General features: G+C 35.8%; 2 protein-coding genes and 1 pseudogene across 2 annotated transcripts; 1 reads left to right on the top strand and 2 right to left on the bottom strand.

Moving 5' to 3' along the window:
• Positions 1–11,925: 11,925 nt before the first annotated feature.
• Positions 11,926–14,173, top strand: LOC141696057 (putative acetyltransferase At3g50280; annotated as a pseudogene).
• Positions 14,174–14,618: 445 nt separating this feature from the next.
• On the bottom strand, positions 14,619–15,194 carry LOC141695166 (histone H4). Its single transcript, XM_074499430.1, has one exon. The coding sequence runs from the start codon at positions 15,118–15,120 to the stop codon at positions 14,809–14,811; it is 312 nt and encodes a 103-aa protein (XP_074355531.1). The 5' UTR covers positions 15,121–15,194; the 3' UTR covers positions 14,619–14,808.
• An 8,449-nt stretch (positions 15,195–23,643) lies between these two features.
• On the bottom strand, positions 23,644–24,322 carry LOC141698093 (histone H2B.3-like). The gene has a single exon (XM_074502705.1). It carries the CDS (start codon positions 24,238–24,240, stop codon positions 23,812–23,814), a length of 429 nt encoding a protein of 142 aa, XP_074358806.1. The 5' UTR covers positions 24,241–24,322; the 3' UTR covers positions 23,644–23,811.
• Positions 24,323–72,089: the final 47,767 nt, after the last annotated feature.

Genomic DNA, 72,089 nt, shown 5'->3' on the forward strand with positions numbered 1-72,089 from the left:
CTTCACCATAAGAGCACACAATTTCATCATCTCTTCATCAGCATCCATTTCAGGTAAACTTTCAGTTTCTGAATCATCATCATCAGAATATGATGACTCTGAATCAGACTTTATGATGAGAGCCTTTCCTTTGCCCCTCTTTGAGGCAACAACTTTAGGATATTCCTCCTCAGCTTTAAGAGCAACTGTCCTTGACTTTCTTCCATGCCTCTTGCTCCTTTGATCCATCTCAAGTTCATGAGTCTTGAGCATACCATAAATTTCATCAAGAGTAGTTTCAGTAAGGTCATAGTTGTCTCTTATGGTAGTAGACTTTAAATCCCAACTTTCAGGAAGAGCTAAAAGGAATTTTAGATTTGAATCTTCAAGATCATATTCCTTGTCCATCAGTGACAGATCATTCAAGAGTTTGGCAAACCTGTCATATAAGTCAGTTAATGACTCATCAGCTTTTGAGTCAAAGTGCTCATACTCTTGAGTAACTATAGTCCTTCTATTCTTCTTGAATGCATCAGTTCCCTGGCATCTTGTCTCCAAAGCATCCCATATCTCCTTTGCAGTCTTGCAATTAATTACCCTGTTTGACATGACATTATCAATGGCACTATGCAGCAAATGCCTTACCCTTGCATCCTTGGCAATAGATGAGATGTCTTCAGATGTGTAGTCACATTTCTCCTTTGATATGGACTTTGCTGGTTGATCAGCAACTACAACAGAGAGCTTGGTAGGCTTAAGTGGTCCTTCATTAATTCTGTCAAGGTATTCTGGATTTGTAGCTTTCAGAAACATAGCCATTTTCACTTTCCATTTGGGATACTCAGAAGGTCTCAGTATGGGAACCCTAATAGTCTCATATCGACTGTGGGTTTGGGTGTTTTGAGTTTCTTGAGTTTTGGTGGGCTTAGTTGGGGTTTGTGTTTCTTCAGACATGATTGTTTGGATCTTTATTGTATGTGTGTTAACAGAAAAGCTCTGATACCACTTGTTAGGTCACACAACACTGTAGAAGGGGGTTGAATACAGTGTTTATACAATCAAATCGATTTAACACAAGTATGTAACACAGATCAAGTATATTGAATAAACTCTGTTACAATATGAACTGTTGTTCTCTCTTAGTGATGAACAATATCACTAAGAGCTGCTAGGTTACAATGTATAATCTTCTCGATAATGATAACACATATAGTGTAAACCCTAAGTTGTGTTTATATAGTACACAGTTACAAGATAACTTCTAATTGATATGGAATATAATTTTATCTCCTAAAATATATCAATCAGATATCTTCTACAAGTCTTCTAGTCCTCTAACTCTTTCCATGCATATCTTCTATTGTTTTAGTCTCGATCTTCACCTGTAAATCAGCTTCATTCCTTAACTGAAAGTCTTCCCGCACTTAAGTACTGATATGTATCTTAAGTTCTGATATTAAGCTCTGACTTCAGTAAGTCCTGATTTCAGTAAGTCCCGATTTCAGTAAGTATTGATATGTCCTATTGTTAAGTTCTGAAAACTAAACACGAATCATATTAGACATGACATCTCAAATATATCTAACAGACACAATGCGGCAGGAACAACTGCAGCAATGCTTCAAATCGGCAACCTATTCTGCATCAATGAGTCAATGCGGTGGGTCGGTCAAACCCCTCAACATTTGACCAGCCAATTTTTATTAATATTGGCAAAAAAATTGATATTGATTTAATATTTGCACAAAAAATAAGTTTGAATTCACAAAAAAATATAAAATTAATAATATAAAATTTATTATTAAAATTGATAATATTATTTTTTTAACTAAAATAACTCATATGATAATTTTTAAAAAAATAAAACTCACAAAATTTTGTAATAATAAAAATTCGAAAATACTATTCGAAAAAATAATTAAAAATAACTTTTTCACTCAAAAAATTTAAATTTAATATTTAATTTAAATATTTTAGTTTAAAAAATTAAATCAAAAATAACAAAATATAATTTCAAAAAAAATATTTAAAAATTCATTTTTAACAAATAAAATGAATTAGAAAAAATTAAAGTTATTTTAATCAGAATCCTAAATTAAAATTAAATTTAGGCACAAAAAAAATGTTGCGGAAGCTGAGGGGTAGGACTGTTGACTAATCACCGCAATGACACAATGCGGCAGGAACAACTGCAGCAATGCTTCAAAGCGGCAACCCATTCTGCAGCAATGAGCCAATGCGGTGGGTCGGTCAAACCCCTCAATGTTTGACCAGTCAATTTTTATTAATAGCACAAAAATTGATATTAATTTAATATTTACACAAAAAATAAGTTTAAATTCACAAAAAAGTATAAAATTAATAATATGAATTTTATTATTAAAATTGATAATATTATTTTTTTTTAACTAAAATAACTCATATGATAATTTTTAAAAACATAAAACTCACAAAATTTTGTAATAATAAAAATTCGAAAATACTATTTCGGAAAAATAATTAAAAATAACTTTTTCACTCAAAAAAATTAAATTTAATATTTAATTTAAATATTTTAGTTTAAAAAAATAAATCAAAAATAACAAAATATAATTTCGAAAAAATATTTAAAAATTCATTTTTAATCAGAGTCCTCCTGCATTGACTCAATACTGCAGTGTGAGTCCGCAATGCGTGATTGCGGAAGGAACTCTGCATTTCCTTCCCTTAATGGCTCCAAAAGATGGTTGGTGTTTATATTTAATGGGTCACTCCAACAATATTTCATTGCTGGAGTTGTGTTCACAGTTTGTTTGATACTTACTTTTTTCTTCCTCATTTTACAATTTACAATTTACTTTCAACAATTTCAATTTTTTTGGTTATTGATTCATCAAAGGTGATCTCAAAAGGTTAGTTTTCGATTTTTGATGGTTTCTTTTTTATTTAAAGCTTGTAGTTCTTCTAGTGAAAATGAAAATTACAATTATTATACCCCTGTTAGACGAAATCCCGTAGCTCGTCGTAAGTTATTTGTTGATGAAGATATTGTAAATCTTGATAGTGAAGATAATATGAATAATGTTGGTGGTGATAATATTGGTGTTGATAATGTTAGTGGTCATAATGTTGATAATGTTGGTGCTGATAATGTTGATTTTGATAATGTTGGTGGTGATAATGTTGGCGGTCATAATGTTGATGATAACGTTGGTGGTGATAATTTTGACGGTGAAAATGTTGATGACTTAAAAGATGAGAAAAAGAATCATGGATTTAAGAATAGTAACAATGTTGTGCCTTATGTCGGCAAGATTTTTGATACATTGGATGATACGGAAGCGTTTTATAGGAATTATGGTCGAAAAGAGGGATTCGAGATAATAATTAGGAATACTCATAAGCGAACAAACACAAATGAACCATCATACCGTTTATTTATTTGCCGAAAAGGTGGAAGGGTAGGAGCGATGTCGTTGGATTTTGGTAAAGGAAAACGAGTTAGGGAGGTAATTCCACGAACGAATTATGGTGCTCGAATGTGTGTCATTCACAAAGTGAAGATGGACAAATGGCAAATTAGTTCGGTGGATTTAGAACACAATCATAAATTGGTGTCGCCGGAAAAAGTTCAATTTTTTCAAAGATCACTCAACATAGATCCTATGACGCGATCATTGATTGAGTTGTTTAACAAATCAGGAATTGAGACGAGCAAAGTAATGTAGTTTCTTAGCGAGATAAAGGGGTGTTGAAAATCTTGGTTTTTCTAATCAAGACGTACGTATTGTCATACGTGATATTCGGCACCGAGTGTTTGATTCGGGTAATGCGGAGTGCGGATTACTTTTCCTACGAGAACTACAAGAAAATAGTTTTGGTAATTTCTTTTACCGAGTGGATGTAGATGATGAGAATCGTGTACGGGGTTTGGTGTGGGTTGATCATCGGTCCATGAACGCGTACAAGAATTTTGGTGATGTGGTTACGTTCGATTCAACTTACCGAACCAATAGGTATTGTATGCCTTTCATACCTATTACGGGCGTAAATCACCATTATCAAAATATACTATTTGGATTTGCACTCGTAAGGGATGAGACAGAGGCATCGTATAAGTGGGTTTTGAGGATATGGTTGGAAGCCGTCGACAATAAACCGCCTCGAACAATTATTACTGATCAAGATATTGCATTGGGAAATGCCATTGTCGAGGTCATGCCTATGCCACAAACAAAGCATACATATTATATATATGGCATATAAGTAGTATGTTTCCCGAGAAGTTGTCTTATTTGTACACAAATTATCCGTAGTTCTAGACAGAGTTTAATGCATGTGTGTATAAGTCGTTGACACCTACATAATTTGAAGGTAGATAGGAGCAATTAGTCGAGAAGTACGATCTTGAGGATCATGCTTGGTTAAATGACATGTATGATATTAGAACTCAATGGGTTGGTGCTTACACGAAGCAACATTTTTCCGCCGGCATGACTACAACTTCAAGAAGCGAGTCTACAAATTCTTTTTTTGATGAATATGTGCAATCATCTACCGGTTTGAAGGAATTCATTGAGAACTCCCAAAAGGCTTTGGAGACACAATATCTGAAGGAAGTTAAAGCCGATTATGACACTGAACAATTGGAAAGGAGATTAGTTTTGCACTTGTGTTGGAAATGCATGCATCCGAAATCTACACGAAAGAAATGTTCAAATGTTTTCAAAAGGAGCTTATGAAAAGTACATGTTACATCGTGAACAGTGTCAAAAACAATGGAACTTATATGTCGAAACTGTATTTGGTTGAGAAGGCTACCCTGCCGGAAAATTGCAGAAGAAAATATCGAGTGACGGTTTTCATGTATAAAAAAATTGAATGCTCGTGTAAGAAGTTTGAACATTCCGGGATGATTTGCAAACACATAATCCGTTATCTAGACAAAAAACAAAAAATCAAGATAATGGAAAGTCTCATCATTGGTAGGTGGACAATGAACGGCAACAAAATTGCGGGGCCTCTTCCATATGCTCCTCCCGCTATTGGTAATGATGGTGCGTCACAACCATTAAGGTATGGTGCATTGTGCAAATCTTTTCAAGATTTAGATGCTTCCGGTAGTTGTTCTGTTTCATGGTATAAATACTTAATGGATGTGATTGATAGAGAGAAGAGATACTTGAAAGATGCTTTTGCGGATGAAGAGCGTAGCGAAAGAACCCATCAGGCGAAAACTCAAGAGGACTACCAACATGATCCAATATTCGATCCTCCAACGTCGAAAACTATAGGAAGGAAAAAAACAAAAAAAAAATTAAAGTGGAATTGAGACGGCAACTTCAAATATCAAAATCAAGCCTCGCAAGTGCAATTATTGTGGGGAGATCGGAGGAGAACATGATGCAAGAAATTGTCCCCTAAGGGAGGAGCATGATCGAAGAAATTTTTAGATTTTAACCTAAAAATTGTTGACAAGTAGTAAATTAGTTCTTTTAAGACTTTTCTATTTAAATTACATAATATTAACGTTATTTTTAAATTTACACATAATATTGCATATTAATGTTATTTTTTAACAAAACCAAGTTTAGTAATATTAATATTGTTTAAACATTTTTCAACACCAAAACTCTTAAAATAATTAAAATATGCAGTAGTAATAGGAAAATTTGAAAAAAGTGATTTAATAAATAAAGTTAACTAGACCTTAAAATAGTGAACACGAACGTGGTATTTCCCCTAACTCGGTTTGAAGTTCTTTACTTTAGGGTCGCTCTTTTCATCCAACTCGAAATATCATAAGAGAATAGTGACAGAGCACCCAGCAATGAGACATTGCTAGAGGTCACACTGCAGCAATGACTCATTGTGGGGTACTCTGCTCCACCCAAAACTCACTGCCTCTTTTTGTTAACAAAAGTGAGTTTAGTAATATTAATATTTTTTAAATATTTTTCAACACCAAAACTCTTAAAATAATTAAAATATGCAGTATTAATGTAAAAATTTGAAAAAAGTGATTTAATAAACAAAGTCAACTAGACATTAAAATAGTCAATGTGAACTAGTGACAGAGTACCTAGCAATGAGATATTGCTGGAGGTGGGCACTGCAGCAATGGCTCATTGTTGGGCGCTTTGTTCCACCCAAAACTCACTGCCTCTTTTTGTTAACAAAACTTGGTTTTTAGTAATATTAATATTTTTTAAATATTTTTCAACACCAAAACTCTTAAAATAATTAAAATATGCAGTATTAATGGGAAAATTTGAAAAAATTGATTTAATAAACAAAGTCAACTAGACCTTAAAATAGTCAACATGACCTAGTGACAGAGCCCCTAACAATGCCTCATTGATGGGGTTGGTCACTGCAGCAATGATTCATTGCGGGGTGACTAAACTGTAAAATGTGTAACATATGATGTCTCCCGCAATGACTCAATGTTGAGGTCTGTGACCTAGCAAGCAAACTTGTGCTTGTCAGTTTTCTGCAGAAAACTGGTCACAGACCTTTATACTGCTAATATCAACATTGCGGGTGATTTACATAGTTTAAGAAAAAAACGATATGGTTCCGTTTATTTTTATAACTTACCAACCTGTTTCAACTAAATCTAAATCAACCAACAACCAATCAAAGCAACCACAATCATGATCTAAATTAAACTCAACCAATCAACATCAAATCTAAACACAACATCAATCCAGTAAACACAATCATAATCAATAACAAAGAAAACACCGAAACAAATCCAAAATATAAACTATAGTCCCCTATTCCTCTGTTGGATCCCATAGTCACTTATCTGTCTAGCGAGCCCTTTTGAAAGCTCCCAAGCTATGCGATACCGGAATGTCCAAATACCCTATACAGGCTCCCAAACAGCATCTCTCAACGATATGCCATTAAGTATACCATCCATGTACTTGCACACGTACACGCCATAATCTTGGTATTGGACTGCATCGGTCGTTCTTGTATGAAATGAACCTTCATCTTATATCCATCAAATCTGGAAGGATCCAAGTAATGCAACATAGCTGGCACTATGCACTCCTAGAAAGGTTTGATCTCATATAATTAGTAACCAACAATGACAAGTGTATGTAAATTGACTAGTAAAGTAATTACGAAGAACGTAGAATACCATGGCATATATATATCGAGAGTAAATACTCTTAAGACTATCCCCCCATTCAGCTAGAGGATCAATTCAAAAGAGCTTCTGTTGTTTAATGCCCAGAATGAACAAAAACCAGTGAGCATCATTGCAGCAAGGGTAGAAAGCAAAGTCACAATCCAATAATGGTGGCCCAATGCGCTTGACTGTATATGAATCATATAAACTATGCAGACCGGCCAACTGCACATCTGAGAGTTCAGCTTCGGGATGGGCCTGTAATATTGAAGCAATTATAAAAGATCAAATGAACTATAAAATCAAAGAGTTATCAATTATCATCGATTATCATTTCTTACTTTTTAAAGTTATGAATTATCATTAACTTACTTTATCAATAAAGAGTTAACTTACTTTTTAGTTATCAATTATCATTAACTTACTAACGCATGAACTAAAAAGTACTTTTTGTTTTACCTTCAAGTTCTTGCAATAATCTTTTAACAACAGTTGCACGAAAAAGCTGAAGTTAAAGAAGAACTTCTTAGCCATGGGCTCCAGACCCGAGATGGACTCCCTAACCTTCAACAACTCTATATAGGCATCCAGACATTGTTTTCTACATCACATTCCGGCTTTAAGGTCAGGACAAAATCCCAAGTAAGCTCAGCAGTGCCTCTGTGATCTCTCCAAATAAAATCATTCTTGTTACCCCACCAGTGCTTGTATAGCCAAAAAAACCTTCCTGTTTTTCAATGGCCTCGTCATATCAACACGCCGCCCAGGACCACCCCACCTCAGTTTATCCTTCAACTTGTCTTCATCAGTGTCCATCTGCAAATACATTTCAAAAGCATCAAATCAAACACATATTCATGACAAAAAAAATTAAGCATATAGAAATGCATCAAAATACGTACTGCAAGAATCAAACATAAAAAATGGAATGGTTCAACATACGTACATCAAGAATCATCCTCAAATTATCAGGAATAAAACCACTACGACTACCGAATTTCACCATGCCACCTGCAAGTGGAGTCAACTCAGTAGCAGGAGTAACTGGAGAACTCCTAAAAGTGCGTTCGGTAGTAGGAGTAACAGGGGTAGCGGTAGCAGCAACCTACAAATGCATTGAGTATCAAACATTGTATACATCTCTAAAACTAAAGAGTTAGACTACTCGAATAACATACTCGAATATGTATAAGACACACAATAGTAAAAAAAAAGTAAAGTTCTAAAACTAAAGAGTAGTACCTCAGACTGAACAACATCAGACTGAACAACAGGGGGAGCGGATAGGGGGGTCGACTGCGAAGCAGGGGGAGCAGTAGTAGCAACCTACAAATGCATTGAGTATCAAACATTATATACATCTCTAAAACTAAAGAGTTAGACTACTCGAATAACATACTCGATAAGTATAAGACACCCGATAGTAAAAAAAAGTAAAGTTCTAAAACTAAAGAGTAGTACCTCAGAATGAAAAACATGGGGAGCGGATAGGGGGTCGACTGTGGAGCAGGGGGGCAGTAGCAGCAACCTACAAATATATTGAGTATCAAACATTATATACATCTCTAAAACTAAAGAGTTAGACTACTCGAATATGTATAAGACACACAATAGTAAAAAAAAGTAAAGTTCTAAAACTAAAGAGTAGTACCTCTGACTGAACAACATCAGACTGAACAACATGGGGAGCAAATAGGGGGTCGACTGTGAAGCAGGGGGAGCAGTAGCAGCAACCTACAAATGCATTGAGTATCAAACATTATATACATCTCTAACTAAAGATTTAGACTACGCGAATAATATGCTCGAATATGAATAAGTACCTCAATCTGAACAGGATGAGAGACATGTACAGGGATAGCTGCAGTGTTAGGGACTACAGTCTCATCCTACATTAGATGTCAATAACCCGATCAAACTACATATAATTCGGTGTAGTAGACTACTCGAATAACTTACTCGAGTAAGTACCTGACGAGGACGTTTACTGGCTGCCTGTGTAGGTGAATCATGAGACTCAAAAGCAAACTCCTGCAATAACATGATAAGATAACGATCATACACACATTCACATTCAATATAGTATACTGGATTTTGGAATGACATAAATGAAACGCACCTCATGTGTACGTTTCTCAGGTGAAGGAGGAGCACTTGGATCAATATGCATATCATGTGCACGTGAGGGTCTATCAAAACTGGGTCTACTGAATGCAGGACCCCTCTACTCAGTGTTGACTCGATCATAACGAATCAGAAACTCAGGAATGCACTCATAGAACCAGTCTGGGGGATCATGGCTGTGAATAGCATGCAATGTCATCATCCCACAGTCAAGCAACATAAATCATTAACTATTAATCATCTACCTAAACACCCTATAAAAATGCAATAATGAAATAAATGAATACAGGATTCAAATATTAAACTAAACTCTAAAACATACCGCATCAACCATGTCCTGCTGAGAATACCAGTCACGTGGCACTATCTTGCGTGGATCCCCACCCACAAAACAAGCAATCCTCAGCTTACTGTGGGTCCTATACCAGTAATATACTGGTCAATGCTCACGTACTGCCCCTCTCCAACGGGCTCTATCTGGCCATCAAGATAAGCATACCACTCATCCCGATACTGTCTCATAGTAGTCATATGCTGGTCCCTCTGCCAAAGAGATAACCCGTCCCTCCGTAGAGCAGACATGTCAATAGGATCATCTGGAATATGCTGCAGCATAACAAGACTCTGTCCGGCATGACATACTCGACATTCTCGAAGCAAATAAGTGGAATACGGCCGAGACTCATATACGAAGCATCCATCAGCTCGACATCATACTGCTCCTCAGAATAGTCCACCATATCAAAGAATAACCGATAAGGCTCCCATGTCAGCCAACTCATCTCAAATCGGTCAAAATCCCCCCGGTACTGACCTATAAGCAAAATAATAAGGGAACATATGAAACTGGATAGTTCAAAAGCATGCAAATGTTTGGTCGAAGGAGAGTTCAAATAGTAAATATGTAAAAAAGAACAGTACATGTATGGTGGTGAGGGTTCTCCCTCCGATCAGGGTTCGGCTCATCCCATGCCAAAGCCCTCAGCCAAACAAGCTTCACCCCGGGTGCAATCTTAGGAGCACCAGGTAACAACTTCTCGTGTGTCCACGGCATCAGTAGCATCGTGCATCCATTAAGTGTTGTTGTACTCTTATGAGCAGCCTTGGTCAAACCTCTAAACAAATAGCTCAATACAGCAGCTCCCCATGCATACGATTTAATCTGAAGAGAATCCTGGATGAGCTTTAAGTACCTGCGACAAAGGAAATACAGAGTAAGTAAGAATACAGGGGATGATATGGGCATGATATGCAAAAATAATACGGCATTAATGTCAAATTAGAACTAAGATGCTATAAACTACAATTTAAGAACTAAAATGCATCAATTACAAGAATTATAGTGTCAAATTGGAAATAAATGAGAATACAGGGCTTCATATGCAAAATCAAGAAAAAAGGACAAGTGAAGGACTAAGATGCTATAATCTACAATTTAAAAACTGAAATGCAACAAATACAAGTAAATACCTCGGATGCACGGTATATCAACTCGATGAAGGAAACAATATGCCCCCAATGATGTATAAAAGATAAGCTTGTGTGTAAACCACAAGATCCTGTTCTAGCCCCCCATTTGGTAGCTCCGCATATCGTTCCCTTAATTTGTAAAGCTTGACCCCGTCCCTATACATATCTTTACGCCCCACCTCATCCAATCTTGCATCCTGCCATTCCCTCATCCAATACGCCTTCGGAGCGTCAAGCTCCCTATGAGTAACTCGACGACCCTTAACAGGGAGGCCCATTATTATGTATACATCCTCGATGGTGATGGTCAACTCACCAAATGGAAAGTGAAAGGTGTTAGTCTCTGGCCTCCACCTGCAATTGCATTCATACACAAACATCACAAACATTGCCAATGACGATTCAAATAAATGAGAAAACTGATTACAAATTAGTACATTTCCACTAAGGCTGTTATCAAATGAATATCGTTCTAAGGAACTGAACGATTGTTCGTGAAAGCAGAGAAACCCCATTGCCTCGGCAACTCACGCTGGGGATCAGAAAGTATCCACTGTTGATGATTAGTTGTGTACTGCCGTACATCCAGCTTATCCCGCACACCTCCCGCCCATATGGCAGTACTAATATGATCATCCTGCATCGTCAGGAGTGATCTAACAATAGGCCTGCACTCATTCTCCATAGTAATTGCAAAGTGCACAATAAAAAATACTATATAATCGGGAAGTTACTTATACCCAACTTAAACACGAAACATTTATAGAACCGTTATTTTCTATTTTAAGTCCTACCGAAAATTCGGCATGACTCATTCGTTTATAAGCTAGCCACAACCAATCAATCAATCAACAAGCATTCCATCCACTGTCTAATCACAACATATCTAATATAAACAAGGATAACTAACTAATAGAACATTATAAACCACAAAAAAACATCTAATACAGCACAAATGATCAAAATCAACAAAAGTCAACACTTGCAATCACAAAAACTTATAAACAACAAATCACCATTCTTGATTCTTGAACAAAATAACTGATCCTTAAAATAGATACACAAATCAAGAACACAATCTCTGAAATAGATACACAAAATCTAACACACGCCCAATAATCAGTTGATTATATTATCACTAAATTTGATACCTTTTTCAACTGAAAAATCAAAGCTCGTGGTGTTTGAATCATAAGGGTTTGTGTTGACTGCAGTCTTGATGTAAAAAAATGCAAACTATATCTAGGGCTCATTGCGGAAGCAGCAATGACCCATTGCGGTAGTATGTAACTGTGTATGTGTGTATACGTGTGTGTATATGCGTGTATCATACCTGAGTAGCTGAATCGCCTGAGTAATGGGTTGAAATCCTTTGAAATCGCCTAGAGTGGGAGAATTAGGTTTTTGTTATTGTGAAATTAGGGATTTCAGGAAGAAACGGGTTAAACCCGGGTCTCGTCTGCAGCAATGTGTCATTGCGGGAGTTGCAATGGGTCATTGCGGCAGCGGGGGTTGTTCTGTACTTTCGCGAATTTTAGGTAATAGTTTGTTAAAATAAAGAATTTATTAATAGAAATATATAAATACAAAATAAAAATATAACAACCAAACAATAAATAAATTAGGAATTTAAACATCAATTAAAATTATTTATATATTTATTATCTATTATTTTACAATTATTTAAAAATAAAACTAAATTATTTGCAGCAATGAAACATTGCTTATACCGCATTGAGTCAAAACTGCAGTATTCCCGCAATGTAACATTGCGCTGCCCGCATTGAAACAAAGCTATTATACTCCCGCAATATAACAATGCGGCAGGTGGTTATAAAACCACTTGTGGTGGAAGGACACCCATATATATATTGTCTATAATAAATTTAAAGAATCCGTCTTAGCTCATTTAGAAATGATTTTTTGAGCAAGTGTGGTAACTGTTAAAGTATTTTTTTGTTTGGGAATATTTATTATGTGGAGTATACTAACTGTTGTTTTGAAATATTTGTCAATATTCCACAGAAAAATCACACGAGATTACCTTCTCACTTCTCAGCATAGACAGATGTTATCATGTTTGAAGTAGTCCAGGCAAAATTAGGAAAAAAAACTTTAGTAACTTAATATCATATCCTCATTCCAAGATAAACGGTTCCTATCTCCGACCTGATCACTCTCCTCAAACACGCCCTCTCCAAAACACTTTCTCGTTTCCCCCGCTTGCTGGTCGTCTAACAACTGATCAAAACGGTTACGTTTACATTTCCTGTAACGATGCTGGCGCCAAATTTATCCACGCCAGTGCTCCTCATGTTTCAATCAGGGACATTTTGACTCCGGTCCATGTCCTTGATTTCGTCCAACGCTTATTTACCTTTGACGGCGCTGTTAGCTATGAAGCTCATTGCAAGCCTATTCTAGCTGTCCAAGTCACGGATATAGAGGATGGTATGTTTATCGGTTGTTCTGTTAATCACGCTGTTGTTGATGGGACTTCCTTATGGAACTTCTCTAACACGTTTGCTGAATTTTGTAATAAAGGAGCTAGAAAGATGTCGAAACAGCCTGATTTTACGCGTTAATCTGTCATTGTATCTCCTGAAAATTCCTGATGGTGGACTTAAAGTGACTTTCGACGTTGATGCTCCGTTGAAGGAGAGAATTTTTAGTTTCAGCAGAGAATCCATCCTTAAGCTGAAAGAAAAGGTTAATAACAAAAATTGGAGTTTGTTTAATGACGGAGGAATTGATGGCAAAAGAGAGTAATGATCCTATGAATGAGAAGATAAAATCAGTAATTGAGATTTCATCTTTTGAATCCTTGTGTGCTTTGATGTGGTGAGCTGTAACACGTGCTCGTAAGTTACCCGCAACAAAAACGACAACGTTTAAAATGGCAGTGAATTGCAGGCACAGGCTTGAGCCGAAGCTTCATCCTTACTACTTCGGGAACGCAATACAGAGTGTTCCTACTTATGCGCCTGCTGGAGAGGTGTTGTCACGTGATTTGCGCCGGTGTGCGGAGCAGCTGAACAAGAATTTGAAGGCTCGTGATGATGAAATGGTGAGGACTTTTGTAAAGAATTGGGAAAGTGATCCAAGGTGTTTCCCGCTGGAAAACTTCAATGGGGCAATGATCACAATGGGGAGTTCGCCTCGGTTCCCAATGTACGAGAATGATTTCGGGTGGGGCAAACCAATTGCTATTCGAAGCGGGAAGGCTAATAAATTTGATGGAAAGATTTCAGCATTTCCTGGCAGGAAAGGTAGTGGAAGCGTGGATTTGGAGGTGGTTTTGGCACATGAAACAATGGCTGGATTGGAGTCAGATTCGGAATTTATGCAATTTGTTTCGGGTCATTGGTATTTTGATTTTGTAATGTAAAATGAGCCTGTGAACGAAGTTCATGTTTATAGTTGTTTAACTGGTTAATGCTTTCTCATTTGTAGTTTATTGAATTGATTAGCCTTTAACTTTATATAACACGGAGACTGTTATTGGCCATGCTTATTTTGAAGATTGAAATTTCTTCAAGAATACTTTCAGTTTTAATGTTGAAGTACCAGAGTAACTGCTCTTTAACAAAATTCGGGGTTTTTAGTTGTGCAGATAATTGTTTCAAGTTTTGTACCAAAGAAGGAGATTTGTTGCAATTCCATGTAAGGATTTGTATGTATGATTCATAAATCATATGTATGTAAGGGCAATGCATAAGTGTAGAAAATTGTCACATTTATTGGATGGGGGAGTGATAAAGATGTTAGTATCACAATTACTTGTGCCAAATTTTGGTTAGTGTGTTGATGCTAAAGCAATATCTACAATGAGTAAGGTCACTATTGCAACTATTCCCATAAAATCACAAATAATCTTCCACAAATTAATTATATTTCATCTGATATTGTTGAAACTAAGTAGTGCCATAAATTTAACGTTCCAATAGCTAATTCATTTCACTACTACACCACAAATTACAATGCTAATATAGAACTGAAAAACAGAACAATTGCATAGATAGAGATTTTAATTGACGCCAAAATGAAACCCTAGATGTGCAACAGCAACAACAGCTACATTTCGGTACTAACGAAACACTAATATACTAAATTTAACCCCCGAAACCGTAAAGAGTCCTGCCCTGCCTCTTGAGAGCATAGACAACATCCATAGCAGTGACAGTCTTCCTCCTAGCGTGCTCGGTGTAAGTAACTGCATCACGAATAACATTCTCCAAGAATATCTTAAGCACACCACGAGTCTCTTCGTAAATGAGACCTGAAATCCTCTTAACGCCGCCTCTTCTAGCGAGTCTTCGAATAGCAGGCTTAGTAATGCCCTGGATGTTGTCTCGGAGGACTTTGCGATGCCTCTTGGCTCCGCCTTTGCCCAATCCCTTGCCTCCCTTGCCTCGCCCAGACATTTTTCTACAAGAGTATTTGTATTTGTGTTTGTAAAGCTGATTTGAATTGTTTGTTTTTGTGGCTTTTACGTACTGTGGGGATTGGATTTATATAGATTCAGATTTGGGGGTTTGGAATTTTAAAGATGGCGGGACGTGATTCTAGTCGTTGGATTTGAGGTATATCGTACGGCTGTGTTTTGTGATCCGCGTGAAATATAAAGCTAGGATGTTATTGGCTTAATTAAGTGGGGCGGCGATCCTTCCCATTAATGTTGAGCGTAGGGGGTTCTTTTTAAAAAGGTTTGAAGATGAAAACTGAAATGAGGGCGGTTCATATTGGCGGGGTTTCGAATGTTTTGAGTTTTTAGGACTTGTACCTTGACATTGACATTGGTAGTTCTTACGAACTTTAAAAAAAAAGTTTTATTTACTTAACAAAGAGAAATGTTTCTTTGATTTGTGAAGAATAAATGTTTCTTTCTAAGACAGTATTTATTTGTAATCTACTATTTTTTATGTTATAAAAATCAGCCGATTTTTTTAAAATTATCGATAAATCACTTAAAAATTAGTCACAAATATTTATTTGATTTTTTCAATTCTCGATAAATCGCTAATTCATTTGATAAATCGCTAATCGATATCTCAACCGAATAGTTCCCGTTTTCGATATCCGTAAATATGCTATTATTCATCTCAAAGTATTTGCAAATTATGATACCTTTTGATATTTATAAAGAAATTGTCATACATTTGAATTTGATTGATGTCGAGGGATTATGATTCTACATATTTTATATTTTTACATATTTTATATTTTTTACCTATACTGTGTTTGTAAATTGTAATTTCTTCTTCCCATCAAATTCTTTATACAAGGGAACGGAGCTCGAAACGTATTTTAAGACTCTTATAAAATATAGTTGTCTATATTTTTAAAACAAAAACTTCTTAATAAATATACAATATTCAATTTTTTATAAAAAACTTAAAAATAAATTATGAAACTATATTTTCTAACAGCTTCAAAGTGCGTCTTAAGAATGAGAAAAATCAATAAAATGCATTCCAAGCATGAAAGTAACATTCATTAAAATTGTTATTGTTATGATTAAATAGCTGAAAAAATCGTGCTTCGTGCTGTATTAAAAAATATTTTAATTAATACAAAATTAATAATAATAATTTTGGTGCATAAGGAAAATTTAAATGCATTTCTATTATGAATTAAGAATTTTTAGTTCTATTTTATATGATATTAGTTTATATAGTAAGGATATATCATTGGTGAAAAAGTGCTAAAAAATCTTTTATTTACCGGAAAAGAAAATTAATGATCACGGTGGATAAGGAAAATTTTAATGCATTTCTATTATTTCTATTATGTATTAAGATTTAAGAATCAAGATACTAAATACAAACATTTGTGAGACCTCACAGTCATATTGAGAGTGATTCATTTTTCTAGCACATAAATTTAAGCAATATCTCGTTATTGCAACAGTCATCATGGAAATCCGTGATGATTTTATTTTGATCAACAAATTTAAAGTTTTTAGAAAGGCGTCAAATTAAATACAATAGTTGCGAAGAGCTAGTAAACATTCAGCACTGCAATTACTCGTATCAAAATGATTCGTTCATCCTATTGTCTTGTTACAGTTATTTTGTACAACTTGAAACTTTACATTATGAACAGACTGAATCAAGAAGAATATATACTATAATTTTCAAGGAGCCCAAAATCACAGCATTCGGATAAATAACAAATCAAATGCAAATTTTATAAGAAATCAGAATTACTTAGAAATCATGCATACGAATAACGAGCTCAGTTGAAGCATCAATTGTCCGAGTTGAATCCACAAGAATGGCGAGCTCTAAATCTCTAAAAAAATGTTCTTCTATTATGCAACGATTACATGGAAGATTTTGAAGTAAGTTAATAATTTACATAATTAATAGGACAAAATAAAACCTTTCAATTTTTCATCAGTTATGAACTAAATGACCAAGCTCTTGGACCTAAACCTTTGATTTTCTCTTTAATTTTAAAAGAATATTTCAAGATACCAAAAACTAAAAACACATAAAATTAATGAAAATAGAGAAATTATAAAAGAAGAATAGAAGCGTGTGAAAAATCAAAATACCCATCATTTAGGGGCAAATGTCTAAAATACAGTTTGGCGGGATATCCTATCCAAAATACCTCCTGAGTACCCATATGGAGAATGCGTGTACAATTTTTTAAAATATTAGACATGCGTTGTAACCACCCAAATCCGGGGTCAAGATTTGGTGTCACGAAAACAATCTTTACATAAAATAAAAAAAATATTCAATTAACCCCTTGAATCCGGATCGTTTACATGTTATCGTATGAAATAAGAATATACCTCTTTACAACTCATAATAACTAGAATACAAGTGTAAATATCTTTGAACTAATGCTCGTGTCATATTCTTCTAACTTCTTCCACTTCTCGCAGCGGAGATTTCTCGAACTTCTGCTGTCTATCTAAGTTATTCATTTTTATCCTTATCTGTTTCTGGCAGAAATAAGAATTGACAAAACAAGAGTGAGCCAAAAATGCCCAGCAAGTATATAATTTGAGTTCAAATATTAATACCAAAGGAAAAACTCCCGGACAAAATCTTAAAACAATTTTAAACAATTCTATTTATTTTGAGTGAGTGAGCGAATAAACGTTGGTTGTCACCAGCCTTTAACTAAAATCCAAAAAAAAATGACAAGCGGTTCCCCGATTCATCTCCTGAATCAGGGTTTGGTCCGGTTTTGAAATCATAAAACCATTCGAGAGGGAATGTTGTTAATGGCGATCAACAACAAATTAGACTGAACACTAGTTCGCATCTATATTCTATTGATCAGTCAGAATATAATACAGATATATATCTCATATATAGATCCAGTCGGATCCCCAGGCACTACGGCCCATCTCGAGGCACTAGTCATAATAACCCGGTCCTCAGGATTAAGTAAAACTCAATCCCCAAAATATCACTATCCAGCCCGTCGACTGTTTTGATATCAAATCATTTTGATTCAAAACATCCCAATTCATGGTTCGCAAATTACACGAAAGAATGGGTATTTTTTCAAGAGAGCAATCGAATTACAGGAACAAGAATAAAAGAATCATGCATAATCAGAGTAATTGCAGCGAAATGTAAAACATTTAAGTATTCTGAACTTAGAATAGGATCGAAGAAATAATTGCAGAAAGTCAGGAATACTTGCAGTATTTAAAAGAAAGTTCGGGAATACTTGCAGTATTTAAAAGAAAAATCAGGAATACTTGCAGTATTTAAAAGAAAATCAAGAATACTTGCATCAATAAGCTTTAACCACTATTATCGGTTGACTTTTGGATTTCCTTGAACATGTGGCTTTATCGTCAAACTACTATCCTATTCTGGATACGATCCCAACATTCAGACTCTTCAGTTGGAACTTCATTGATCTCGACGTCTAATCACTAGATCGTTCCTAGTCCGATGTCACGTCTCGGGTCTTTCGTCTAAAACCTACAGGGTTGAAATACCCTAATTCAGATAACCGCTTAAGCTTAACATCAAATCGCTATCCTATTTTACCCATACGATTTCATAACCAAATTCATATTTATATGTATTATCGAAATACACATAGCAATTATGGCTCACATCTTCGAAAATTGGTTCGGTATTTAATTTCGGAAAATACGTATATTTGTCGTTTTGAAAAATAGGGTAATCAATTATTCACAAAATATCTTGTCACGTCACGTAAATAGGTTTCATAAAATTCAATTATATCCTCGTTCGACGTTACCAACAATTACAGGTTACGTTCCCGTATTTTCGAAATTTATTTTCCCGAAAATCGTGCAGCGTTTCCTCTATTTATCGGCCTACCCGTCGAATTATTTCGACGTCAATCACAACAACAATTCAATCACACAACAACAACCAATCACCCACAACTACAATTCATAATTCCCAAACACCAATGTAATCTCAATTATTTATCCTGGTTATTCGCATTTCTATATTTTAATTCGTAATTTTCGTTTCGAAATTAATTTCACGAATTAATTTTATTTCATTTATAAACGTAGGACTCAGATAAAAATCATCATCGCCCACCGTCGGCTAATCGCCGACGGCGGTAAAATTCGTTGGTGCCCGATAAATTCAGGTTTCCATATATAAACACCGATGCCGGTTGGAAGGACTTGAATGAGTTTGGAATTGAATAAAAAATTAAATGCAAAACCAAAGGTGGAAGAGAGAGAGGGAAGAAAAAGGAATGTACAAATTTTCTGGGATGGGTTTTCTGGATAAATGAGCAAGGACAATGGATCATTTGTTCTCAAATAATGAGTTTGAGGTTCAATTGAAAGGAATGGTACTTCCATCGACATAGACATTTCCCAACAGCATGGTACTTCCATTCCATTCAAATTATTTTATCCAACCAAACAGGTGCAAGAATTTACAACAGAAAAACTCATTCTACTATCACCTTTTATAGCTGCTTCAACATTATTGTTGGTTTGACATTATGACACAATTAAATTTGAAAATCATAAAAAAAAAAGTTGTAAAAGTTTCGAGTTTCCGACCCTAGTCACATTTTATATGTTTGTTGTATCGTCCATGTCAGCAACCTGATGACCTTTTATTTTGCTATTTTTTTTTAAAAAAAAAACAAGATCTTCTAGTTCTACATTCTACAACCTCGTCGTAGTCACCACAGCACCCTTCCTCGCAATATTAGCACTCATAATTTTAAAATCCACCATGAAACATCATACCATCCAAACATGGCCGATAACACCATCCACTTCTTTCTAAACCTACCTGTAAAAATGTCTTATATATATATATAACTTTTTCGTTAATATCCATTAGTCTTGTGATTTATCTCGAGTATCGCCTCAATCTCGGTCATTAAAATTTATTGATCAATTGATATCTATCTAGAACAGGTTAACAAACAAGTTGAACTCTGATGCTGACAATCGATGTCAACTACAAAAAAAACATCAGGTTAAAATCATGAACTACCCAAATAAGGGTTGATTTACAGTTTTATTCATGACTTCCATTTACTAAGTTGGCTTGGTTAAAACTTATAAAGCTTTAAGAAATAAGAGTAAGAACAGCTAAGGAATTCACAATCGTTGTCCCACAGTGTAACACATCCAACAAGACACAAGCTTCAGTAACTAATTTATTAGCTTTCTTCTGTTTGCAAATTTGCATTGAAAGTTGTTAAAAGAAAAGTTGTGACAGATGAAGACAATATTTTTTTGATAAGAGATGAGTAGTGTTCCAGTTCATTAGGTGTGAAGGGTTTTACTGTTTTAGTATATCTGGCTAATGTCAGGTGTTCATTTAAATCTGGGCTATTTTTGAGCCAACATTTCATAGGTATTGAAAGTTAATTGTGTTGTACGAAAATTATATTATAATAGCGTTTAAAGAGAGATACTTAGATGGGACTTTCTCTAAAGAACTATAGTCAACAACAACAATGTATACCGGTCTGAGGCTATGTTTGTATTCATTATCTACAATTTGTTCTCACGTTATCATGTACTTGATCCCTCAAAAATATACCATGGGCAAGTTTTGACACATTTTTAGCTAACTCAGGGGGAATTATTCTATTCCACTCTCTCACCTGGTATTATAATCATATACGTGACCATACAAATTAACTGAAAGGTCATGAACTTCATAAGTTAACTCAAGAGTTAGAGAAATAAGCTAAAATTCCTGGAATTAGAATCCCCTGACACAAGCATGGCCTAAGTAACTACATCGTAATGAATTAACAGTTTAACACTCATATTCAAATTAACCGTAAATGAACAACCATGGATCAATAGAACAGCAAAAAACAATTGTTTAGAACAGAAAGTTTGTAACTATTGATAATTCACTTACATTTTAGTGCTGAAAACCTCATATGTCCACTGATTTGCGAAGATAACCAGTGTCGCCAAACTACCTTCCAAAGTGCAAAGAGTTGCTCTTTCCAGGAATGCTCAATCCAGTAAATGATATGTGAAAAAAGTACAAAGAGAGTAAAAAAAAAGAGGCTCCATTAGATTGTAAATTAATGCATCTGTCCCCATTTTTACAGACTTAATCTTCTGTGTTAAGAATATTTTCAAGAATAAAAGTAGATATTAGACCTTATTACCTTGAATTTTTAGCTTTGATAGAGTAATTTCAGCTTGAAGGCACAAAACACTATAGATAGAGATATAATCACCCAAAAACACACAAATACAAGGACTACAGAGTTCTGCAAAAATAAGGCTCGTTTCATTGTTTGTTTAATTCATCCTGTGTTAAATTATGCATACTTCTCTAATTAAAATACACCATAATGAGGAGCACATCCATACCACGACACTAGGGAACAGTTCTTGCAGTTGAATGAGAAACAAATTTTAACAATTTTACGGACATTGCACTCAAATTTATTCAGAAAAACATACCCTATATTAATTACACTATGTACCCGTTTGAGAAATCTTAAAATAAGTAACTTACGACTAAAAATAAATAAGTGACTTATACGTGTTAAGTAGATAAATATCTATAAGTTATATAAGTGTTTGAATAATTTTACTTAAAAGACATAATTTTTTATTTAAATAATTTATAATTAATAATGTTTAAATACAAATTAACTTAGTTTGTGGATTTAAAATTAGAAAAACATTAAAAACATATATTTTAGAATTAAAATTAATAAAAAAGTTAAAAAAACAAAATAAGTTGAGAAAAATTACATCGTTACTAACATTCAACTTTTAAGTTTATAAGTTGTGAATTGAACTTATAGGTTGGGTAGACAAAGACTCGTCGATAATTACTTATGGGCTTATAAGTGAATAAGTTACTTTTTAAGTAACGGCCAAACAGGCCCTATATTAACCAACTATACCCAGCTCAGAGTCTAGGGATAGGCAGATTTACGCCCTACAGAGTCTTCTCGGGCTTTTAAGAACGCTGATAGAATACAACAATCCTATCATATATTAATAACACTGTATCATGTTATTGCTCATTGCCCGCTTTAACATTCCAAATTATAAGGAAGCTTTCATATACTCTTTCTTACCTCGATTCAGAAAGAAATTACAGAGTCAAAGGCTTGTAATAGTCAGCAATGCATACAACCCAAACAAACAGTTAAATATTAAAATAATTTCAAATTAACTCATAAAACATACTCCTGCCTCGTGATTTCATCACTATTTTTAAATAAACTAATTTAAGTTTGCAACAAACGAGTATTTGCTAAACAGTTGCATTATAAATAGAAAAATCCAAGTATAATGGGAGGTTAAAATGGGAGAAATTTTATAGGACTAAAATCTTGCAGCAATATTAATAAGAAAAATCTAATGACGGGAAGATAAATGCCAGCTTGCATGAAAAATGCAAGGTGCAACAATTAATCAAAACACTTTGCCAGTAAATCCTAGCACCGCCAACACAGAAGGATTTGATAGGATGGCCGGTTTTACACTATAATTTAAAAAAAAATAAAGAAAAACATGATAATGTTAAGAGTTGAAAACAAAGAAAAAAGTTAACTAAAACACGCTACAAGAGGTATTGAACCATTGTTAGGAAAAAAACATATGCTTCTACCATTCCTTCTGCAGACACAATGCTCGCAGTTATTTACTTTAGTCATTATACTTTAAAATTGCAATATTTAATTGTTTCCCAGACCTGCAAAAGTAAAGGATAAGCAAGGCACTCCAACAGGCCAACCTTATCAATAGCTACAAGCTCATACTCACCTATCATTCTATAAGCCCACTTTAGCACAAACAAATCAAAATTTACAATATATACTTGTAACCTCTCTATTATAAAATAAACTTCATAAACCCGCTATTATCCACAACATAGACAAAGCACAAAGTCAGAGGAGATGAACTAAAACTTTCACACTGAAAGCACTTCATTTCATTTAAATTTTATATAAGGTAGTAGTATCATGAATGCCCTTCCATTTCAAACATTAGATAGAACAAGTGATTTACACACTGCAGCGACCAATTAGAAATGATATCAATAACACATAACTTGGTTCATAACAAAATCTGCGATATGGTTAGTTCTTCAACCAAACCAGTGGAAACAATAGAAAAGAAAATAGTAATGACTAACATAGTTTCAATTGTCGAAGCATCCATGCAGAACACAAATTAAGGCAAGACATTATGTGATTACGTTAACAATCATTATGTATACAAAAAGTACACCCTCATTGCTCATATGTATGTGTAATGTGTACAGTCATTTTCCTGTGTTATAACTTATAAAGCTAAGTGTTGGTCCAAAATTAGGAGCAGGGGTAAAGTTGATATTAAATTATTAAGCATATAATCATACAAATTAACCTAGCTACATATTATCCAACATAAATCTGAAAATTTAATAAGAATAGCATTTTTGTTAAATTACTCCCCACGTTGTGTAGATTATAACTCATAATAACAGAAACAGAAATTTAAACTTCATTTTATCAATCGACACCACTGGGTAGATACAGGCATACAGCACATAAAAACAAATAGTCAATTCCAAACGGAAACTATAAAAACCAACACAAACCATAAAAATCCCTAACAATTATATCACCTAAACATTTCATCAAACAGTTTAAGAGCTAGTAAATTTGGTAACCGCCTTGGTGCCTTCAGAAACAGCGTGCTTAGCCAATTCACCAGGGAGCACGAGCCTCACAGCAGTCTGAATCTCCCGAGTAGTAATGGTAGGCTTCTTGTTGTACCTAGCAAGCTTTGAAGACTCCTGAGCCAATTTCTCGAAGATATCGTTAATAAAGCTGTTCATGATTCCCATGGCCTTGCTGGAGATACCGATATCAGGATGAACCTGCTTGAGCACCTTGAAGATGTAAATCTTGTATGTCTCCACACTCTTCTTGCTTCTCTTCTTCTTCTTGTCTGCTGCGCCTGCTCCGCCTTCCTTGGGGAGCTTCTTGCCGGCCTTGGGCTTCTTCTCGGCCGGAGCTTTCTCGGCGACTGGCTTCTTCTCGGCCGGCTTCTTCTCTGCTGCTTTGGGAGCCATTGGCTGAGATGAGATCTAGGGTTTGAGAGTTTGTTATGAAAAAAGGTGAATGAAAGGGGGAGTCAAGAGAGATGTGAGGATTTGTGGATGGTTGTTTGGGTATATATAGGGGTTGGAGAATTGATGTGATTGGATGAGAAGAGTGGACGCGGATTCGTGACGTGGGAGGATTTTGGGACGTTGATTGACGAAAGGTTGATTTACGATTGACGGCTTGGATTAAAAGAAAATATCCATCGAAGTTATGCCATTTTGTGGTATATTATCCCCTTATTAATTTTCTCAAAAGGGAAAAGTAATAAAAAATTACTTATTACTTACCGTATTACTTTGTTGTAAATTATGTGTATAATAAATAAAAGTGATTAATAAATTATTCTTATCTTATATATCTTATAACTAACCACTTTCTCCATCCCACTGGATTTTTCACATTGGGGGACGAGGGGATTGTCACGCATTTTAAGCCTCACGTAAATTATGATTACTGTGTTTTCATTCTAAGGTGGGATCGAATATCGAGCATTGAGCAACATAACTGAATTTTCGATTATATTTATATAACGATGATTATTATGGTTATTAAGGGTGATCGAGATGAATCTTAATTATGAATATGATTATTTGTACACTAATTGCAAGATATTTTATCAAAAAAATGAAAAAAATATATTTCGTGTGTGCTGATGAAATTTTACATATTTTAATCATAATATATTTTTAAGTTTAAAAATTAAATTTTATAGTTAAAATTCAGGGGGGAAATATTTGTGAGCAAACTATTTAGGAATTGATATACTCACAAATTTGAGTGTGAGGCCCTGCCGAATACGAGGCAGAGTAGTTTTTATAAACACTTTAAAATTTTAGATCACAAGGTATGGTTATGTACTTATGTTCAAATTTATGTGCAGTTTAAAATAGGATATTGATTAATTAAAATTTTAAAAATTATCATATTACCGAGGAATGTAATTTGAGCACCTGTATGTACCATTTATATGTACCTTGTTACTCAAGGCATATAACTAACTGTAAATCAAATCAATAAATATGTAGTCATGGCCTGGCCAAGGTAATGGGCAAGCCATAGCCTACTTCTATCATTTTTCGTGGGCATATAAGCTGCTCATATGTGGCTAATGTGGGTTTCAAAACTGTATACAACAAGCTTAACTGTAATATTTCTCTGAAAAAACTTAACTATAACATACAATGTACTACGTACCAATGTTTTAAGTTATATCTCCTTATAAAGTTTCAAAACCCAACAAAGTCAGTAATCCTCACTGGTATGTATATCTCTTACTATATATTACTAGCTTATTGCTTAGTATTTATATATTTTTATTTTTAATCATTTATATAATTTTATTAAAATTTTATATAAATAATTAAATACTAAATAATAATTATGTAATTATAATTTCATTATGTATAATCTCAAGTTCAGTTCAAACAATGTAAATAGTATATGACTGATGAGGTCTTATTCATAAATAATAATGTAAATGTTTTTTTTTGCAAGATTCGAACCTCAGCACTTGTATGTATATTTATAAATAACAGGGAAAATAAAAAATTTCGTCACCCAACTTATTGTGTGTTTAGAAACTTACCACTCAACTATAATTTTTTCGTTTTACTCACTAATGTTATGTTCAAATTTTTTTAGTCACTAACGTTAGATTCAGATTTGATTATTAGTATTTTGTCAACTTTTTATAGCATTGTTATAATATAGTGATAACTAGTACAAAAAGTGTCATATGTGTCTCTTAAGAAAACTTGTGTGTGAGTTTGCTAGATGCATATGGATGAGTCGTATAATGTCTTAATTATATACGTATGTTATAAAAAAAACGCATATTGTTTTGAACATCTGGTCAGAACATATGTATATACATTGTAACCAAACGCATAAAATAAGTTCATATACGTCTGTTAATTTTTAGGTGGGGTACTAAGCTCAAAACCAAAATATTAGGAAGATGCATCCCAATCCGTACTAAAAATATTGGGAAATAAAAAAATAAAAAAATCAATACAATCAAATTAGCAAACTGATCATAAAGTACTAAAAACATTAAAAATATTACATATCAATATTTTACCAAACGACGCTTTCAAAAACCCAATGAAATCACTAATCACAACTTCCTTCATGCAACTATTACCGACCTAAAATTAAAACTATAAACTCATCCATTCTAATAGAATCGTGAATGTAACAGGCCGCACTTCCGGACCATTAATTATAAACCAAAACTAAAATAAAATACAATTTACTAATACGAAAATCTATTACAAAGGTCACTATTACAAACGCGCAGCTAAAAGCAGAGTCCAAAAGTCAATCTACTCCAATTCTAAGGTCCTCGAACTCCAATACTAACCAACTCGAGTCTTTTAGACGAAACCTGAAATATTAAAAGAATGAGCGGCGAAGCCCAACAAGCAACTACCGTTTGACGGCTCAAAATAATATTTTAAATCTTTTTCGAAAACAGAATTTAAACATGCTTGACACATAACACAGATCACACAAAATCACATATATATTCGATAACAAGGTGAACAAAGATGCACACGATATAATCAATAATCATAATCAAACATATTTTATAATCCACATAATCAAAATTCTTAATCAATCAATAAATCTTAATAACAAATTCTTATCTTTAGTCCCACAGTCCTAAATCACACATTATGCCACACTTTGCCAGTGACCGACATCTTATACTTTATGCCATACTTTCCAAGTGACCAGGTTCTAATTCTTATTCGATGGGGGGCTAGTTCACGTCCCTCGTCAAGTGCAACCAAAGCTTGACAAGGTATCGATGTGTTCCGGAACATGCGCAAACTAGTTCTAAGTTCTAATTATCACACTGTCCAGTGATCGGATTCTAATTCTTATACGTGATTAAGACTGGGGATTTATTTGAATTCGTTTCTTATCAATCACATATTAATTTCATACATACGACAATCAAAACAAATATTTGAGCACATGAATCAAACAATATAAAATACATTACACAATAATACGGAGCAATAAAGATTCACTTGCGTAATCAAACAGATAATTCAAGTTTCAAAATATACGGAACAACGAATAATCACTTACAGAACACGTAAGCAACAAATAATACAGAGCAACGAAAGTTACTTGCCTCAATCACGCAAACAGATAATTCACATTAGGATACACAATCAATCCTTAGCAACCCATCAAAAACGAAACATCTAAAATCTCGATCTTCTCCATGACTCCAATTCTGATTAGATCCTTATTGAGCCTTTTTGAACCTTTAAACGACGTTATCTTGGAAAACACGAAACATGCAAGTTGAAGTAACAAAAAGACCTCTCCGAAAAGTCCAGAATCACTGAATTCTGACTTACGATGAATTTTCTACGAATTTTACAAGACTATTGATTTATGCTGAAAAGAGCCCTACGAATTTTGATATAAAAGACGAGGAATACGAATATGATGTATTTATAACGATACAAAACCCTATATCTTAACCTACAAGTTATCCATATTACAATCTGACCCAAATTTTAGGCCCAATAGTCTAACCCAATTTTAAATCCTAGTCCTTATCTAATTTTAATCCTTTTTATTCTATTATTCTTTTATTAATCGAATTCTAAAAAATTACGGGATATTACAGTGAAGCAAGTATATATATGAACACAAAAATATAATAATGTTGTAATAATATGAATTTGGTATTAAATCGAACAACTCTCACAAGATATTTTTCTTACAAACATTGTTTTATAACTTATTTTTAAGATTTTTTTTTGTATATAAAAATTTAAACGTTAAATTATTATTTAAAAGAAAAATAATTAAAATTATTTATGAAACTACATCTTTTAGCAGCCTTAAAATGCGTGTGAAACTCTCATCACCCAAGGTAAACGTCTTGGGGGACATATGGTGTACTATATATAAAATTATAGACATATATTAAATTATTAAAATATTACAGACTACCACTATATTTTAATAATGCTACAAAAAATTGGCATAATGTTAATAATCAAATCTGAACATAACGTTAGGGATTACAAAAAATATGAACCTAACATTAGTGAGAAAGAAAAAAATATATAGTTTTTTTTTATCGTAGGTAACCCGCAGCCGCTACCCTTAGGGTGCGCACTGGGTAAACCCTACGGGCTCACGCAATAGCCTGCAAACCACATGAACCAATAAAAATGATAAGTTGGGTGACGAAAAAATTTATTTTCCCTAAATAATAATATACATGTTTGTTGTTTCAAACAGTATAAATAGTCAATTATTGATGAGATTTTTTTTCATAAATAAAAATGTAAATGTTTGTTGTTGGTAAGATTCGAACCCAGAACTTATATGTATCTTTATAAATAAAAATATAAATATTTGTTGTTAACGGCATTCGAACCTAAGAACCTGTGCAGTGTATTTTTTTAGTATTTAAATCTAACGGTTCTGATTATTTGATGAAGAAGATCCGACGGTCGTGATGTAAATGAATAACCAAAACAAGGATTAATCAAACTACAAATTATACCATATTCCGATTATTATAATATAGTATAGATATGTCAATCAAGGGTAAAAAAAGCTAATTTAATGACTATGAAATTACGATTTTACCCTTTTATTTTGAAAAATTTCAAAAATGCCATTATTACACAATTTTTGTTTAAAATAACGAGATTTTGTGTATCTAATAGGAATCAAACCCCTTACCTCTTACTAACAAATTTCATGTCACTACCATCATGCTACTTAACTTTTGGGTGCAAATTAAAATTCTTATTAAATAAGTCATATCCACTCCTTTTATCAAATTCTATTTTTTATTACTTTAACTTTTGAGTGGATAAAATGTTAGTATATACAATTATATAGCTGTAATATAAATTTTGTAGTTAGACAAACACACACACACACACATATATATATATATCAATTATGTTGTAATTATTATGATATATATATATATTTATTTATAAAATTAAATACTTTTTATAATTTTTTGGGATTTGTTTTCAAAAACTCATAATTTCATTTAATTCAGTTTGACTTGTGTGCTTATCGCGTCAAAAGTATTCGGTTTAATCCGGGAATACTTGAAATGAGTAATCGGATCAGAAAAATCAAATATATTAAAAGTTAATTTTAAAAACTAATTTCTTAGGCCATCTCCAAGTGCCTTTTTAATGGTTGTGAAATCATGATTTTGCATTTTTATGTTGAAAAAATATTAAAATGTCATTCCCTCACAATTTTTGTCAAAAATAAGTAGAATTGGTGTCAAATCCCCTTACCTCCTATTTATTTATACTAAATCACTTTTTGGTGCAAATTAAAATTTTTATTAGATAACATCCTCTCATTTTATCAAAATCTACTTTTATTACTTTAACTTTTGAGGAAATGAAATTTTGGTCTATATTATTTACATGACTCTGCTTTTTAAGTTTAACTTTATTCTAAAATTTCATAAAGGCCACCACTTTGTAATTTAAGCAAAATATGTATTGAAATTGTGTTGGTATCGAGAATCGAACATGTGACTGAATTTTATCTTAGAACCATGGTGCTATAATGAATTTTGATAAAGTCAATTGTTATATTGTAGGGATTCCATTATCGTGATGTTTGAACTTTAATTCTTCACTAGTTTTGAGATATATGTTATGTAGAGATATATATTCTATTGGAGATATTAATTTTTTTTTGCAATAATGTTTAATGAAGAAGTAATAAGAGAGAAATCTCTATTTTATAAAGTTTTACTTAATGGTGTTGTATTTATAGAGGCTTTGTAAATAAATTATTACATCAAGATTAATTGTCTTGTGACTACATAAGAGAAACTAATGAAATTGTTTATGCGTTGTAGTTGGACTATTTACTATAGAAAATATAGGAAAAAATTATTAATTTCAAATATGTGTTTCTTTTATCTTGTAATTGTCTTGTGACTACACTTTCAGCATGTCTATAGTTGGTATCCGACATGTAGATAGTCGGGGTGCCTTCGACATGTCTATAGCCTGTGTTTGACATTTATATAGTTGTGGTGCCCCTTCTCCAATCTCATATTATGTGATTGGTATTTCAGAACATTGGGCTAACAATGGTTTTTATGTGATATGGTCAATTGCGATGTTGCTATTTTCAGAGATGTTGTTGCAATTTGGATCGCTTGAGATGTCTTTAATTTCATTTTTAGCTTCAATAATTTTTTAATTATATATGTTAAACGACCAGAAAATAAATCATCTAATTATTTTTAGTATGTTATTTTTTTTACCACCTGGTTATATCGACAGTTGGGAGTTTATCCCGGCTGTACTATATTCAAATTAATGAAAGTTTTTTGCATTTGTCGAAAAAAATGTTATGAATGTATAATAACATAGAGAGGAAAAAATAAATTCGATAATATTTGAAATATTAAATATTAAGTAAAGTCATCGATGTGACCAGAGAGGATGAAACAAATTTACGATTGAAATATATTATTAGACGAGTTTCAGTTGGTTTGTGAATAAAGTGAATAAATTGTTAGGTCACACAACACTGTAGAAGGAGGTTGAATACAGTGTAGAATACTATCAAATCGATTTCGAACACAAGTAACAGTAAACATATATATTCGATATAATAAACTCTGTTACAATGGAACTGTTCTCTCTCAGTGATGAACAAATATCAGGAGAGCTGCTAGGTTACAACGTATGATCTTCTCGATAATGATAACACATATAGTGTAAACCTATGTCTGTGTTTATATAGTACACAGTTACAAGATAACTTCTAATTGATATGGAATATAATTCAGTCTCCTAAAATATATCAATCAAATATCTTATACAATTCTTTAAGTCCTCTAACTCTTTCCATGCATATCTTCTCTTTGTATTAGTCTCGATCTTCTTTCCTGTAAATTAGCTTCATTCTTTAACTGTTAGTCCTCCAGTACTTAAGTTCTGATATCCATCTTCTGATATTTATCTTCTGATAATCTAAGTCCTGATATCCTTAAGTTCTGACTTCCAGTAAGTACTGATTCCAGTACTTGATATCCTTAAGTTCTGACTTCCAGTAAGTACTGATTCCAGTAAGTACTAATATTTGCTGTTTGTTAAGATCTGATAACTAAACATGAAACATATTAGACATGACATCTCAAATATATCTAACATAAATTTCTCACGAATTTGTGAGCAACATTCATAAGAATAGTTGTAACTATGAAATAATGAATTTACTGATGAAAATTTTATTTTTATAGTGATGTGATTATACAATTTTTATTTCACAGATTTGATGATGTCAAAAACATTTAAGTTCAAATACAATAAGAGTTTAATAAGACTATTAACTACAACTTACAGTCCTTTTAGCTTTACCAACTTCACTGGATCAATCTGAATCCATAATGATTCTTAACAAAATCTCTTACCAGCTTGTCTTCAGCTTTTCTCAGAATTTCAACTAACTGTGCTTTGACCTGCATCAGTTCTTCATATTTACTATCACCAATCTGATAAATGGCAGTTCTGAGAGCTTGAATTGATGTTCTTTCAAGTCCATCACCAAGTCTGATAACTCTAGGATGTGAAGAGTTTTCATTATAACATAAGCATCTTCCTTTCAGAATAACTTCCACCTTAGCAGAATTCTTTAGCATAGGAATTTCTCTTCCATCATCTTCAGTAATCATTGGTATATACTGAGAAGTCTTTGTACCAGAGATTCTAAATAGATCTCTTATAGCCTTCAAAATATATTCTGGCCATCTTCTTGTAACATCATATTTTATTTCCAGAAGATAGTGAATATGTTGAAGTTCTCTGACAGACTTCTTTAGCACATCAGTATCAGCTAATCTGTAAGTTAATCCATCGTAGAGAAATAAAATCATTTTCTCCTTTAGATTTTCCTTATCATGAGCATCTATCACAATTTGAGCAGACAACACCTTGTCAAGGTGCTTTTGTTTGATTTGTTCATATGGTTTATCTGTCAACATGAAGGGATCTCTTAGAGTAACTTCTACTCCTGTTTATATTTTCTCTTCATCAGAACCTAATCTAGCTTTATCTCTAAGTTTCTTGAATCTCAACCCAAATGTTGCAAGTTGATTCATCAAGAAATTGGATTTTGGTTCAACTGGAGTAGCTTTCTTCCATAACAGCTTCTTCTTATCAGCAATTGTCATCTTTTACAAATTAACTTGATCAGAATTTGTTGTTTCTTCTGTAGCTTGCTGTTCTTCATTCTGAACAACTTGAGCAGTGTCAGAGGTTATTTTAGATTCTTCAATTATCTTTCTTTTCTTCAGAATTTATACAGTTTCATCTTCTATCAAATCATCATCATGCATTGTAGTTTGATAGACTGGAATGAAAGAACTTATCTTTTTCTCAATCTTTAAAGGTTCACCAACCTTTTCTTTCCCTTTTGATTTAGGATCAATCTCAGTTTGTGATCTAGTCTTGGACTTTGAAGTCTCGGAATTTGACTTTTCCCTGATCACAATGCCTTTTTCCTTAGGCCTTGGAGGTTTCTTTGCATCAGAAGCTTTAGACTTAAGATTTATCTTCTCAGCAGCAAATCTAGCTTCTTACTCCTTGAGAGTTTCCAAATCCATTCCTGGATTTTGTTTCAGAAATAATCTTCTAGCTATCTCCTCATCAAGTGTCTGGATTTTAGGATTTTTGTAATAAACAGTAGTCTGCTTCCCCTTTAGCTTCAGAGTTTGTAAAAACTTCTGAGAGTCTGTAGATCCTGACTGAATCAGAATATCAGAACTTGACATCAGACTTTGTTTATCATAACTTGACTTCAGTCTTTTAGCATTCACAACATCAGAACTTGACTTGTTCTATGTAGAAGATTTTCCTTGAACTTTTCCTTGACCTCTACTCTTATAAGAGTTTTCCTGGTCATCACTTTTATCATCCCTTTTCTTTAGTATTTCAGTAGGTGAGCATTTGGACTTAACTACCTTCTCCCCTTTTTTTGCATCATCAGTAAGTAAGAGAGAAAGAAGAAGTTCAACTGAAGATTGGATTTCTTTCACTTGAGCTTTCTGAGAAACTTGGTTAGCCAGGACCTCATCAATTTGGGCATGTTGCTTCTCTTGAATCTTCTCAATGGCTTCAATTTTCTCAAGAGTAGGTCTGATATATATGTTCTTGTCAAGCTTAAGTTGTAGATCTAGCTTATCAACATGTTCCTTTAGTGTATCAACCTTCTCAAAAGTAGAATAATGTAGACCTTGAAGATGTTTGGTAGATAGAGCAGTAATCTTGAGTTGTGTCTTTAAATCAGCATTTGTGAGCAACTCATCAGCTTTAGCAATATGCTCTGTCAGAATGTTAGAACTTAGAATGAAATCAGTGTCATTCCACTTCTTGGTCCACCCCACACCTCTATGAGTATCCTCCCAAGGAATATGTACTTCCTTTTCAATAAATTTCTTCACCAATTCTTCCTTTCCTAGTATAGGAACTGGAGTCTCAGCAAAAACACTGTCTTCAGAACTTGAGGAAGACTCATTATGTTCTGACAACACAACAGTGTGTGAAGCAATTGGAGATTCAGGAACAACTTCATTTAAATTCTGAACATCAGAATTTATCTCCAGAGCTGGTGTGGTTGATGTAGATGGTATCTCAGCATTTAAAATTGGAAATTGAGTTGGAAATTGCTGAGCTTCTGTAGATGGAGCTTCCAGATAAAGAACATTTGGTATATACAAATTATGAATATCTATTTCAGAATTTTTAGTGTGTTCTTCAACATCATCTGTAGCTTTAATAGGTGAGACATGAGGAGTTACAACTGTACCAGTAGCAGTTTCTTTGGCTTGAGCTGGAAGGGCTTCAATGATAATCGGTTCTTATGAGATCAGAGATTCATGATCCCCTTCCTCAGCTTCTTCAGTATCTTCTAATGGAGCCTTAGCCAAATACCTCCCAGCCTTTATTTTCTTCAATCTCCTTGCCAATGAAGGAGTTGCTTTAGCAACTTCAGATTTTACAGATTTCTTCTTCAAAGTATCAGAACTTTGAGCTGCAGTTTCTTTCTGAGAAGTAACATTCTCAGCTTCAACTATCACAGGTTCTGATGCATGAACCCGTGCTTCAACTGTTTCCTCTTTATCACTATGAGATTCATCTTTGAGAATCATCAACCTTCTCTTTTGTGGAGGTTGAGGAACAAACTTTGTCCTCTTTGGCCTGGAAGATGAAGATCTGATGGTATGTGCTGATGATTCAGGTTGAGATGATTGAGGTGATGGTTTAACAGATGTCCTGATGGTAGATTTTGGTTGTGGTTGAGAAGTTTAAGGTGTTTGGGTAGTGGTGGTAGGTGTTGATGGTTGAGGTTCAGATGGTTGGACATCAGGATATAATGCAGTGTATGTAACTGGATCATAGATTATTAAGGCTTGTTTGATAGATAAAAGAATTCGGAGGGGTCTTAACACAGCCTTCTTATTATCAGTAGATAATAAGTCATTAAAATCTCTTTTAGCTAGTCTAAATGATGGAAGTAATTCACTGGCTAATTGGGGCTTATCAGCACAACAAAAACTATAGATAAACTGACAGAATCTAGCAAAATAGACAGTATTCCTATCTTCTGTCATCATATCCCCAATAAAGCCTAAAATATCACTTGCATAATCAAAATCAGTTTGATTAATGAGAGCATACCCGTTTTGTTGACTGAGTATGGGGATTGCATCAAAATTAGAATATTTGTTGGCGAAGGTCTTTGTAATGCGGTCAAAGAGGAAACTCCATTCTCTCCTTATGTTGAATCTCTTCAATTGACCCAGCTTTGCCAGTGTCTTTACATACCCCAGACTGGCCATCATATTTTGAAGAACTGGCTCCTCAATAGTTGTATAAGCACAGTTCTCAGGCAATTGCAATGCTTGTCGTACTATAGCCAAAGTCACGACATGCTCATCCTCCCCTGTTGTAAAAATAATACCTGGGGACCCTTGAACACCACCATCATCATCGATTCCACTTCTCCAAAACTCCAGCACTTGGGTGCCAGAGAATTCTTCAGGTTTGGTCAAAGCATACCCAATATCAGAATTAGTAAGGAAATCCTGAATAAAGTGAAGTTCCGATGGAGCGTCAGCCTGGTTAAGAATAGACAAGTAGTTGTTAGGAACAAACTTAGCTCCATTGAAAATCAAGTCTTTTGGTACCATCTCTGTAGAAATTAAGTGAGAAAGATAGTGTTTGCAAGGTGTTTGATAAAAGTCCTGAAAGAAAACGCTTCAGAGAATATTAGAGAGAGAGAGAATAAAGGAGATTAAGAATAGAAAAGTAAGTAAAAGATTATAATATCTTTTAACCCCTATATATATACTCTCTCTACTCAACAATTATATTTTTGAAGTATGGGATATACTTTACACCTGGCAACGTTTGAACAGTCAGTAAACAAGTAAAGCAGGAGTTAATGGGCACGTAAAATAAGCAATAATTACCGTGCACATGCAGTTTTTCAGGATAAACACGTTTACCACTAACCCATAATGATTATGACTATTTTTATCTTACCCAAATATATTCTGATTTAAATATGATTGTTTCAGTTTTTACCACAGATAAGTCAAGTAAAGAATAATGTCATGTAAGCATCAATGATTCCATCAGGATTTAATATCAGAACTTAACTTATATCAGATTTTAACAGTCATCAAAATATGGCTTCTGAACTCAAAAAGTGAATATCTTTTTCTGTGATTCTTCATACAAATACTGACTTATTTTCTTCAGAGTTTAATCATCAGAACTTCCATCAGAACTTGTCCTCAGAATTTATGCAAATGACACTTAACTGTTTGTCAAAAACAACTTAATCACCACAATAATTTTTATCATTCATATGGAGTGATAGTGTGTGCATTCAGTAGAATATCAGATAAAGATTAAAGTCTTATAAACTTCAGTACATCTTATATATAAGGCATAACTCAGAAAAGTGCATAAAATCTATCATCAATCATGAAGTCTACTATAGAACAAATTTATGCAAGAGTCCACCTCAACTGTTTGTGCTCATTTTATGCATCTTTTGAAATTCCTTTTTACCGTGGCTTCTCAGTGTAAGTGAGTCACGATTGCTTATCAGAATTTATGCTGTTGTCATAGTATTTCTCCGGTAATCAGAGAATGTGAAAAATCACCAAGAAAATTTATTTGCTTTTCTAATGCATATTACTTAATACCAGCAATGCACTTGGGTCTTCCCTTCCACATATTTAATCTAGATCTCAAAAGAGTACCTGATTTTTATTTTTATTTTCTTTTTTTTCTTTTGATAAGTGAGGCTTATCAACATTTAGTGCATCTTTAAGATTTACTGACATCAGAATCTAACAGATAAGAAGTAAGAATCTAGTTTGTGACTTAGTAATAAGATACACAAAGTAAACTTGACTAAGCTCAAAATCAGAATTTGCTTGTGTTAATGAGTTTCCACATAAACAATTAATTCAAACATGGGATATCTAGTATGTTAAAGACTACTAGGTCAGCATCTAGCACAGTTATCCTCATTGGATTGAACAGTCACAGAATATTCAAAATACTATCAGAGTTTAAAAATCCACATCAGATAACAATCAGTATTTAATGAATTTCACTTAAAGAACAAATTTCATGAAGATAAGACAATCTGTAAACACTGATCATAAAGTCTGATGCATGAGAACAAAAACTAAGCAGAATTAGAGAAAGAAACTGAAACCATTCCAAGTTCATTTACCAGTCTTGTAAAAGTAGCTTCACATAGTGGTTTTGTGAAGATATCAGCTAGTTGTTAATCTGTTGGAATAAAATGCAATTCCACTGTACCTTCTATCACATGTTCCCTTATGAAATGGTACCTAATGCTGATGTGCTTTGTCATTGAGTGTTAAACTGGATTACCTGTCATAGCAATATCACTTTGATTATCACAGTAAATGGGGATTTTACAAAATTCTAACCCATAATACAGTAATTGATTCTTCATCCAAAGAATCTGTGCACAACAACTTCCTGCAGTAATATATTCTGCTTCTGTAGTTGATGTGGAAATTGACTTCTATTTCTTGCTAAACCAAGAAACCAATCTACCTCCAAGAAATTGGCAGCTTCCACTAGTGTTTTTCCTGTCTATCTTACATCCTGCAAAATATGCATCTGAGTAACATATTAGCTTAAAATCTGATTCTCTTGGATACCACAATTCCAGATCAGTTATACCCTTAAGGTACTTGAAAATTCTTTTTCACAGCTATTAAGTGAGGTTCTTTTGGATCAACCTCTGTAGTTAGTAATATCTACTGGCGAGCCAGTATCTTTATCTAACATGGTTGCAGTGGCCATGGGAGTGGATGTTGTTGAACAATCTTGTTACGACCTGTATCTTCGTGTAATATTATTTGTGGATTTGGTATAATATTAAAGCCGAATGAAAATATATTCAATGATTGTACGTTTGTGTGAGTGCAAATTTCTGCATTATAAATTTGCTTTATGTAGTATATGATTTTTCAAAGCAAGAGTTTATTTAATTTCTTTATTTTTGATTTATAAGGAATATTCTAAGCCTTGGAAAATTTTTCTTTTAAAAGGTATTTTGTTCACAAATTTTGAAAATGATTTTATAAAGTCTCTAAAAATCCAAGTTATTTTATGGTATAAATTTTATAATTTTTGAACTTGTATTTTATTTTATAAAAATAAATCATTATAAATTTTAGTTGTCATATTTAGCAAATTACAAGAAAGCCCTTGCATGCAAACCACCCTCTCATTCTTTTCAAGGACAAAGAGGACAATTCCAACCCCACTAACTCTTATTTTTCTAGCCAATTTCCTTCTTTACCCTTGCATGCAAATTGAACCAAGTTCAAGTGGAAGGCTAATCATGTCAATTCCTAATTCCACTCACTTTTGCCAATACAAAAACCATAAAACAAGCAAAGACATGATCATTTCACTTCACTCACCACCACACTTTCTCCTCCCTCCCTCCTCCCTCTCTCACTCTCGGCATTTAGCCGAAACCCCCCTCCCCATTTTTTTTTCTTCATTTCTCAACCAAGCTTCTACTCTTTACACAAGTAAATATTACTTCCCATACCATGATCACTCATATTTCAAAGAGTTTTGAGTAGAAAGTTTAAGTTTAAAGGTTGCATATAAAGGTTTTAGTGAAACTCAAAATACAACCTTGATTCTTGTGAGTTTAGGGTTGTTTTTGAGAGGACTACAAGGAATGGATAAGTGCCAAGTCTTGAGAAGGAAACTCTTGATGATTAAATGGCCCTTCCCATCCATTTCATTCGGCCATGACCATATGGGAGCCGAATGAATGGTCCTTGAGATCATTCTTGTTATTTTGCTCAAATTTTGCATGTTTATGTGATAATGACTTGAATTTGTGGTGAAAATTTGATAAAACTCCATGCATGCTAAGTGATCATCTAGGTATAGCTCATGCTAGGCTTGCATGTCAATTTTATGGTAGAATATATGTAGAAAATGTGTTGTTTTGGTTTGCAAAACCCGAGGACATGCATGCATGTGGATTTCTCTTAGAATGTTGTAAGATTTTGATCATTTGGAAAGATTTTGTTAGTGAGCCTTAATTTCGGTAGGAATAATGTGTTAATATTGATTTATGCTTCTTGTTGCATGGTAATAATTCGTGGTTATCTTTTATAAAATGCATATCTTGTGGTTTCAAAAACTTAATGATTGGTGAGTTGAGAAATGTGATCTCTTTTGTTTTGCCATAATTGTACCTTAGGTAAGGATGATCTCACCCAAGGTTATTTTGAGAATAAGGGAGTTAGTTCAGTAGATTACCATGTATAAGTCTTGGTTTAAGTATTGGGATGTTGGTAGTTGAGTTTGTCAAGTCAAAACCTTGGAGTAATGAGAGTTATAGTTTCTGCAGAAAATCAGTTTAGTACCCTGAGGTTTAGAGTGAGTTTTGACCATGTCATTGATGTGCACTTTGAGGCCCAAGCCACCAGAAGTTAGTATTGGGAGTATATAAAAGGTTTTAGGAGTTGGTTGGAGGTTTGCATGTCTTTTGGTTAGGTGCACAAGTAGAATAACAAAATCTGTCCAGCAGAGGACAGTTTTGTTGCAACTTAGAAATAGAAAGATTTGACCATGTCATGGGTAGGCCCTCATTAGGCCCTATTGGGCCTTAGTTAGAGGGAGTGTCAGAGAAGTTTTTCCAACCATAGTTCATAGGATATGAGTTAGAACCATGTGTCACAAGTTAATTCAAGTCAGGGCGTTTTCTGCCCAGAAAAATAGGGGAATCTTGGACTTTTAGCTTAGGCCCAAGAAGGCCCAAGCCAGGCCCTTGAGCCACATCAAGTTTGTGAGATGCCCTTAGGTCAGGAGAGTCTTGTGTAAAAGTTTTGAAGGAAAAATTGTAGTTTAAGAGTGCCTAATGCACTCAAGAAACTATAGTTGTCATTCTGAAATTTGCACCAGTGAGCACTTTCACTTATCACATAGTTTTAGAACACTTAGAAGTAAGTATTAGGTCGACCACCATAGTTGTAAGATGGTATAAGGTCAGTACAGCTAAAGGCACAAGTGAGGGTCAATAGATTTTTGATAATTTAGGAAAGGCACATCGAGTTAGGAAGCCAAAATTAGAAGACTTTGTCTACTTTAGCGACCAAGTGACTTAAGATGTGAGTCGAGATCATCCAAGCCTAGTGTTGCATTATGGTATATATGGTGTTATTTGGTGTTAATATATGATATGTGAATATGTGGCTATGTGTGTACTTTTGTAATTTAAAAGTGAATATAAAATTAAGTGCGTATAGGCCTAAGTGTCATCCGTGTTTAATTTTAAGTTGTAAATAGGTTAAGATGGTAAGAATATATTATAATGAGGATTATTATTATTATGTAGGATCTCGAGGCGAGGGAAAACTTGCCATAAGGTCGAGTGAAGCTCAAGTTGCTCCTACCAGTCAGACCAGACCAGTCTTTCTCAAGGCAAGTGATTCAACTTGACCTTCGTATTTACTATAAACAGTTCATATATATATTGATGCAATTATCCTGAGTCATTTGATATGTTTTAAATCAAGCGTATCTTTCGTTTATCTTTGAATTATATAGAAATGTCATGAACCCTCGAGTATGTATTGCAAGTAGTTCAAAAGCATTTTCATGATAGTTAAATGCCATGATAAAATGAAGAGTTGATATATTACTTGATTGATCCTCTTGATTAACATGATGATGATTCCTAAGCATTGATATCTCATCCTGATACTTGAATCCCTATAGAACCTTACCTTGAACCCTGAAAGTCAGAAACTTATCAAAGTGATCCCTCATTGATTGATACCCCTCTTTCTTATCCTAAAGCTTGACAACTCTGATATATCCTGAGCTAAAGAATCATTTCTTCATACCTTAACACCCATAGTATTCATGAAGCTTATCTTCTTGATGATCCAACACCTGTACCTTGACGAGAAGCCATTGCTTTAAGCCCAGTTTGGCATTACCCCTTTATATTATCCATTAGTCTCACTAAATTTTCCTGTCCAAGTTCTGACATATGAAAACCTTTTGGTTAACCTAATAGAGTAAAATTTTGTAAATCATGGCCCTGAGATTTAGTACCATATTTCCCGTGTTTCGAGTTGATCTATAATCCCTTAATAAAAATGTTTACTGTTAAAAGAGATTTTGTTATAATTCGACATCAGTTTTTGAAATAAATAAAATATGGGTTTTCAGTCCCAAAGGGGGATAAATGTTTTCCTTGAGTAGTGGATCTGGACTGAGACGCGAGTCATTTCCACACTTATATTAGGCTTAAAAGTTGCCTAGGGATTCCCGTTAATGTTTTAGAACCCAGCGAGGTTCGGGATTACTTCGCGACTGATCACCGGCTGTAATCCGTAGCGTCATAAAATGATTTTGATTAAGACATGATTTTTTAAAATTGTTTTGATACAAGCAAAATGATGCCATCTCACATAGTTTTATCTCTCGTTACCATTGGTTATGTCTTTCCATTGTCATTCTTTAATGTATATCTCGATTTATATTTTGTGTCGTACTGTTAGCACTTGTTGAGCATTTGGCTCACTCCTTGCTTTACCCTGATATTACAGCTAGCAGCTATGGTTAGATTCAAGCAGACTGCCCGTAAGACCTGTGATGCTGATGCTTATGTTCGAGCTCAGGTAGAATAAGTAATAATAGTTTGTGTGAGGACTCGGTACTTTTAATCAGATGTAATAGTTGGTAGTGTTGGGCTGTTCCAAACCCTAAACTGTAAGATCTTGGAGTTGGTTGTGTATTCTTCTTTTAAAATGTTGTAATAGTTATATTTAATTTGTTGTTTAAGTTGGGGGCGTGACAGGTTTTGGTATCAGAGCTACGGTTTAGAGTCCCTGGACAGCCCAAATAGGTTATAGGATATGTGTGTAGGTTATAGATAATATGCGAGAGAGTAGGTTAAGTAAATTATTATTAATACTCCTCTTATTGGTTGTCAGCAAAGGGCGCATTCCTCGTCATCCTCTGGGTCAGACGACACTATTGCTTTCACAGTGTATGCTGAGTTGAGGAGCGAGTTCGACATGCTTCAGGGCAAGTACGACCGACTGATAGACCGACTGAAGAACGTGTATCCGGACAGCCGAAACTACGAAGGGAAGCCCAAGGAGCAGATGACTGTGAGACTTGAGACCATGGTTCAGTACGTCAACACTAAGCTTGAGGAGATGCCAGTGCACCGGGACCGTACCAGCCAGTATGTCATTCAGATGGTGGCGGATGAGCTCCAGAGCATTGTGAAGACACTTCGAGAGGAAAAGACTACCAAGCCCCGTTCAGATGGAGTGGAGCCTTAGTTCTTTCCATTTACCTTTCATGTTGTTGTACTATCAGACTCTATGGAATCCCCAGTTGTTTCCGTTGTTTCCTTTAAATAAGCCTGTTATTCCTAGAATCAAACTTTGTCCCAATCCTATGTATTATGACCTTTAAAATTTCAATAATTATGTTCTATTGTTCCATTTGCTCTCAACTGTTATTTTACGTTTTTATATGCATCATCATATCTGCTTAATTTGGAAACTTGACCCCATATGTAAATAAGAATGCCATGCGATACCCTCGAATCAATTTATCATTCATATCTGTTTTGACATAACTCTTATTTCAGGATTATGCCTCCCAAAAAGAAGAACCCAACAACCACATCCACCACAGACCCAAATATTCTTCGACTACTGGAAACTTTGCAACAGCAAACCAATGCTATAGCTCAACAACAACTAACTCTTCAACAACGAATTGAAAACCAAGATAACCGTGAGCCACACCAACCACCTGAACCACCAGTACCACCTACACAAATTGTCACTTTCAAAGCTTTTCAGAATGTGAATCCACCTGCATTTCATGATACCACTGATCCAGTGATAGCTAACATATGGATCAAGGAGATGGAAAGGGCTTTTGAGTTGGTACAGTTAGGAGACGATCAGAAGACGCCGTATGCTACTTACTTCTTGAAGGGAGAAGTCATCTATTGTGGGAATCAATAAAATCTATGGAAGTCACTCAGCAGGTTTCTTGGGAGAGATTTAAGAAGTTATTTCTGGACAAGTATTACCCTAAGTACATGCAGAATCAGATGGAGCTAAAATTTCTTGAGTTGAAGGAAGGGAACATGACTGTATTGGAATATGAGAAGAAGTTCACCGAGTTGTCAAGGTTTGTGATAAAGTATACCAGCACTAAGGAGGAAAAAGCAAAGAAATTTCAGCAAGGATTGGAGCCTTGGATCAGAGATAGGTGGCTATGTTTGAGCTTGAAACTTATGCGGGAGTAGTACAGAAAGCTGCTCTGATTGAGAATAATGGGATGCAGTCAAGGAAAGAGAGGGATAACAAAAAAAGGAAGGTTCCATTTTATGGAGAAAAGTCTGAAGCCGAAAGTTCACAAGATCGGAATGTAAAGAGGATTGGTTTCCAGAAGGGCGGAAATTTTCAAAAGAAAGGAAATTTGGGTAAAAGGCAAGAATCGAAGGGGAACAATCAAGCAAGCCAAGGGCAAGTTGGAGAAAACAGGTTCCAGAGGCCAGAATGCAAGCACTGCGGAAGAAGGCACCCCGGAGTGTGTAATAAGCTGAGCATGACATGCTACAGGTGCAATCAGAAGGGACATTTGGCGAATGAGTGCAAGATGCCGAAGCCAGGAGTTACGTGTTACAAGTGTGGGAAGACTGGACACATAGCTAGGGAGTGCAAGGCAACCAGACCAGTCAAAGCTCTGATGAATGTGGCAAGTACCAGTGCAAGCGTGCCAGCTGAGGTATTGGCATTACCTCCACCACCTACACCAACCCCGCAAGCAACAGCAAGGACATTTGATTTGAAGATGAAGGATGTTATACAGAATTCGGAGGTGATAGCAGGTACACTTTTACTCGATAATATCAAAGCTAAAGTATTGATTGATTCGGGAGCAACAAGATCTTTCATATCAGAATCTTTTTTTGATAAGCTTCAATGTGAGAAAATAATTATGAGTGAGGTAGTAAATGTGGTAATTGCGAACCAAAGAAGATTCATGTGAATCAATTTTGTCCAAAGTGTGAGATTGATATTTCGGGGTATAAGTTTTCAGCCGACTTGATACTCTTCAAGTTGGGAGAATTTGACATAATTTTAGGAATGGATTGGTTAGGAGAGAATAACGCTCAGATTAATTGTAAGACCAAGAGAGTGTATTTAAAGACGAAGAGTGGAGAGAAGGTAGTATTTAAGGGGCAGAGGCAAGAGCAACTATTTCTTACAATTGTTCAGGCTAAGAAGCTACTTAGAAAAGGTTGTGAGTCGTTCCTAGCTTATGTAGTGGATTCGGAAAAAGGCAGCCCCAGCATGGAAGATATCCCTGTAGTTAACGAGTTCCCGGATGTGTTTCCCAACGAACTACCAGGCTTACCACCAGATCGACAAATAGAGTTCGAGATCAACCTTGCTCCAGGAACGGAACCAGTTTCAAAGGCCCCATATAGGATGGCACCAGCAGAAATGAAAGAGTTGGCGAGCCAGCTACAAGAATTGTTGGATAATGGAGTGATACGGCCAAGTGCGTCGCCATGGGGAGCACCTGTTCTGTTTGTAAAGAAGAAAGATGGGAGTATGCGTCTATGCATAGATTATCGGGAGTTGAATAAGGTAACGATCAAGAACCGCTACCCGCTACCAAGGATATATGACCTTTTTGATCAGTTGAAGGGAGCAAAATGCTTTTCAAAGATTGACTTGAGATCGGGATACCATCAATTAAAGATCAAAGAAGAAGATGTTCCCAAGACCGCATTCATGACCAGATATGGGCATTATGAATTCCTAGTAATTCCGTTTGGATTGACCAACGCTCCGGCCGCATTTATGGATCTGATGAATCGGGTATTTAAGAAGTATTTGGACAAATTTGTCGTGGTATTTATTGATGACATCCTTATTTATTCTAAGTCAGAAGAAGAACATAAACAGCACCTCTGAATAGTATTGGAGATACTCCGACAAGAGAAGTTGTATGCCAAGTTTACCAAATGTGAGTTTTGCTTAAAGGAAGTTCTATTTTTGGGGCATGTCATTGGAAATGAAGGAGTTAAAGTGGATCCGACAAAGATTGAGGCAGTTATGAGTTGGAAGAGGCCAAAGACTCCTACGGAAGTGCGAAGTTTTCTAGGATTGACAGGATACTACAGAAGGTTTGTCAAGGATTTTTCGAAAATCGCCACGTCATTGACCAAGTTAACCAGAAAGAATCAAAAGTTTGAATGGAATGCAGAATGTGAGGATAGCTTTCAAGAGTTGAAGCAAAAGTTGGTAACAGCTCCGGTGTTGGTACTTCCAGATGATGAAGGGAACTTTGTAATATTCAGTGACGCTTCACATAAGGGTTTGGGTTGTGTGTTGATGCAACACAGTAAAGTGATCGCATATGCGTCAAGACAGTTGAAACCGCATGAGTTAAAGTACCCGACGCATGACTTGGAACTAGCCGCCATAGTATTCGCACTTAAGATTTGGAGACATTACCTCTACGGAGAGAAGTGTGAAATCTACACGGATCACAAGAGTTTAAAGTACATTTTTACTCAGAAAGAGCTCAATATGAGGCAGAGGAGATGGCTGGAATTGATCAAGGACTATGACTGTTCGATAAATTACCATCCTGGAAAGGCAAATATAGTGGCCGATGCTCTGAGTAGGAAGGAGAGACTGAATATGATGATAACATCAAAAGAGTTATCTGAAGAAATCGAAAGATTGGAATTGGAACTTTGTGCTTATGGAAAAGTCGAGGAAGTTTGTCGTGCAATGACCTTTCAGCCAACACTAGTGGAAAAGATAAAGAAGTGTCAAGAAGAAGTAATGGAGAAAGAGAAGAATCAGTTATCTGGAGAGGAGATCAATACTCAAAGGGATGAGCAAGGGAACTAAGGTTTTCATCCAGAATATGGATTCCTCATGTACTTGAATTAAAGAATGAGATCCTCCATGAAGCCCATAATTCGAAATTTTCAATCCACCCGGGAAGCACCAAGATGTATCGAGACTTAAAGAAGAACTTTTAGTGGCCAAATATGAAGCGAGACGTGGCAGAATGGGTTGCGAAGTGCTATACTTGTCAGAAAGTGAAGGCAGAACATCAACGACCAAGCGGATTAATTCAGCTCTTGAAGATTCCAGAATGGAAATGGGAAAATATCGCTATGGACTTTATAGTAGGACTACCGCGAACGAAATCCGGACATGACGCAATATGGGTTATAATTGATCATCTTACGAAGTCGGCGCATTTCCTTCCAATAAATGAGAAGTCGTCACTGGACAAGTTGGTTCATCTGTATGTGCGCGAAATCGTACTAAGGCATGGAGTACCCGTATCAATAGTTTCAGACAGAGATCCCCGCTTTAACTCGAGATTCTGGAAGCAATTTCAGGAATGTCTTGGCACGAAGTTGAATATGAGCACGGCATACCACCCGCAGACTAATGGCCAGAGTGAAAGGACAATTCAAACAATCGAAGACATGTTGCGCAGTTGTGCAATCGATTTTGCAGGACGTTGGGACGACCACTTGCCGTTGATTGAATTCTCTTATAACAATAGCTATCATTCCAGTATCGGCATGCCACCATACGAAGCTTTGTACGGGCGAAAATGTAGATCACCAACAAATTGGGATGAAGTAGGGGAAGGAAGAATTCTCGGCTCGGAATTGGTACAACAATTGCATGACACAGTCAAGTTAATTCAGAAAAGGTTGCTTACTGCTCAAGATAGACAGAGGAAGTATGCAGATCCAGCGCGTAAAGATGTTCAATTCCAAATTGGCGAAGCTGTGTTGCTGAAGGTGTCACCTAGAAAAGGGTTGATGAGATTTGGCAAGAAAGGGAAGTTAGCACCTAGATACATAGGTCCTTTTGAGATTTTGAGTCAAGTAGGAAAGGTGGCCTACGAGTTGGCCTTACCACCTCAGTATCAGCATGTGCATAATGTGTTCCATGTGTCGTTGCTTAAGAAGTACAATCCTAACGCTAGCCATGTGATAGAATATGAACCTGTAGAAATTCAGGCAGACCTATCATTTGTGGAGCAACCGGTTAAAATACTCGACTGGCAAGTAAAGAGTCTTAGGAATAAGTCGGTAAAGATAGTGAAAGTGCTTTGGAGGAACCCTAAGGTCGAAGAATCGACTTGGGAGTTAGAGTCTGATATGCGTTCCCGGTATCCTCATCTGTTCTCTTAGATTCTGGGGACAGAATCCCTTAAGGGGGAGAGGATGTTACGACCGGTATCTTCGTGTAATATTATTTGTGGATTTGGTATAATATTAAAGCCGAATGAAAATATATTCAATGATTGTACGTTTGTGTGAGTGCAAATTTCTGCATTATAAATTTGCTTTATGTAGTATATGATTTTTCAAAGCAAGAGTTTATTTAATTTCTTTATTTTTGATTTATAAGGAATATTCTAAGCCTTGGAAAAATTTTCTTTTAAAAGGTATTTTGTTCACAAATTTTGAAAATGATTTTATAAAGTCTCTAAAAATCCAAGTTATTTTATGGTATAAATTTTATAATTTTTGAACTTGTATTTTATTTTATAAAAATAAATCATTATAAATTTTAGTTGTCATATTTAGCAAATTACAAGAAAGCCCTTGCATTCAAACCACCCTCTCATTCTTTTCAAGGACAAAGAGGATAATTCCAACCCCATTAACTTTTATTTTTCTAGCCAATTTCCTTCTTTACCCTTGCATGCAAATTGAACCAAGTTCAAGTGGAAGGCTAATCATGTCAATTCCTAATTCCAGTCACTTTTGCCAATACAAAAACCATAAAACAAGAAAAGACATGATCATTTCACTTCACTCACCACCACACTTTCTCCTCCCTCCCTCCTCCCTCTCTCACTCTCGGCTTTTAGCCGAAAACCCCTCCCCATTTTTTTTCTTCATTCCTCAACCAAGCTTCTACTCTTTACACAAGTAAATGTTACTTCCCATACCATGATCACTCATATTTCAAAGAGTTTTGAGTAGAAAGTTTAAGTTTAAAGGTTGCATGTAAAGGTTTTAGTGAAACTCAAAATACAACCTTGATTCTTATGAGTTTAGGGTTGTTTTTGAGAGGACTACAAGGAATGGATAAGTTCCAAGACTTGAGAAGGAAACTCTTGATGATTAAATGGCCCTTCCCATCCATTTCGTTCGGCCATGACCATATGGGAGCCGAATGAATGGTCCTTGAGATCATTCTTGTTGTTTTGCTCAAATTTTGCATGTTTATGTGATAATGACTTGAATTTGTGGTGAAAATTTGATAAAACTCCTTGCATGCGAAGTGATCATCTAGGTATAGCTCATGCTAGGCTTGCATGTCAATTTTATGGTAGAATATATGTAGAAAATGTGTTGTTTTGGTTTGCAAAACCCGAGGACATGCATGCATGTGGATTTTTCTTAGAATGTTGTAAGATTTTGATCATTTGGAAAGATTTTGTTAGTGAGCCTTAATTTCGGTAGGAATAATGTGTTAATATTGATTTATTCTTCTTGTTGTATGGTAATAATTCCTGGTTATCTTTTATAAAATGCATATCTTGTGGTTTCAAAAACTTAATGATTGGTGAGTTGAGAAATGTGATCTCTTTTGTTTTGCCATAATTGTATCTTAGGTAAGGATGATCTCACCCAAGGTTATTTTGAGAATAAGGGAGTTAGTTCAGTATATTACCATGTATAAGTCTTAGTTTAAGTATTGGGATGTTGGTAGTTGAGTTTGTCAAGTTAAAACCTTGGAGGGAGTGTCGGAGAAGTTTTTCCAATCATAGTTCATAGGATATGAGTTAGAACCATGTGTCACAAGTTAATTCAAGTCAGAGCGTTTTCTGCCCAGAAAAACAGGGGAACCTTGGACTTTTAGCTTAGGCCCAAGAAGGCCCAAGCCAGGCCCTTGATCCACATCAAGTTTGTGAGATGTCCTTAGGTCAGGAGAGTCTTGTGTAAAAGTTTTGAACGAAAACTTGTAGTTTAAGAGTGCCTAATGCACTCAAGAAACTATAGTTGTCATTCTGAAATTTGCACCAGTGAGCGCTTTCGCTTATCACATAGTTTTAGAACACTTAGAAGTGAGTATTAGGTCGAACACCATAGTTTTAAGATGGTATAAGGTCAGTATAGCTAAAGGCATAAGTGAGGGTCAATAGGTTTTGGATAATTTAGGAAAGGCATATCGAGTTAGGAAGCCAAAATTAGAAGACCTTGTCTAGTTTAGCGACCAAGTGACTTAAGATGTGAGTCGAGATCATCGAAGCCTAGTGTTGCATTATGGTATATATGGTGTTATTTGGTGTTAATATATGATATGTGAATATGTGGCTATATGTGTACTTTTGTAATTTAAAAGTGAATATAAAATTAAGTACGTATAGGCCTAAGTGCCATCCGTGTTTAATTTCAAGTTGTAAATAGGTTAAGATGGTAAGAATATATTATAATGAGGATTATTATTGTTATGTAGGATCTCGAGGCGAGGGAAAACTTGCCATAAAGGTTAGTGAAGCTCCAGTTGCTCCTACCAGTCAGACCAGACCAGCCTTTCTCAAGGCAAGTGATTCAACTTGACCTTCATATTTACTATAAACAGTTCATATATATATATATATTGATGCAATTATCCTGAGTCATTTGATATGTTTTAAATCAAGCGTATCTTTCGTTTATCTTTGAATTATATAGAAATGCCATGAACCCTCGAGTATGTATTGCAAGTAGTTCAAAAGCCTTTTCATGATAGTTAAATGCCATGATAAAATGAAGAGTTGATATATTACTTGATTGATCCTCTTGATTAACATGCTGATGATTCCTAAGCATTGATATCTCATCCTGATACTTGAATCCCTATAGAACCTTACCTTGAACCCTGAAAGTCAGAAACTTATCAAAGTGATCCCTCATTGATTGATACCCCTCTTTCTTATCCTAAAGCTTGACAACTCTGATATATCCTGAGCTAAAGAATCATTTCTTCATACCTTAACACCCATAGTATTCATGAAGCTTATCTTCTTGATGATCCAACACCTGTACCTTGACGAGAAGCCATTGCTTTAAGCCCAGTTTGGCATTACCCCTTTATATTATCCATTAGTCTCACTAAATTTTCCTATCCAAGTTCTGACATATGAAAACCTTTTGGTTACCCTAATAGAGTAAATTTTTGTAAATCATGGCCCTGAGATTTAGTACCATATTTCCCGTGTTTCGAGTTGATCTATAATCCCTAAATAAAAATGTTTACTGTTAAAAGAGATTTTGTTATAATTCGGCATCAGTTTTTGAAATAAATAAGATATGGGTTTTCAGTCCCAAAGGGGGATAAATGTTTTCCTTGAATAGTGGATCTGGACTGAGACGCGAGTCCTTTCCACACTTATATTAGGCTTAAAAGTTGCCTAGGGATTCCCGTTAATGTTTTAGAACCCAGCGAGGATTACTTCGCGGCTGATCACCGGCTGTAATCCGTAGCGTCATAAAATGATTTTGATTAAGACATGATTTTAAAATTGTTTTGATACAAGCAAAATGATGCCATCTCACATAGTTTTATCTCTCGTTACCATTGGTTATGTCTTTCCATTGTCATTCTTTAATGTATATCTCGATTTATGTTTTGTGTCGTACAGTTAGCACTTGTTGAGCATTTGGCTCACTCCTTGCTTTACCCTGATATTACAGCTAGCAGCTATGGTAGATTCAAGCAGACTGCCCGTAAGACCTGTGATGCTGATGCTTATGTTCGAGCTCAGGTAGAATAAGTAATAATAGTTTGTGTGAGGACTCGGTACTTTTAATCAGATGTAATAGTTGGTAGTATTGGGCTGTTCCAAACCCTAAACTGTAAGATCTTGGAGTTGGTTGTGTATTCTTCTTTTAAAATGTTGTAATAGTTATATTTAATTTACTGTTTAAGTTGGGGGCGTGAGAGGTTTTGGTATCAGAGCTACGGTTTAGAGTCCCTGGACAGCCCAAATAGTTTATAGGATATGTGTGTAGGTTATAGATAATATGCGAGAGAGTAGGTTAAGTAAATTATTATTAATACTCCTCTTATTGGTTGTCAGCAAAGGGCGCATTCCTCGTCATCCTCTGGTCGGACGACACTATTGCTTTCACAGTGTATGCTGAGTTGAGGCGCGAGTTCGACATGCTTCAGGGCAAGTACGACCGACTGATAGACCGACTAAAGAACGTGTATCCGGACAGCCGAAACTACGAAGGGAAGCCCAAGGAGCAGATGACTGCGAGACTTGAGACCTTGGTTCCGTACGTCAACACTAAGCTTGAGGAGATGCCAGCGCACCGGGACCGTACCAGCCAGTATGTCATTCAGATGGTGGCGGATGAGCTCCAGAGCATTGTGAAGACGCTTCGAGAGGAAAAGACTACCAAGCCCCGTTCAGATGGAGTGGAGCCTTAGTTCTTTCCATTTACCTTTCATGTTGTTGTACTATCAGACTCTATGGAATCCCCAGTTGTTTCCGTTGTTTCCTTTAAATAAGCCTGTTATTCCTAGAATCAGACTTTGTCCCAATCCTATGTATTATGATCTTTAAAATTTCAATAATTATGTTCTATTGTTCCATTTGCTCTCAACTGTTATTTTACATTTTTATATGCATCATCATATCTGCTTAATTTGGAAACTTGACCCCATATGTAAATAAGAATGCCATGCGATACCCTCGAATCAATTTATCATTCATATCTATTTTGACATAACTCTTATTTCAGGATTATGCCTCCCAAAAAGAAGAACCCAACAACCACATTCACCACAGACCCAAATATTCTTTGTTATTTCTAGAGAACTAACAATGAGATTTACAGAAGGGGGGTTGAATGTAAATCTCAAAACTTTTTCAAGTTTTGAGCAGTTTATAAAGACTGTGTGTTCAAGATGAACAAGTGTGTGAATTGCTTTAAGCTGATATAGACAGATATATATTCAAACACAAATGTAAAGAACACAATAAACCTTTAAAAACTTTTCTGGTGGATTTGTTGTTCCACCAGAGATGGTATTTCAGAAATTCTGTGATCTAAGAGTTTGATCACAGCTGCATCCTAGTACAAACTAGATAATTTTTCTCTCAAGATTTTTCTAAACAGCTCTGGAAAAATTCACATCTAATTACTAGCTACTACTTGGTTTTTATATTACCAAGTTTACAAGTGAAGACAAGGATATATAAAATAATAAAGTAAGATCTCCACTTGTTTCTTCTCCAGTTCACTCCAGTACTTTGTTGACTTAATGTCTCTTTATGCTAGAGTAGAACGGCTGCTTTTTCTGATGTTCCTGAAATTAGGCTGCCACATTTCAGTTATCTCTGTTCACTCACGTGCCTCTGTTTGTAGGTACAACTACCACTTATCAACGGTTAATCAACAGAACATCCGTTGAAGCTTTCATCCGTTGATGCACTCATCCGTTGAAGGATGTTATCCGTTGAAGCTTTAGAGACATCCGTTGAAGCTTAGCTTCTCATCCGTTGAAGGTCTTTAAGTCATCCGTTGATACCACTTCATTTATACAAAATTACAAGGCATGAAATATTTACAATTGGCCTTCGTATCTGCATATCTTCTAGTAGTCAACATGACTCATAGTTTCTCTCAACTTCTAAGATTTACATCTTAAATACAGAGACTGAAATATGCTACAACACTAGACTTATTTCTAAGTAAAGCTACACCATCAACGGATAGCCAAAGTGGTCTTATCCGTTGAGGCTACAGACACTGAATTTCTACTTAAGTGTTTTGTTAAACATATCATCAAACTAATGCACATATATTCCTAACAATCTCCCCCTATTTATGTCTATAAGAATTGTAGGCATAAATTCAGGGTTAACTTGATGATAACAAAACACTTAACAGATATATGAATTGAAACTAAGTAGAAATTTGAAAATGCTGCAAAAATGTATGTACTAGGAGAAAATTGAAGATTTACAGTATTTCCAAGGATACTCCTTTAGCCTGAGCAAATCATCTTTTTCTTCTTTGTTCCCTGGTTTTCTTTCCTAGCCCTTTGTCATTTTCCTCAATTTGGAGTTGGAGTTGTCTGAAGAATTCAGCTTCATCTTCAACACTGATATCCAACTTAGATTGCATTTCCTTGAGAGTTTCATTGCTGGCAATCTTGAGTTGGTCTTCAAGTCTGAAAAATCTTCTGACTCCTTTATCATCTCTAAATTCCATCAACCAATGAGGTGATTTGTGAATTGTAATTCCCCTTTCTTGAATGAGTAAAGTCCTGGGTAAAGCATTGGGCTCCCTCCAAGTTTTCCTTATATTGGCAATCTTGTTGAGAATTTCAGTCTTGGCAGTTCTGGTAAAGCCAGAATCCTTTTGTATAGCTGAAAAGACTCTAATCAAGGTAGAGTGGCCTTCATTCAGAATCCTGTGGAGAGGCCATGTTCTTTCCCCAGCTCCTTTGTATCTGAACACTAATTTCTCTGGTAGCTGTCTGTAAGCATCTATTCCTCTTACATCCTCCAGCTCATCCAGATAGAGTTCAATGTCTGAAATTTCTTTTATGTCACAGATGTGAACATAATCATCTTTAGAAATGGATGGCTTAGGCTTAGGCTTTTGTTTTTGAGTGAATTTCTTAGAGGTTATGGGAGGTGTAGATTTGGGTTTTCTTTTCTGTTTCTTTGGTAGTGGAAGAGTGGTTAGAAAGGTAGGCAATTTGATGGTGTCCCAATCAATAGGTTCCTCTTTTGGAATGATTGGTTCACCATGGATGTTTATAGTGGGATTAGCAACAAGAGGTTCAGGTATGGAAGGTAGTGGTTTAGATATAGATTTGGTTACTTCAGTATTATCTTCACTCCTTCTATGTGCCTTGGCCTTTCTTCTGTTTCCCTTCTGCCATTCCTCGCTTTCTTCCATACTCTCACCAAATATACTCCCAAAAACCTCATCTAGGTTTGCAATCTTGTCTTCACCCCTGACTTCAATTCCTTTCTCTTCTTCAACTTGACTTGACTTTAGCTGTTGTTCAAGCTTTGCTTGTGCTCTTTTGTCAGCCTTTAGTTGCTTGACTTCTTCCTTCTTGGCTATTGAGAATTTGGGATGTCCTTGCATCACACATATGCTCTTTCCCTCTCTAGAGATAATAGCCCTATTTCTCCTTACAGCCTCATCCATGGTCTCTTTGAGATAAGCAATACTCCTACCTAAAATCTTGTTCTCATCAGCTTTTGGAGGAGGAAAGTCCACTTCTTTTAAAGGATTCTTTGTAGAGTCCTTATTGGATCTTTTATTGGGCTTGAGAATTATAGCTTGTATTTCTTTGGAAGAAGCTTCTCCATCCTTATGTCTCCTTACTGGCTTGAGCTCCATGTTGATTGGTTCAATCTTTGTGCTATATTTCACAGATGTTGATTTATCTTGTGTAGAGCCAAACAACAGTTGCAACCTTTCATCAATTCTCCTCCTTTGCTCTTTCACTTGAATTTCAGCTGCTGCTAGCTGAATCAAATCAATTCCATCAGGCTTTCCTTTGATTTGAATGATTGGAGAAGTAGTGATGGCAGGAACTAGCACTTTAGATATTTTGATTTTTGTAGATGGCTCTCCTTCCCCTTCCCTTTTACTCTCCCCCTTTTTGTTATCATCAAGGAGAGGGGTCAAGCCTTGTGCTTTTGCCAGCTGCATTAGGAGACTGGTTTGAGATTGTTGGTTGTGAAGAATGGTGGCCACAGAATCTTCAATAACTTGAACTCTGTCTTCCAACTTGGCCAGCCTTTTCTCAGTAACTGATTCCTTTTTCAATCTCAAAACCAAGTCCTGCAATGTACCATAGGGCATGACTGAATCCAATTTTTCAGAACTGTAGGATTTCAAGTCAGCAATATCCTTCCTGAGATCATCCATACTCAGATTCTGCTTTACTTGCTGCAACTTCATGAGATGCAGTGAGTCCAGGTGAGCTTGAAGGATAGCCTTGATACTTGCATGTGAAGTGTTCTGAATGGCCTGTTGAATAGTGTTGATTTGTTTGACTAAGGAGACATTGAATTCCCCTGATCTATACTCCTTTGTCAAAGCCCATTCAGGTAGATTTGGAATTGAACTAGGGCCTTCATCTCCCCCTAAGTTCATGCTTCCATCAAAAGAAACAGAGTCATCATCATCAGAATTTACTCCAAATTCCTCAGATGGCTCACCAGCTGTAGAAGGCATCTTGTTAATAGCAGCTTTATCCCTTTGAAGAGATTCTGTTGTGTGTACTAGATGTAGTGTCTTTTCTGCCTCCTCATTGCCCTGAGCAGCCAACATTTGATAGGCTGACACAGGATGAGTAAAAGTGTCAGCATCCAAGGAAATGTTATCAATTACAGCTTTGTAATGTTGCTGAAATTGTCTTTCCTTTTCAGCATCATCCACAATCATTGACTCACTAGCAATGGCTGGTTCCACCCTTATATCTACTGTACCTGCCTTTCTCTCTTTTTCTCTATTTTCTTGCATCAGGGGCTCCCCCTGGCTCACACAACTCACTCCCTCACCTTCACCTACTAAGGTGGTACTCCTCTCACTTACTTTTGCCATGCTGGAAGAAATAGCATGCATTTTTGAGCTCTCGATCTCTCCTTTTGCCTGGGAGCAACCCAGCCTCTCACTCAAATTTTCACTCCCTTCCCTCAATCCTAAGAGTGATTGCACAGTATTCATGTCTTCTACACTTGGAATTGATTCAGTTATGTGTGGAGAGACTATCAACGGATGTGGAATATCCGTTGAAGGTGAAACTGATGTTATCAACGGATAACTGTTGTTAAGCTTATCCGTTGAAGAGCAACCACTTGTCAACGGATGATTGATATCCGTTGAAGAAGGAAAAGAAGTTGAAATTGAAAGTGATATAACTGTTGAATCTGTGTAGATTGATTTGAGATGTGGTGACACAGATCCTGCAATTATATCTGAAAGAATTTGCGGGTGATCCAACAAATCATCTAAGAGATGATGATCACCTGTATTTGAGTGGGGCTCCTCCATGAGTTGTAAAGAGGGAGAATCAGGAATTGATGGGAATAACATATCCACATCCAGAGATGGTGATGAAGTATTTGGTGATTGATGTGTGATTATTGTGAGAGAATGGGGCTGTGACTCCACATTTATTGGAGCCACATCAAACTGAGTTTGAGAAGGCATAGATACAGATGGATGTATCTGTGCAGTGTGTGCACCCTGTGTAGAAGATTGGGTTCTAGCCTTCTTTCTTCTAATAAAAGCTTTTGTTGGTGAGTGTTTGGCTTCAGTGTCCCTCCCTCGTTTGTTCTGTGTTCCTGGTTGGGAACTATTTTCAATAGTAACATCCTTTTGGGAGGATGCAACTAGGGATGTGTGTTAGGAATATATGTGTATTAGTTTGATGATATGTTTAACAAAATACTTAAGTAGAAATTTAGTGTCAGTAGCCTCAACGGATAAGACCACTTTGGCTATCCGTTGATGGTGTAGCTTTACTTAGAAATAAGTCTAGTATTGTAGCATATTTCAGTCTCTGTATTTAAAATGTAATTCTTAGAAGTTGAGAGAAACTATAAGTCATGTTGACTACTAGATGATATGCAGATAGGAAGGCCAATTGTAAATATTTCATGCCTTGTAATTTTGTATAAATGAAGTGGTATCAACGGATGACTTAAAGACCTTCAACGGATGAGAAGCTAAGCTTCAACGGATGTCTCTAAAGCTTCAACGGATAACATCCTTCAACGGATGAGAGCATCAACGGATAAATGCATCAACGGATGAAAGCTTCAACGGATAACATCCTTCAACGGATGAAGTCATTAACGGATGAAAGCTTCAACGGATGTTCTGCTAATTAGCCGTTGATAAGTGGTAGTTGTACCTACAGACAGAGGCACATGGGTTGACAGAGAAAACTGAGATGTGGTAGCCGAATTTCAGGATCAACAGAAAAAGCAGCCGTTCTTCTTTAGTACAAAGATGCAATAGTCAACAAAGTACTGGAGTGAACAGGAAAAGAAGCAAGTGAAGAACTTATTTTACTATTGTAATTTTATATTGTTTTTCACTTGTACACTTGGTAATATATAAACCAAGAAGAAGCTAGTAATTAGAGAGAGATTTTCCAGAGCTGTTAAGAAATATCTTGAGAGAAAATTCATCTAGTTTGTACTAGGATGCAGCTGTGATCAACATTGTTGAACACAGATTTTCTAATATACCATCTCTGGTGGAACAACAAATCCACCAGAAAAGTTTTTAAAGTTTGTTGTGTTCTTTACATTTTGTGTTTGAATATATATCTGTCTGCATTAGCTCAAAGCAATTCATACACTTGTTCATCTAGAACACACTGCTTTAATAAACTTCTCAAAACCTGAAAAAGTTTTGAGATTTACATTCAACCCCCCTTCTGTAAATCTCATTGTTAGTCCTCTAGGAATAACAATTGGTATCAGAGCAAGCTCTTGACACACAAAGAGTTTAAAGATCTTGGAATCTAACAAAGATGAGTAAGAAGGATATTGGAGTAAAGATCCCAGTTCTTGACAAAGACAGTTATCACCACTGGAAGGTGAAAATGCACCTTCATCTACTCTCCCAAGATGAAGGTTATGTAAACTGCATTGAGAATGGTCCTCACATTCCCCACAAAGTAGCCACAGTTGCTACGGCCACAAGTGCTGTTGGTCAATCCATTCCAAAACCTAGAGCAGAATGGACAATGGAAGACACAGAAGAAGTCCACAAGGATAAGAAGGCTATGAACATTTTGTTTAATGGTCTTGACAAGGATATGTTTGATAATGTGATAAATTGTTCAACTGCCAAAGAGGTTTGGGACACAGTTCAGTTGCTGTGTGAAGGTACAGAACAAGTAAAAGAGAACAAAATGCAGCTTCTCATTCAACAGTATGAGTACTTTCATTTTGAAGAGAATGAATCTTTAAATGACACATTTAATAGATTCCAAAAGCTGTTGAATGGACTGAAGCTGTATGGTAGAGTGTACCAGGTGAAGGATTCAAATCTTAAATTTTTGAGATCCTTACCAAAGGAATGGAAACCCATGACTGTTTCCTTAAGAAACTCTCAGGATTATAAGGACTTTACTCTTGAAAGATTATATGGAATCTTGAAGACTTATGAACTAGAGTTGGAACAGGATGAGGTATTGGAGAGGGGGAGAAAGAAAGGAGGTTCAGTTGCATTGGTAGCTGAAAATGAGAAAGAATGCAGAAAAGAAACTGTGAGATCTACATCAAGCTCCAAAGATGGTGTAAGAAATCCAGAATCAGACAAGGGTAAAGAGCAAGTTGCTGAAAATGAAGACAACTCCAGTCAAGATGACTCTGATGGTATTGATGAGCATCTTGCATTTCTGTCCAGGAGATTTGCAAAGATGAAGTTCAGGAAAAACACTAGAGCCACTAAACCCTATAAGAACATGGTGGACAAATCCAAGTTCAAGTGTTTTAATTGTGGTATAAGTGGACACTTTGCAAGTGAGTGCAGAAAGCCAACCTCTGAAAAGAAGAAATTTGAACAAGTAGATTACAAAAAGAAATATTTTGATCTACTCAAACAGAAGGAAAGGGCTTTCATTACTCAAGAAAAGGACTGGGCAGCTGATGGAGATGAAGAGGATGAAGATGTGGATTATGTCAACCTTGCTCTCATGGCTGATTCTGAAGAAAACGAAGTTAGTTCATCAAGCAATCAGGTAATCACTACTGATTTAACACAGCTTACTAAAGAAGAGTGCAATGATGCTTTCAATGACATGTCTACTGAATTGTATCATTTGCGTGTGTCTCTTAAATCTCTTGCTAAAGAAAATAGTAGGATCAAAGAGAACAATCTGTTTTTAAGTAATAGAAATACTGTGTTAGAAAATAAGTTGATTGACCTAGAGAAAACCAAATTGCATTGTATATCTGTTGAAAATGAACTAGCTGAATCTGTTAAGAAAGTAGAAATACTTTCCAATCAATTAGAGAAAGAGCAAGAGGTGATTAAAGCCTGGAAAACATCTAGGGATGTAAGTGCTCAAATTGCCAAAGTCCAAGGAATTGAATCATTCTGTGAAACTGCCTGGGATAAAAATAAAAAGAAACTGGAATTAATTGATGGACTGTCAACGGATGTGGAATCAACGGATGATGAAAGTTATCCGTTGAAGGAAGAAAAGGAACATCCGTTGAAGGTTCCTCAATTAAAACAGGCAGATGTTTCTAAAAGAGAAAATCTAAAGAAACTCAACAAAAAGTTTGGTTCAACTTCAAAGAACTTTGTCAAAGAAGGAGCAAGCACATCCAAAGATGTCAGAAAGGTGAATGTAGGGCACATGACCTTAGAACAGTTAAACAATAGGCTCAAGATGGTTGAGGATAAAAAGGAATCCAAAAGGAAATCCAACAGAAATGGGAAGGTAGGAGTTAACAAACATAACAATTACACACCTGACAAGTATGCTCCTAGAAAAAGCTGTGTGCATTGTAGTAGTGTTAATCATCTATCTGCTAACTGTAAATCTATTAAGAAATCTCCCATAACTGTACCCTCTTCCATGCCTAACATGTCTGTATCACCTCTACATGCTATGCCTGTTATGTCTCAACAAAATCCTTATGCACATTTTGCAAACATGCCATATTTTAACAATCCTTATCTTGCTGCATTCAGTATGCCTCAAATGCCATACAATATGCCAATGTGGAATAACATGTATGCACAATCCATGCCTAATAATTCTATAAATGTGATGGATAATGTTGTGACTAACCCTACACCTCAACCAACCACATCTAAGACCAAGGTTGACTCAAACTCACCTAAGTCTAAAGATGCAGGAGGAATGAAGTCTAGGAGAAAGGCTAACAAGAATGGACCCAAGGAAACTTGGGTACCAAAATCAAATTGATTGATTTTGTGGTGTGCAGGAAAATAGAAGAAATCTATGGTACTTGGACAGTGGCTGTTCAAGACACATGACTGGAGATTTCTCCCTGCTCACAGAGTTTAAAGAGAGAGCTGGCCCCAGCATAACCTTTGGAGATGACAGCAAAGGGTTTACTATGGGATATGGCTTGATTTCAACAAGGAATGTCATCATTGAAGAAGTTGCATTAGTTGATGGTCTCAAGCACAACTTACTGAGTATCAGTCAACTATGTGATAGAGGGAATACAGTTTCCTTCAATTCTGAAGCCTGTGTTGTCACTAGTAAGGAAGACAACAAAGTGGTTCTAACTGGAGTTAGAAAAGGAAATGTGTACTTAGCTGACTTCAACTCTACAGATGCAGAATCTATTACTTGTCTCTTCAGCAAAGCAAGTTCAGTTGAGAGTTGGCTATGGCACAAGAAGCTATCCCATTTGAATTTCAAAACAATGAATGATCTAGTCAAAAAGGACTTAGTAAGAGGAATTCCTCTTGTTGAATTCTCAAGGGATGGTCTGTGTGATGCTTGTCAGAAAGGCAAACAAAGGAAAGCATCATTTCAGAAGAAGCTTGAAACAACAATTGATGAACCATTACAGCTGCTACATATGGATTTGTTTGGACCAGTCAATGTATTGTCAATAGCAAGAAAAAGATATTGCTTAGTGATTGTAGATGATTTCTCTAAGTTCTCATGGGTCTGTTTTCTTGGATCAAAGGATGAAGCAAGTGAAATCATTATCAATCACATCAGGCAAGTCAACAATCATCCTGACTTGAAGGTTAGAAATATCAGGAGTGACAATGGAACTGAGTTCAAGAATTTGACATTAAGGCTGTTCTGTGAAGAAAATGGAATCATGCATGAGTTCTCAGCTCCAAGAACACCTCAGCAAAATGGGGTTGTTGAAAGAAAGAACAGATCTTTAATTGAAGCTGCCAGAACAATGCTTGAAGAATCAAAGTTACCAACATATTTCTGGGCTGAAGCTGTTAATTGTGCCTGCTTCACTCAGAATATTTCTTTGATCAATCAAGCTAAAGGCATGACTCCTTATCAGTTGTTCAAGAGAAGAAAACCAACTCTAAACTTTCTTCATGTCTTTGGATGTAAATGCTTTATACTGAGGAATCAATCTGACCATAAAGGGAAGTTTGATGCAAAGGCTGATGAAGGAATATTTGTTGGTTATTCAGCTGGAAAATCTTATAGGGTCTACAATCTAAGAACCAACATTGTTATGGAATCTGTGCATGTTGTGTTTGATGATAAAAAGATTGATGGACTAACAGATGAGGGACATAATGAGAGACTCAAATTTGACAATATTGAGATATATTGTGATGATAGTGAAGAGGAGACTGATGGAGATGACACTTCAAAAGGGATTCAAAACATGCCCCTGGATAATGCACAAAATACTGCATCCATTGATAGAAGCAATGCAGTATCCGTTGAAAGACATAGTGCACCATCCGTTGAAGTACAAAATGAAGCATCCGTTGATCATAGTTCATCAACGGATAATCGATTTACATCATCAGTTGATAGAACTCCAAGTTCCCTGCAAAGGACCAACAACTCAGGGGGAGTTTCAACTAGTCAACACTCTGTCTCACATCATGACAATACTGAGGCCACCTCATCTAGAGCACATCTTCCACCACAAAGGAAATGGACCAAGAATCATCCCTTTGAACTGATCATTGGTGATGCATCATCTAAAGTGCAAACAAGAAGAGCTACTCAAGATGAATGTCTGTACAGTAGTTTTCTATCTCAGGAGGAACCTAAGAAAGTGGAAGAAGCTCTATTGGATCCAGATTGGATATTAGCTATGCAGGAAGAGCTAAACCAATTTGAGAGAAACCAAGTTTGGAAGCTGGTACCCAAACCAAAGAACAAGAGTCCTATTGACACAAAGTGGGTATTCAGAAACAAGATGGATGAAAATGGCATTATCATAAAGAATAAAGCCAGACTGGTTGCTAAAGGCTATTCTCAGCAAGAGGGAATAGATTTTGATGAAACATATGCTCCTGTTGCAAGACTTGAAGCCATCAGAATATTTCTAGCCCATGCAGCCCATGCCAATTTCAAAGTCTATCAAATGGATGTCAAGAGTGCATTTCTAAATGGGAAATTAGAGGAAGAAGTCTATGTAAGTCAACCTCCAGGATTTGAAGATCCAAATTTTCCAGACTATGTGTATTATCTGTTGAAAGCACTCTATGGACTGAAGCAAGCACCTAGAGCCTGGTATGAAACCTTATCAAAATTTCTTTTGGAGAATCACTTCACTAGAGGTACTGTTGATAAAACTCTCTTCTTTAGGGATGTTAATGGCTCTAGTATACTTGTTCAAATTTATGTAGATGACATAATATTTGGCTCTATAGATGATAAACTTTGCAAAAAGTTTGCTAAGCTAATGCAAAGTAAATATGAAATGAGCCTAATGGGAGAACTAACCTATTTTCTTGGTTTACAAGTTAAACAAGTTAGTGATGGAATTTTCATTAGTCAAACTAAATATATTTATGATCTTTTAAAGAAGTTTGACTTAATGGAATGCTCATCTGCAAAAACTCCCATGGCCACTGCCACCAAACTTGAATTAAATAAGACTGAAAGGTCTGTGGACATTACAAGTTATAGAGGCATGGTTGGTTCACTTTTATATTTAACTGCTAGCAGACCAGATATAATGTTTGCTACATGTCTGTGTGCTAGATTTCAAGCTGATCCTAGGGAGTCTCACTTAATTGCTATCAAGAGAATTTTCAGATATCTCAAGGGTACACCAAATTTAGGAATTTGGTATCCTAGAGAATCTGGCTTTGATCTAATTGGTTATTCAGATGCAGACTATGCAGGTTGCAAAATAGACAGGAAAAGTACAACAGGCTCCTGCCAATTCCTGGGAAACAAGCTTGTATCATGGTTTAGCAAAAAGCAAAATTCAGTCTCTACTTCTACAGCTGAGGCTGAATACATTGCTGCTGGAAGTTGCTGTTCTCAAATGTTATGGATGAGGAATCAACTCCTTGATTATGGACTTCATGTTGATAGAATACCTATCTTTTGTGACAACACAAGTGCCATAGCCATAACAGAGAATCCTGTACAGCACTCAAGGACCAAGCACATTGATATCAAGTACCACTTCATTAGGGAGCATGTCATGAATGGTACAGTGGAACTACATTTTGTTCCAAGTGAACAACAAATTGCTGACATATTTACCAAGCCACTTGATGAATCAACATTCACAAGATTGGTAAGTGAGCTAGGTATGCTTAATTACTCTTAAAATTCATGTCTTCTTTGCAATTTGATGAGAAGCCTGAAATATATTAGTTGCTAGAACAAATTTGACTTTTAACAAAGTTTATTCCATCAACGGATGTTCCCTATCCGTTGAAAGTCAAAATTGCTCTATCAACGGATATTCATTATCCGTTGAAAGACAAGTATATCTCTGGAACTTTTATCCGTCAACGGATAAAGCTGAAGTACCTTTCAACGGATGACAATTTACATTATCCGTTGAAATGTCACATCAGACGTTTGAGGTGTTTCACAGCCGTTGATTCTATTTTCTTAACCGTTGATACCATACATACATCTGTATGTATTGGTTTTAAAGGTAGTTATTAGAATACTTACAGTTTATTCTTAAACGACTGAAATTCACTAACACCTACTTATTGATTAATCCTTTATTTATTTCTTTTTCTTTGAAAGCATATAAGCCCTTCTGATTGTTCATTATTACTTTACGCTTTCTTAGAATTTCAAGCATTTACCATTTTCTCTCTGCAAAACCTTCAAGTTATTCTCTGCAATTTCTACTCACAACAATGGCACCAGTCGTGAAGATTATGTCTCAATCTGGGTTCATCTACGAGAAGAACAATTTCATAGCTCTGGTAGAAAAGAATGAAGCCCACTCAGATTATCACAAAATGATGGACTTCATCAAAAACTGTAAACTTAGCTATGCAATGCTGGAAGCCCCAACGATTTTCTGTGAAGTAGTTGAGGAGATTTGGACAACTGCTGAGTTCAACTCCATGGATATGACTATCTCCTTCACTCTCAAAGGTAAAAATCACTGTATTAACTGTGATGACTTACAAGCATGTTTTAAATTACCTGAGAATAATGCCATGACACCACACACTGATAGTGATGTATCCAACATGTTAGATTCCATAGGTTACTCTCTTAACTCTGCTAATTTAGGGGGTATTAGACGAAAAGGCCTTAGGAAAGAATGGAGTTTTCTTGGGGATGCCTTCATAAAGGTTTTCTCTGGGAAAATTAGTAATTTTGATGCCATAACTTCATCTCTTGTTAATATGTTCTATATGCTTGTTTCTGATAGGTACTTTAACTTTAGCAACTATGTGATGCTAGAATTAGGTACTAGATTAGGTAACAAAGCTAATAGACCTAATAACATCTATTATGCTAGATTCTTTATGTTATTGGCTAACCATGTTGCTGAAGGTTTAGTCATAATCAATGAGAATAATAAACTCAAGTGCTGGGCACAAGAGAAAAGAGTTCTTGCAGACTTGAAGAGAATGGATCTAAACAGCAGTGTGCAATTGGTATATTTACCAATCATGAATGCACCCCAGGTAGGTGAGGTAATTGCTTCTACAACTCCTACTTCTTCCAACCCCTCTATTTCTTTATCTTCTAGTGTGGCCATGAAATCTGTGTCAATGCCCCAACAGATTTCTACCAAGGTCACCAAATCTAAACTTTCAAAATCCAAGACAAAGAAAACCACCTCTGTTGTTTCTCAAAAGACAACAGTTGTAACAACAACCATTAACCCTGAGGGAAGTGAACAGGGTGTGAGTGGTGAGGGGAGGGGTGAACATCAAAGAAACCCCCAGGATAAGGAAGGAGAGTTGAGTGCTTCCCAAGCTAGCCAAGCCCCAGTTTCTCAAAAAGCTGTGGTGGTTGAAAAGGTTTCTAGCACATCCCTAGTAGCATCCTCCCAAAAGGATGTTACTATTGAAAAGAGTTCCCAACCAGGAACACAGAACAAAAGAGGGAGGGACACTAAAGCCAAACACTCACCTACAAAAGCTTTTATTAGAAGGAAGAAGGCTAGAACCCAATCTTCTACACAGGGTGCACACACTGCACAGATACATCCATCTGTCTCTGTGCCTTCTCAAACTCAGTTTGATGTGACTCCAATAAATGTGGAGTCACAGCCCCATTCTCTCACAATAACTACACATCAATCACCAAATACTTCTTCACCATCTCTGGATGTGGATATGTTATTCCCATCAATTCCTGATTCTCCCTCTTTACAACTCAGGGAGGAGCCCCACTCAAATACAGGTGATCATCATCTTTTAGATGATTTGTTGGATCACCCGCAAATTCTTTCAGATATAATTGAAGGATCTGTATCAACACATATCAAATCAATCTATACAGATTCAACAATTATATCACTTTCAATTTCATCTTCTTTTCCTTCTTCAACGGATATCACTCATCCGTTGACAAGTGGTTGCTCTTCAACGGATAAGCTTAACAGCAGTTATCCGTTGATAACAACAGTTTCAACTTCAACGGATATTCCACATCCGTTGATAGTCTCTACACAAATAACTGAAATGATTCCAAGTGTAGAAGACATGAATACTGTGCAATCACTTTTAGGATTGAGGGCAGGGAGTGAAAATTTGAGTGAGAGGCTGGGTTGCTCCCAGGCAAAAGGAGAGATTGAGAGCACAAAAATGCATGCTATTTCTTCCAGCATGGCAAAAGTCAGTGAGTGGAGTACCACCTTAGAAGGTGAAGGTGAGGGAGTGAGATGTGTGAGCCAGGGGGAGCCCCTGATGCAAGAACATAGAGAAAAAGAGAGAAAAGCAGGTACAGTTGATACAAGGGTGGAACCAGCCATTGCTCATGAGTCAATGATTGTGGATGATGCTGAAAAGGAAAGACAATTTCAGCAACATTACAAAGCTGTAATTGATAACATTTCCTTGGATGCTGACACTTTTACTCATCCTGTGATAGCCTATCAATTGTTGGCTGCTCAGGGCAATGAGGAGGCAGAGAGGACACTACATCTAGTGCACTCAACAGAATCTCTTCAAAGGGATAAAGCTGCTATTAACAGGATGCCTTCTACAGCTGGTGAGCCATCTGAGGAATTTGGAGTAAATTCTGATGATGATGACTCTATTTCTTCTGATGGAAGCATGAACATAGGGGGAGATGAAGACCCTAATTCCATTCCTAATCTACCTGAATGGGCCTTGACTAAGGAGCATAGAACAGGTGAATTCAATGTCCACTTGGTCAAACAAATCATCACTATTCAACAGGCCATTCAGAACACTTCAAATGCAAATATCAAGGCTATCCTCCAAGCTCACCTGGACTCACTGCATCTCATGAAGTTGCAGAAAGTAAAGCAAGATATGAGTCTAGATGATCTCAGGAAAGATATTGCTGACTTGAAATCCTTCACTTCAGAAAAATTGGATTCAGTCATGCCCTATGGTACTTTGCAGGACTTGGTTTCGAGATTGAAAAAGGAATCAGTTACTGAACAAAGGCTGGCCAAGTTGGAAGACAGAGTTCAAGGAATTGAAGATTCTGTGGCCACCCTTCTTCTCAACCAACAATCTCAAACCAATCTCCTAATGCAGCTGGCAAAAGCACAAGGCTTGACCCCTCTCCTTGATAATAACAAAAAGGGGGAGAATAAAAGGGAAGGGGAAGGAGAGCCCTCTACAAAGATTCAGATATCTAAAGTGCTAGTTCCTGCCATCACTACCTCTCCAATCATTCAAATCAAGGGAAAACCTGATGGAATTGATTTGATTCAGCTAGCAGCAGCTGAAATACAAATGAAAGAACAATGGAGGAGAATTGATGAAAGGTTGCAATTGGTGTTTGGTTCTACACAAAATAAATCAACATCTGTGAAATTTAGCACAAAGATTGAACCAATCAACATGGAGCTCAAGCCAGTAGGGAGAAATAAGGTTGGAGAGACTTCTTTCAAGAATTTAAAACCTATGGTTCTAAAGCCTAACACTAGATCCAGTATGGACTCCACAAAGAATCCCCTAGACTTTGCTCAGATGCAGGAAGTAGACTTTCCTCTTCCAAAACCTGATGGAGACAAAGTTCTAAGTGCAAGCATCATAAAGAAGAAGGAGACCAAGGACAAGGGTGAGAGAATGGACATGGCCTTTATCTATAGAGAGGGAAAGAGTATCTGTGTGATGCAAGGACATCCCAAATTTCTAAAGGCCAAAAGGGAAGAAACCAGAAGGTTGAAGAAAGAAGCTGTAAAACTCAAGGCTGACAAAAGAGCACAAGCAAAGCTTGAAAAACAGCTAAAGTCAAGCCAAGTTGAAGAAATGAAAGGAATTGAAGTCAGGGGTGAAGAAAAGATTGCTAACTTAGATGAGGTTCTTGGGAGCATATTTGGTGAAAATATGGAAGAAAGAGAGGAATGGCAGAAGGGAAACAGAAGAAAGGCCAAGGCACACAGAAGGAGTGAAGATAACCCTGAAGATACCAAATCTATATCTAAACCACTACCTTCCATACCTAAACCTTTTGTTGCTGATCCCTCTATAAATATCCATGGTGAACCAATCATTCCAAAAGAGGAACCTATTGATTGGGACAACATCACATTGCCTACCTTTTTAACCACTCTACCACTACCAAAGAAACAGAAAAGAAAATCTAAATCTACACCTCCCCTAACCTCTAAGAAATTCACTCAAAAACAAAAACCTAACCCTAAGCCACCCATTTCTAAAGATGATTATGTTCACATCTGTGACATAAAAGAAGCTTCAGACATTAATCTCTATCTGGATGAGCTAGAGGAAGTAAGGGGAATAGCTGCCTACAGACAGCTACCAGAGAGATTGGTTTTCAGATATAAGGGAGCTGGGGAAAGAACATGGCCTCTCTACAGGATTCTAAATGAAGGCTACTCTACCTTGATCAGAGTCTTTTCAGCCATCAAAAAGGATTCTGGCTTTACCAGAACAGCCAAGACTGAAATTCTCAACAAGATTGCCAACATAAGGAAGACTTGGAGGGAACCAAATGCTTTGCCCAGAACCTTACTCATACAAGAAAGGGGAACTAAAATTCACAAATCACCTCATTGGTTGATGGAATTTAGAGATGACAAAGGAGTCAGAAGATTTTTCAGACTTGAAGACCAACTCAAGATTGCCAGCAATGAAACTCTCAAAGAAATGCAATCTAAGTTGGATATCAGTGATGAAGATGAAGCTGAATTCTTCAGACAACTCCAACTCCAATTTGAGGAAAATGACAAAGGGCTAGGAAAGATAACCAGGGAACAAAGAAGAAAATAATGATTTGCTCAGGCTAGAGGAGCACCCTTGGAAATACTGTAAATCTTCAATTACCTCCTAGTACATACACTTTTGCAGCACTTTTATATTTCTACTTAGTTTCAATTCAAATATTTGTTAAGTGTTTTGTTATCATCAAGTTAACCCTGAATTTATGCCTACAATTCTTATAGACATAAATAGGGGGAGATTGTTAGGAATATATGTGCATTAGTTTGATGATATGTTTAACAAAATACTTAAGTAGAAATTTAGTGTCAGTAGCCTCAACGGATAAGACCACTTTGGCTATCCGTTGATGGTGTAGCTTTACTTAGAAATAAGTCTAGTATTGTAGCATATTTCAGTCTCTGTATTTAAAATGTAATTCTTAGAAGTTGAGAGAAACTATAAGTCATGTTGACTACTAGATGATATGCAGATAGGAAGGCCAATTGTAAATATTTCATGCCTTGTAATTTTGTATAAATGAAGTGGTATCAACGGATGACTTAAAGACCTTCAACGGATGAGAAGCTAAGCTTCAACGGATGTCTCTAAAGCTTCAACGGATAACATCCTTCAACGGATGAGAGCATCAACGGATAAATGCATCAACGGATGAAAGCTTCAACGGATAACATCCTTCAACGGATGAAGTCATTAACGGATGAAAGCTTCAACGGATGTTCTGCTAATTAGCCGTTGATAAGTGGTAGTTGTACCTACAGACAGAGGCACATGGGTTGACAGAGAAAACTGAGATGTGGTAGCCGAATTTCAGGATCAACAGAAAAAGCAGCCGTTCTTCTTTAGTACAAAGATGCAATAGTCAACAAAGTACTGGAGTGAACAGGAAAAGAAGCAAGTGAAGAACTTATTTTACTATTGTAATTTTATATTGTTTTTCACTTGTACACTTGGTAATATATAAACCAAGAAGAAGCTAGTAATTAGAGAGAGATTTTCCAGAGCTGTTAAGAAATATCTTGAGAGAAAATTCATCTAGTTTGTACTAGGATGCAGCTGTGATCAACATTGTTGAACACAGATTTTCTAATATACCATCTCTGGTGGAACAACAAATCCACCAGAAAAGTTTTTAAAGTTTGTTGTGTTCTTTACATTTTGTGTTTGAATATATATCTGTCTGCATTAGCTCAAAGCAATTCATACACTTGTTCATCTAGAACACACTGCTTTAATAAACTTCTCAAAACCTGAAAAAGTTTTGAGATTTACATTCAACCCCCCTTCTGTAAATCTCATTGTTAGTCCTCTAGGAATAACAATGTGCTAGATACCTTTTCAACCACCACAGCTTTTTGAGAAACTGTGGCTTGGCTAGCTTGGGAAGCACTTAACTCTCCTTCCTTATCCTGGGGGTTTGTTTGATGTTCACCCCTCCCCTCACCACTCACACCCTGTTCACTCCCCTCAGGGTTAATGGTTGGTGTTACAACTGTTGTATTTTGAGAAACAACAGAGGTGGTTTTCTTTGTCTTTGATTTTGAAAGTTTAGTTTTGGTGACCTTGGTAGAAATCTGTTGGGGCATTGTCACAGATTTCATGGCCACACTAGAAGATAAAGAAATAGAGGGGTTGGAAGAAGTAGGAGTTGTAGAAGCAATTACCTCACCTACCTGAGGTGCATTCATGATTGGTAAATATACCAATGGCACACTGCTGTTGAGATCCATTCTCAATAAATCTGCAAGAACTCTTTTCTCTTGTGCCCAGCACTTGAGTTTATTATTCTCATTGATTATGACCAAACCTTCAGCAACATGGTTAGCCAATAACATAAAGAATCTAGCATAATAGATGTTATTAGGTCTATTAGCTTTGTTACCTAATCTAGTACCCAATTCTAGCATCACATAGTTGCTAAGGTTAAAATACCTATCAGAAACAAGCATATAGAGCATATTAACAAGAGATGAAGTTATGGCATCAAAATTACTAATTTTCCCAGAGAAAACCTTTATAAAGGCATCCCCAAGAAAACTCCATTCTTTCCTAAGGCCTTTTCTTCTAATACTCCCTAAACTAGCAGAGTTAAGAGAATAACCTATGGAATCTAACATGCTGGATACATCATTATCAGTGTGTGGTGTCATGGCATTGTTCTCAGGTAATTTAAAACATGCTTGTAAATCATCACAGTTAATACAGTGATTTTTACCTTTGAGAGTGAAGGAGATAGTCATATCTATGGAGTTGAACTCAGCAGTTGTCCAAATCTCCTCAACTACTTCACAGTAAATCGTTGGGGCTTCCAGCATTGCATAGCTAAGTTTACAGTTTTTGATGAAGTCCATCATTTTGTGATAGTCTGAATGGGCTTCATTCTTTTCTACCAAAGCTATGAAATTGTTCTTCTCATAGATGAACCCAGATTGAGACATAATTTTCACGACTGGTGCCATTGTTGTGAGTAGAAATTGCAGAGAATAACTTGAAGGTTTTGCAGAGAGAAAATGGTAAATGCTTGAAATTTTAAGAAAGCGTAAAGTAAAAATGAAAAATCAGAAGGGCTTATATGCTTTTTTAAAAAAAAAAAAAAATTAGTAAAAGATTAATCAATAAGTATATGTTAGTGAATTTCAGCCGTTTAAGAATAAACTGTAAGTATTCTAACAACTACCTTTAAAACCAATACATACAGATGTATGTATGAGTATCAACGGTTAAGAAAATAGAATCAACGGCTGTGAAACACCTGAATCGACTGATGTGACATTTCAACGGATAAGGCAAATTGTCATCCGTTGAAAGGTACTTCAGTTTTATCCGTTGACGGATAAAAATTCCAGAAATGTATTTGTCTTTCAACGGATAATGAATATCCGTTGATAGAGCAATTTTGACTTTCAACGGATAGGAAACATCCGTTGATGGTATAAACTTTGTTAAAAGTCAAATTTGTTCTAGCAACTAATATATTTCAGGCTGCAATTCAAATTGCAATAAGGACATGAATTTTAAGAGTAATTAAGCATACCTAGCTCACTTACTAATCTTGTGAATGTTGATTCATCAAGTGGCTTGGTAAATATGTCTGCAATTTGTTGTTCACTTGGAACAAAATGTAGTTCCACTGTACCATTCATGACATGCTCCCTAATGAAGTGGTACTTGATATCAATGTGCTTGGTTCTTGAGTGCTGTACAGGATTCTCTGTTATGGCTATGGCACTTGTGTTGTCACAAAAGATAGGAATTCTATCAACATGAAGTCCATAGTCAAGGAGTTGATTTCTCATCCATAACACTTGAGAGCAGCAACTTCCAGCAGCAATGTATTCAGCCTCAGCTGTAGAAGTAGAGACTGAATTTTGCTTTTTGCTAAACCATGATACAAGCTTGTTTCCCAGGAATTGGCAGGAGCCTGTTGTACTTTTCCTGTCTATTTTGCAACCTGCATAGTCTGCATCTGAATAACCAATTAGATCAAAGCCAGATTCTCTAGGATACCAAATACCTAAATTTGGTGTACCCTTGAGATATCTGAAAATCCTTTTGATAGCTATTAAGTGAGACTCCCTAGGATCAGCTTGAAATCTAGCACACAGACATGTAGCAAACATTATATCTGGTCTGCTAGCAGTTAAATATAAAAGTGAACCAACCATGCCTCTATAACTTGTAATGTCCACAGACCTTTCAGTCTTATTAAATTCAAGTTTGGTGGCAGTGGCCATGGGAGTTTTTGCAGATGAACATTCCATTAAGTCAAACTTCTTTAAAAGATCATGAATATATTTAGTTTGACTAATGAAAATTCCATTACTAACTT

The sequence above is a fragment of the Apium graveolens genome, chromosome 11, assembly GCF_009905375.1.
Source record: "Apium graveolens cultivar Ventura chromosome 11, ASM990537v1, whole genome shotgun sequence".
Classification (NCBI taxonomy): Eukaryota; Viridiplantae; Streptophyta; class Magnoliopsida; order Apiales; family Apiaceae; genus Apium; species Apium graveolens.

Excerpts from the sequence above, each read along its gene's own strand:
- LOC141695166 (XM_074499430.1), bottom strand. The coding sequence starts at position 15,120 with ATGTCTGGGCGAGGCAAGGGAGGCAAGGGATTGGGCAAAGGCGGAGCC.
- LOC141698093 (XM_074502705.1), bottom strand. The coding sequence starts at position 24,240 with ATGGCTCCCAAAGCAGCAGAGAAGAAGCCGGCCGAGAAGAAGCCAGTC.